This window comes from Lontra canadensis, unplaced genomic scaffold (genome assembly GCF_010015895.1).
Source record: "Lontra canadensis isolate GAN:19392208 unplaced genomic scaffold, GSC_riverotter_1.0 scaffold84, whole genome shotgun sequence".
In the NCBI taxonomy this organism is placed as follows: Eukaryota; Metazoa; Chordata; class Mammalia; order Carnivora; family Mustelidae; genus Lontra; species Lontra canadensis.
Window position 1 is genome coordinate 6,112,289 of NW_022631078.1, and position 64,369 is coordinate 6,176,657.

Sequence of the window (64,369 nt, forward strand, 5' to 3'; positions counted from 1 at the left end):
GGCAGGAACGAGCTGGGGGACCTAATGTGGGCGGCGATGCCTCCCAGGCACTGCTGTGCAGCCCCCCAGCCCGCCCTAGTCCTGTGTCCCTCCTTCCCCGCCCCACGGTCACACTCTCCTCCTTGGGCCTGGCCCCTGCTGAACTACAGGTGCCCAACCCCATTACCTCTCAGGCCTTCCCTGCCCCCTCCCACAATGCCCCAAACTTACCCTCCCCCATGCCAGTCCAGAAGCCTCCTGCCACCTTCCTGAGCTGCTGGGCCTCAGGCCCCATAGGTCCTGCCTCCTGAATGTTCTTTTCATCCCCTGACCATTGGCCCGAACCTCCTGACATGTCACTGGCCACCGCAGCTGTCCCCGGATCAGTCCTTGACCTTTAGCCTTGCTCACCTCTGCCCAAGCTCCCAGTGCCCCATAGCCAGAGGGAAATTTTTCTTTCTTTCTTTCTTTTTTTAATCTTTAAGTAAGCTCTACGCCCAACATAGGGCTTGAACTCCCGACCGGGAGGTCAAGAATTGCATGCTCTACCAACTGAGCCACCCAGGCGTCCCAGGTGTCATATAACTTAATTGTCATATATCTTAATGTTTATTAATAATGTTATATATAATATATATAATATATTATATATAATATATTATATCAAATATATATTTAATATAATATATTAAATATTATAATGTTTATTGTCATATATCTTAATGTCTTAATGTTTGACAGTTCAAACATCCCAGACATCATGAGGGTTTAGTATTATTATTATTTTTTTTTAAATATTTTATTTATTTATTTGAGAGCGAGACAGTGAGAGAGAGCATGAGCGAGGAGAAGGTCAGAGGGAGAAGCAGACTCCCCATGGAGCTGGGAGCCCGATGTGGGACTTGATCCCGGGACCCCGGGATCATGACCTGAGCTGAAGGCAGTCGTCCAACCAACTGAGCCACCCAGGCGTCCCTTTAGTATTATTTTTAGTATGTGTTTTAAGTGCTTTATTGGGGATATTCTTGTACTCAAATCATTATTCATGGTTTAGCTGAAATTCACATTTATTCAGGCATCCTGTATTTTTATTTGCTAAATCTGGCAACCTAGGTCCTGTACAGGTCACAGGGACCAGGGGCACTGTCGGGGGTCAGAGAGCCCCAACCTGGACCCTGAAATTCTGCCCTGCAGTCAACCTGAAAGCCTCATTTCCAAACTCCTACCCTGGTCTGTGAAAGGCGCTGGAAACTGCTGCCCACTTCTCTCCTCATTCGGGGCCTCAGTTTCCTCTTCTATAAAATGAAACTAAAGGTTTCTCCACCTTATCTCTCAGCCCCTCCCCAGGATCAAACACCTGAGTGGGGTAGGGAATCCTCAGCGGACTGCATGTGCCCAGAAGGCAAACTGGGCTGTGGGGAGCTTCTGTTCTTCCGCTCCTTGGATCTTAAAGAATGATTAGGACAAAGGTCTTTTTTTTTTTTTTCCTTTCTTTCCCCAAAGCAACTAAGAAACCAGTTAAACCACCGTGATGATCCTTGATTCAGGCAAGGAGCTTTGGCAGATGAGAAAACCAAGGTGGGGGATGAGGACCTTCAGATAGCACGGAAGTTACCGGATTGTCAGCGGACCCCGCAACGCACACCAGGCGAACAGTCCATCCCCTGCCTTCTGACCCAAAGGAGACTAAGAGATTTGCCGAGTAAACGCCACCCTGAACCTGGGATTAGAGCCTGAGCCAGAAAAAAATAATAGCTGGAAAGGACATTATAGGGGCAGCTGGGGCAGTTGGACTGGGGACTGGGGACGACGAGGTCACAGTGTCGTGTCTGTGCTCAGTTTCCTGAATTGGATCATGTCACCGTGGTCTGTAAAAGAATGGCGTTGTTCTCAGGAGAAATGCGGTCAAGTGTTCAGAGGTGGAATGTCACCTATCAGCGACTATAATTCTCCAAGGTGCGGCAAAAGAAAACAGCTGGGAGGGGCGCTTGGGTGGCTCAGTGGGTTAAAGTCTCTGCTTTTCAGCTCAGGTCATGATCTCGGGGTCCTGGGATTGAGTCCTGTATCAGGCTCTCTGCTCATCAGGCAGCCTGCTTCCTCCTCTCTCTCTGCCTACTTGTGATCTCTCTGTCAAATAAATAAATAAAATCTTAAAAAAAAAAAAAAAAGAAAACAGCCTGGAAGGAAGGAGGGAGAGAGAGAGGTCAAATGATAACAGTTGGTGAATCTGCTAGTTCATCGCACTGTCCTTTTTTTGGTAAAGATTTTATTTATTTGTGTGCGTGTGTTTGTTTATTTAGAGAGCATGAGCAGGGGGTGGGGCAGAGGGAGAAGGAGAGAGAGAAAACCGCAGGCACACTCCCTGAAGAGCAGAGAGCCTGACGCAGGGCTCGATCTCATGACCCCCACATCAGGACCTGAGCCGAAATCAAGAGTAAGCCACCCAGGCATTCCCTCGTGGTACTATTCTTTTTTTTTTTTTTTAAGATTTTTATTTATTTATTTGACAGACAGAGATCACGAGCAGGCAGAGAGGCAGGCAGAGAGAGTGGGGGAAGCAGGCTCCCCGCTGAGCAGAGAGCCCGATGTGGGGCTCGATCCCAGGACTCTGGGATCATGACCTGAGCCGAAGGCAGATGCTTAACCCACTGAGCCACGCAGGCGCCCCAACTTATGGTACTATTCTTGCAATTTCTCTGAACATTGGGTATTTTTCCAAGTCTGAGGGCCCCCGAAAATAAAATAGCAGAAGTAGAAGTGGTTTTGAAGGCACCGTGCCCTCCCCAACACCTGCAGCCCAAGGTTTCTCAGAGGAGGACCCTGAAAGGGGAAGACCTGAGCCGGTCACACCGTGAACGGCAGTTAAACCTACCGTCTCAGTTTGAGTCTCAAGGGCAGGAGGGGGCCACCTAGTCAATGTCAACCCAGCTCTTTTCTGTGCGCCCCACATTCTCCCCAACACTATGGTCCCCCTTTAGACTTGCAGAGGTGAGCAGCTCCCACTGAGTCTATCCCTCTCTCTCCCAAGGAACAGAGCCACTGCTCCCTCAACCTGCATTGCCTTGAACGGACATCCCACCTCCCAAGATGCACGCAGGATCAGACAGGAGGGAGACGAGGGGAGCCCAGAGAAAAGGGGACAAGAGTCATAACGGTGGTCCCCTGGAAAGCAACAGGCACTCGGCCATTGTAAGCAGATCTAAAGGAAGGAACTCTTGGGAGTCGAGGCCCAGATTAATAACTGGGCAAGACAGGTGCACCCGCACCAGTCCCTTTTCAGGGCTGGGGGCAGCCGGAGGACAGGATTGCTAGGCCTGGGGCCCAAGCCAGCTGGATGGTGTGGCTGCAAGGGGTCTCTGGGGATATTGGAGTTGGCACTACCTAGGGCTCAAGCAAGTTTCCAGACCACATGGGTGTCCCAAGCAGACAAAATCTGCCCCTAGTTTTGGCTTCAGCTTCAATTTTTGTCCACTCATGTACCAGGTCTGGCCTCCCCAAACTCATGTGTAGCCACGGACTGTGGTCTCAACGGCAAGCTGGAGCCAACATCCGTGTGAGGCCTCGCCTGGCAGGTGGGTCGCTTTCTAGGGACGCTTACAGATGTAACTTGGAGTGGAAGCTCTTTTTGTGCTTTACATACTGACGTGTGTTATTGAGTTGAGGTGTAAACACAGACAGGATTTATTACAGTGAGAGCAAAACGATTCAACAATTTGTGTTAAGAACACTGTTAATTTCGGGCGCCTGGGTGGCTCAGTTGGTTAAGCAACTGCCTTCGGCTCAGGTCATGGTCCCAGAGCCCTGGGATCGAGTCCCACATCGGGCTCCCGGCTCCATGGGGAGTCTGCTTCTCCTCTGACCTCCCCTCTCATGCTCTCTCTCACTCTGTCTCTCTCTCTCTCAAAATAAACAAATAAAAAATATTAAAAAAAAAGAACACTGTTAATTTCATATACAGAAAAAATGAAGAGGTTCTGAGAGATAAAGAGAAGTGGATAGTTAATAAAATCCTACGAGAGGCAGTAATAACGTGACGACTTCAGGAGGAAGGCTATTTCCTTCCTGAGTTTACAAAGACATCTAATAATTTAAATAATACTACAAGACAGAAAAATAGATTCTGTCTTAATTCTGATTTTGTGGGACTGTTTGCTGGACTAGCATTTATAGCCTTAGTCTAAATGGTACTTAAGTTTTGTTTGTGTATTGAATGCCATTTAAGGGATGAATCTTTTGAGGAAAAGCCCTGTGTGGGAATTCTTCCTAGCTTGTGAGGATGGATGACCGAAAGGAGAAAGCCAAGTCAGTCACCTCCAGATTCCACAAGAAGAGCGAACTCCAACATCACATGTCCACATTCGTGATAATCATCGTCATTAAGGGATATGAAGAAAACCAGAAGTGACTGGGGAAAACGAGGAGGTCAGGGGTGATCTGCTCCCGGGCCTCAGTGGAAGGCATCTGTGGACAAGGGCGCTTATCCTAAGAAGGACCTACCAGTGGGAAGTTACTGGCTGCACACTCTGAAGGCAAGCTTTCTGATTTGATTACTTCCTTCATAACATTAAAATTGTGTTCAGTAAGGGGGAACCGGCCTGGCTCAGTCAGGGGAGTATGCAACTTTTGATCTCAGGGTCCTGAGTTTGAGCCCCATGCTGGGCATAGATTACCAAAAAAAAAGAAGGAGGAAGAGGAGGGGGAGGAGGAGAAGAAAATTGAGATCAGTAAGACTAAAATTATACCTGACTGATCTACTGTGACATTCACCCTTAGATCTCTTTCTCTGTCCCTCCCTCCATGCTGTCCTGTTGCCTTTCAAAACCAGCCCTTCCCTCCCCCACATGCCTAAGTCCTCCTCACATTTCCCCCCATCCCCGTGCCCTCCACCCAGGTCCCCACACTGCCTCATCCTGGCTTTACATAATCTCATTGTGCCCCCTGGTCCAGCTCGGGGCACAGTGAGCCTCTGGTGTTTGCGACCCTGTGTCTGTCCACCTTTCTTCTACCTCCAGGTTCTGTCCAGCTCCTTCTGCCTGGAAGGCCCAGTTCTTCTCTGCCTGGACAGCATCACACTGCAGGGACACGGGGCCGGCAGCCCGAGCAGTCAGACTACCAGAAGCTCACATCCGACAGAAGCTCACATCTGAGTCCAAGACGGTTCCAGGAGGCCAAGGCCAGAGAGCCTCCTTGGAGCCAGCATGGGCTTACACAGAAGCGGCGCCCTCTGTTCAGCTCACTCTTTCAACAAGTATTTACTGAGCAACCACGATACCCCTGGGGACTCCTGATTTTGGCTCAGGTCGTGATGGCAGGGTCCTGGGATTGAGCCCCATTAGGCTGTGCGCTCAGCGTAGGGCGGGGCAGGCCAGAGGATCCGGCTTGGGAATTCTCTCCCTCTCCCTAATAAATAAATCTTAAAAAAAAAAAAAAAAAGTCTTGCCCTCAGGGAGCCCACAGTCCCCTGGGATGCGGTGGGCCTGGGGACAGGCCACCCAGGAGGGAACACAGTGGGATGACTTCAGCGGCAGGAAGAGCTATTTGGCCTGCAGCCAAACAGTGAGCCGGGGCGGCCCTGAGGCAGCTGGGGACAGTGTCCCGTTGAGAGGGAACAGCGGGTTCAAAGGCCTGGAGGGGGACGCAGCTAAGCAGTGTCAGGACCGGGAAGGCCCGTGAGGCCCAGCGCCGCGCTAGGTGCCCCCGTCTGAGTTTAGGCCAGGCGTGGCCGGGCCGCTTCCGGATTTTCTGTTCCGGATCCTGTCGAGGAGGGGCGCCACCTTCCCTCTTTCTGGTGACAAAAGGGACCCAGAGAAGGCCGACGTGCGGCCCCAGGCCGCCCCGCGGGCCGGAGCCCTGCTGCGCGCTCGCATGGACAACCCAACTCCGCCGCCGGCCGCCGGCCACCTGCAGCGCGCGGGCAACTCCCCCGTCGCCCCTTCCCTGCCGCTGCGTGCGGGGCGCGGCCCCGCCCCTCCGCCGAGGTGACGCGACCGGGGGGCGGGGCCTGGGCGCGGCAGCCCGACTGTTTCGGCAGCGGCGGCGGAGCACCGTGCGGCGCCACGATGGGGGCCCAGCTGAGCACGGTAGGCGGGGAGGGGCGCGGGGGCCCGCGGGGACTGGGGCGCGGGGGGACGTGGGGACGGGGGGCACGGGGACCCCACCCGGCCCACCCCGCCCCGCGAGTGTCCCGCGGGAGCCGCGACTCACGCCCCGACCCTCCGTCCCCGGGACCCAGCTCTCCTGACCCGGGTGGGGGCGTGCGGGCGGCGGGCGGCGGGCTCCGGGGGCCGGGCACCCGGCTGACGGACACTGGGCGCCCCGCCCGCTCGCCCGCATCCCACCCCCCTCCATCCCGCCCGGTCCCGCCCGGTCCCGCCCGGTCCCGCCCGGTGGAGGGAGGAGCGGGCTGCGCCTGAGCCCTGCGAGCGCGGGTGGGAGAGGGTGTGGCTGGGAAAGTTGGAGTCTGACCGAGTGTGCCGGTGGGCGGGAATGAGTTGGAGAGCGCACGTGTGGCTGAGTGTGAATAAATGACACGACGGGGTGACGTGTGGGTGTGCACGAGGGTGAGCGTGAATGGGCATGCGTTCGAGAGTGCAGATGTGTGGCTGAGCGTGAGTCTGTGGGCCGGGCGTGGAGGGCAGTGTGCGTGTGGAGGTGTGAGGCGAGCAGCCTGTGCGGCCGAGTGAGCAGGCAGGAGTGAGTGTGTGTGAGAGCGTCTGAGAGCTCGTGGGTGTGGGAGTGCCGTGCGTGTGCACTCTGGCCTGGTGGCAGGGTCTGTGGCTTCTTGGGGCCACAGTGACTCCGCGGCACCCTAGTCTGGCTGGAAGGGGCCCTGCGGGGCTGCCCGGCTGGGCTCGCCTTGGGCTCTCCGGTGAGGGCTAGAAGCTGACTGATTTGTGAGCCGCATTTCACAAATGAAGAAATGCAGCTCACACTTGGTCACCTGCCGGTGTCTGGCAGGGCCTGGATTTGTGGGCTCTAAAGTCCACCATCCTGCTGTCCCTTTTGGGCTGGTGCAGGGCCTCCCCACCCCCCCGACACCTCCGCCCTTGGATTTCTCAAAAGCCCCCAGGGTGGGGCTGGGGCCGTGTGCCCCTTGAGAAGGCTGTAGCCAGAGGGCAGCTGCCCAGATGCCTACACACACTGTGGTCCCGGGTGCTGGCTGGACACGGGGAGCAGGCCACAGGGCTGGCACTAAGGTCGAGGCCCAGGGCTGCTTGCCTCCACCGCTGTCCCCACCCCAGGCACCGGGAGCTTGGAGGGCGCCTGTCTCCTCCCTCTGGCTCTGTGAGGTTCCTCCTCATGAGGCCAAAAGGCCTCTTGGCCTGGGTACTTGCTCATGAAGTTGTGGCCCAGCCCAGGACTCTGGGGGACATTCAGACCGAGCAGCAGCCTTGCCCAGGGCGAACCCGTGGGCATTACTCAGCTGCACAGGAACATCCTCCTCGACCCCTGACCGCACCCCAGCTGTTTTCCTGCGATGCTTCTCGCCTTCTGGCTGCTGGTGGTAGGATTTGTCACTGCGTCCCCAGCAAGTGGCTGCTCCATCCATTTTTGCTGAAGAGCCAAGGCTCCCTGGCAACCGCCTTGTGAGGGGCAGAGCCCTGTCCGGGGATCAGGAAACTCAGTAACTCCTCGGCCTCCTCTGCCCAAGGAGCCTGCTGAGCACTCAGCTGTGCTGGGGACAGGGGAGTCACCATCCCGGATGGCAGGCCAGTCCCCCTACTTGCCCCCCCTCCAGGTGGCTGGGCAGGAATTGCCCCTTCCTTGTGTGCCCTGCTGGGATTCCCGCTTAGCCGGAAATACCCACAGCAGACCCTAGCTAGGCCTCCTGGGCTCAGGCTCTACAGGGTCTGCAGGGGGCTGGCTCCAGCTCTGCGCACAAGACTGCTCTGGGGCGCCTTATCTGGGACATGCAGGTTCCGCAGGAGGCCTCCTCCCATGCTCCAGCGCCCCCCCCCCCCCCCGCCCCGCCGCAGTTGAGGGGTTGGCTCTGGAGCCTGTCAGCCACCTGGGGGGAACCCTGGGGGACTGGCCTGCCCTCTGGGACTGTGGCTCCCCTGTCCCCAGCTCAGCTGTTGAGTGCTCAGGGTGCCCTGACAGGCTGCCATCACAGGTAGAGCCCCAGGTTTTCCGCTGCCCCCGCCCCACCCTCCCCAGCTCTCTGCCTAGTCTGTGGCCTTCATCCCTGGCCCCAGGAGAGCAGGGCTGTGTCTCCTCTGCTGAGAGCCCCATTGCTGTCCTCCTGCGCCTCCTTCCGAGTTCCCTTCCCCCACAGCTGCGAGCCAGGAGCCCCCCCTGCCGAACTTCCTCCGCTCCCTCCCACTTCCTTCCACTTCCTGAGAAGGGGACCAGGAGGGAGGTGGACACTCAGGACAGCTGGTGGGCGACAAGGTAGGTAAGCCTGAGCACACGGGGCTGGCGCCTGGGGAGGGCTCACCCTGCCCCCTCAGACCTAACCCGGGTAGAGTGGATGGCCCGTCTGGTCCCAGTAGGGAATTCCAGGGGCTGAGCAGCAGGGTGGGCTGCCCTGGGGAGGTGGCGGGTGGGCGGGAGCTTCCCAGCCCCTCAGCAGTGGTGGGTGTGCTGGGCGCTCCCTGGAGACATCCTGGGACTTTGGCTGCTCCTTCCCCTCTCCCCCTCCTGGGTCAGCAGAGGTGAGGAAAGGCAGGTGGAGGGTTCCCTGAGGGGCAGAGCATGGCCTGGAGGGGCATCAGGTCAAGGTCTGGGAGGCAGGCACCGGTCTCCCAGACCCCCCCCCCGCCCACCCAGTGGCTGCGGTGACCTGGTTGTACGTGTGGGTACATGTGTGTGTCTGTGTATGAGCAGCTCGGCTGAGCAGGAGCGGGGTGGGGCCTCGGGCTCAGCCATCTGCCTTCTGTTTCCTCTGGCCACTGCCTGGAGGGGTGGCAGTGGTGCCCTGGGCTTGGTGGGGGGGGCGCGGTGCAGAGCTCATTCCACTTCCAAGTTTCGGGAACAGAGCATCCCTACCCCTTGTGAATCTGGCAAAGCCTTCCATTTTTGGGAGCTGAAGCCTTTACCTTTCCACTGTACCCTTTCCCCTGGCTGTGTCTGTCTTCCCACTGGCTTGCGTTCCTCAGGGGCAGGGTCCCGTGGCACAACCCTGGTGTGAGGTGTGCTTCCTGGGGTTTATGGCCGGAAGGACTGACAGCCCACAGCTGCCTCCCCGGCAGAAGGTGTAGGCTTGCAGAAGTCCACCCTGCTCTCTCAGGGGCCACACGGGGCCTGCGGGCACAGAGAGACTGTTGTACAGGGGCTCAGGGCGTGGACTTGAGTCAGATGCCTGGGTTCAAATGCTGGTCCTTGGGCCAGGTCTGTCGCCCGGGCCTCTGCTTCCTTGTCTGGGTTGGGAGTGGTAATAGCTCCCGTCTCTGGGCTTAGGGTTATGAGACCGTCTCAGGGTTATGAGAGATAATTATGTGCTCTATGTAGTGCAGTCACGGGGAGTGGGGACTAGAAGGAAGGCGGATGACATTTGTCAACTGCCCACGGGAGCAGCTCCTTCCGGGGCCAGGGCACTGATCCTTCCGGACCTCTGGAAGGCGGCTGTGCCCAGCAGGGTGGGAGCAAGGGTCCTAGCCACCTTGGCCTGTGCTCTGTGAAGGGCTGTGGGTTTTTCAAAGGGACAGAGTAAGCGGGTGCCCCGAGCTTGCCGGGGAGGGACCTGGCCTCTTGCCCTGGTTCCTGAAACTTCCAGACAAAATAAAGGGAGTCAGAGAAAGGCCTGGGGCAGGGGTGGGGCCTGGATTTTTCCACAAATATTTACCAAGTGTCTCTGAGGGGGGATGTGCCATGGTGAGGAGACACCCAGATGTCTACCTCCTGGGGTTCCTGCCCTGGGGTCTGCTGTGGTACGTCAGCTGTGACCACACACGGGCCGTTTGAGTGCAGGCTGGCGTCCGCGGTCCCTGAGGCTGGTACCTGGCCTCTGGAAGGGCTCTGTGAGGGCTGCAGCCCGTGTTCAGGACTTGCCTTCGGAGCTGTTGACCTGGGAATCTTTGTCACAGCCAGTGTTTGTGGGCTTGGGGCAGGTGAGAGATAAGTGACAGAAAATTGGGGACCCAAGCCCAGACTCCACCCTGGGCCTCGATGCCTCAGTTTCCTCATTTGTCAAATGAATGCAGTGGGCCTGACTCTTACTGCTGTGGGTCAGTGAGGAAATGCAAGGGAAGGCCTTTTGCCAGATTGCACAGCGAGCTGCAGGCCCAGGGGGTCTTATGTTACCAAACTTGGCCAAGGTCTGGGGAAAATAAAACTCCAGGGAGCACCAGACATAACTCCAGCTGGCCCTTACCATCATTTCAGTCCGTCTGCAGGGCTCCTTCCAATGGTGATTTCCTGCAAATGTAAGTTCACTCCACTCTCTCCCTAAACAGTGCTCCCAACGGATAGGGCTTTCCCGATTGACTGGGAGGGACCTGCGGATTCTCCTCACCCCCACCGAGTTTGCAGAGGGGAGCAGGGGCTGTGGAAGTCCACTGAGGGCCAGATTAGCTAGGGAGGGCCAGTCAAGGAAGATTTAATCTTTGACCTGGGCTCTGAAGGATGAATAGGAGTTTCCTGTCTAGATGAGGGAAGAAGAAGGGCGATTGGGGCAGAGGAAGACTGTGCAAAGGCCTGAGGCAAGAAGGGCTTTTGGCCAGAGCTATAGACATATAGTAGGGGCCTTGAGTGTAGGCAATGGGGAGCCATCGTGGGTGTTTGAGGAGGGAGTGGGGGCCCCATTGGCTTGGCAGTTGGGGTCTCATCGTGGGAGGCAGGATATGGGACAGTGGTGGGTGGGATTCGGGCCTCGGGCTCTGTGGCTGGGTCACCGAGAGGGCACCTATCCAGGGAGGTGGCTTGGGAAGAGCTAGACGGGCCTGGTGCTGAGTCCTGGCTTCTCCCCTGACTTGCTGTAGGACCGACCACAGGCAAGTCACTTGAGGAACAGGGATAGTAATATCCCTTGTGAGTGTGGTTCTGAGAATTGGCTTTGGTGCAGTTGGGGCAAGATACGGCCCTTCTCTGGGTTTGTTTCCTTATCTGTGACCTGGTGATGAACATGGTGCCTACGGCCTGAGGCTGAAAGGAGGATTACCTCAGGTTGCTCGTGTATCATTCACTGGGCAGTCCCAGCTTGGGATCGTTTGTCCTGCCCGCTCTGTGTGAGGCCTTTTCCATCATCCCCCCATCCCCACTACCTCCCACCTCCCGCAATTCTCCCTCCAGCCCTAGATGGGACGTCCACTTGCACTTGAGGAGGGCAGGGCCTAGAAAGGCTGAGGTTCTGACCTGGGGTTTCAGACTGGGCCTCCTGACCCCCGAGTCCAGGGCTGCCAGCCAGGTTCCTTAATGAGACCCAGGATGGGCGAAACACTGTGTGCTGTCTGGGATATGGTGGGGGCTGGGTAAATGGGCAGTGGCCATAGACCCCTGCTGGATGGCCCTAGCCCTTGCTGTGATGGGCAGGGTTGGAGAAGGGAGCCCTGGCTGGCTCCAGAGAGCCTTTCCTTCAGACCCATTAGTCACAGACCAGGGGCTCTGTGGGGTGGGGCCTAGGCTGTACCCAGCCTAGAGGCCCTGCCTGGGAGAGAGGCCCATTGTTCTAAGCCCAACAAAGGACCTGAAACCATAGCAGCCACAAGGTAACTTGAAGCTGCTGGGCCGGTTCGGGGAGCAGGGGCCATGGTGCTTCTGCCCTTCTTTCACCTGGGTATTCCATCTCCCCGCTGGCAGAGGCCCACTGAGGGCGGCAGGAAAAAGTTCCTGTGTGTGTACCCACATTCCTCTGTGACCTGGGCACCCCCATCTCAGCTCATATCCTGGCTCCCCCAGAAGGTGGGCAGAGCATTCAGTCTTCCTTCTACAGATGAGAACACTGAGGCTCCAAGAGGCCTCAGGTACTCAGCCAGAGCACCCTCCGTGGGTCGATAGAAAGTTGGAAAATCTTGGATAGAAAGTGGAGAATCCTGGCAAGGCGTCTAGGAAGCCAGGGAGCAGTGGGGTGGGCCTTGAGAGGCGAGGGTCCTCTCACCAGCCACTTCCAGGTCTACGCTCTGCAGAATATGCTACCTCAAGAAGCTGTGCAATCGAAGAACTTGGCTCTGAGCTTCCTGGCAGTCAAGGCAAAAAGGGGAACTTGTACGGTGATGATAAGGAGAACACATGGTCATTTGCTGAGAGAACTAACGTCAGGGAGGTGTGTCCGTGATAGCTAGAGAACAAAAATGTGAGCCGGCTTTCTGGAAAAGCAGTGTGCACTTTTGGATCTCAGCCTCACTGTTCAAACCACCAGTGTGGGCTCCTCCCCACCCCACACCCACTTTTTATTTTGAAATAATTTCAAACTTACAGTAAAGTTGCAATAATGTGTGAACTCCTGTATACTTTTTGCCCAGATGGATCTTGTTACTAATGTAGTTAACGTTTACTGTATTTGCGTTATTGTGAGTGTGTGTATGTTTCATTATTATTTAACTATTTAAGAGTAAGGTATAGGTACAAAGCCCCTTTGCCCCTAAATACTTGAGTGTGTATCTCCTAAGGACAAGGCCATTCTGTTGCCTGATTACAGGACAGTGATCGATTCAGGAAAGTGACATTGGATGCAGTGCTCTTTTATCTTTTTTTTTTTTTCTTAAGATTTTTATTTATTTATTTGACGGAAGAGAGAGAGAACATGAGCACAAGCAGGGGGAGCGGCAGGCAGAGGGAGAGGGAGAAGCAGGCTCCCCACCGAGACCCCATCGTAGGACTGGATCCCAGGACTCCGGGATCATGACCTGAGCTGAAGGCAGATGCTTAACTGACTGAACCACTTAGGCGCCCCTGCAATGCCCTTACCTAATCCATGGGCCTTAATTCATATTTCACCAGTTGTTTCAATATTGCCCTTTGTAGGGGCTCCTGGGTGGTTCAGTGTTCTAGCATCCGGATTCTTGATTTCAGCTCAGGTCATGGTCACGGAATGGGCCATGTCGGGCTCTGTGCTTTACAGGGAGCCTGCTTGAGATTCTCTCCCTCCCTCTCAGCCTCTCCCCTGCTTGTGTGCGCTCTCTCTCTCTTTCTCTCTTTGCCTCAAATAATAAATAAATCTTAAAAAAAATTGCCCTTTATAGCTATTTTATTTCTGGCCCAAGATTATAATCCAAAGCCACGCATCACGTTCCAGGGCTCTGTCTCTTTGGCCTCTGTCTCGGCTTCCTAGAACTGTAAGAGTCACTGAAAACTAGCGTAAGACAGCAGACATTATTCTCTCACACTTCCAGAGGCCAGAAGTCTGAATCAGTGTGCTGGCAGGGCCCCCCTCTCTGGAAGTCTAGGGGAGGGTCCTTCTTGTCTCTTCCTACTTCCAGTGGCTGTCAACAACGTTTAGCTTCCTTGGCTGTTGGCCACCTTCCTCCAGTCTTTGTCTCTGTCTTCGAGTTCACTCTGAGTCTTCTTTCTCTTATATGGACACTTGTCATGGGGTTGGGGACCCACCAGGATAATCCCAGATACTTACCCCAACATCCTTAGTTGGGTTGCATCAACAAAGGTCCATTATCAGTCAGGTCACGTTCCCAGGATCCGGGTGGGTATGTCTTTGGGGGCCTCTGTTCAACCCATGAGAGCTTCCTTTAATGAGGACCAGTTCTCTGACCTTTGTTTTTTTGTGCCATTTTTGAGTTATCCTGGGGAATGGCCCTTATTGTGTCCCTCATGGTTAGAGGCAGATGAAATGATCCCATTTCACAGTTGGAGAAACAGCTCTGAGAGGCTGAGTGATTTGCCCCGGGACAAAAACAGCTAGAAAGGATGGGTAACCAGTTGTCTGGCTTCTGCAAGGCTCTTCTCCCCAAGTAAACCGAAGTGTAGTGAGCTATCTGGCCAGGGAATTTGGGTTTTGTGTTTTTTAACTGGCGCTGGGTGGCACAGTCAGTTGAGTGTCTGACTCTTGGTTTTGGCTTGGGTCGTGATCTCAGGGTTGTGGGATCGAGCCCCGTGTCGGGCTCTGTGCTCAGCAGAGTCTGCTTGGGCCTTTCTCTCCCTCTCCCTCTGCTGCTCCACTGCATGTTCAAGTGCTCTCCCCACCATAAATAAATAAATCTTCAAAGTAAGTCTACTTAAAAGATAGATAAAAATCTAAGCATCTTTTAGGGTGTTTGTGGGGTTAAGTTGTGGGGGGTGGGGGGCTGGCAAGGGGGAGCCTCTCAAGGTCACGTAAGAGAGGGAGCATGGGCCAGATGTTTAAGAGTGTGACTGGGGAAGCCAGTGGACTCAGATTCACATTGCAGCTCCCCACCCGCCCGCTGTGTGACTCTGGGCAAGTTGGTTCCCTCTCTGAGCTGCTTGCTCATCTGTAAAGTGGTGCTGAATGACCATGTGGGGCTCATCACGGTTCTGGGCAGTAGACTCTCCGAGTTTCAGGGGTCCTTGCAAATCATCTGGTCCAATTCATTTCGGAGCGGGCAAGGGAATTAGCCAGGATCACACAGCCAACAAGGAGCAGAGCTCTCCATGCCCAGTTCAGTGCCAAGACCCAAGTCCCTCAAACCTGAAGGCAGAACGTCCAGGCTCAGGGTGAGGGAGCAGGAAAGTTGACTAAAGGAAGGGTAGGAGGGAGGGAGCATAGATACTCAGTGCCCAAGATTAAGCACAATTACTTGAGAACTTTATTGTGAGCTTCCTGGCAGCCAAAGTGAAAAGGGACACATGCTCTGTTATGTAGCTTTCTTTGTCCTGGTTCCTCTGGGAAATAGAGCTTTGCCAGTGACTTAGGAATACAGCAATAGGTTTCATGTGCTTGGGTTTTGTAACTTCTCCCAGCCGGCACCAAAGGGGATGCCGGGGTTCCCTGGATGAGGGTGGTGGGGAGAGGGTGCTCCTGGCAGAGGGGACAGCATGAGCCGAGGCCTGGAGGTGTGAACCAACTGTTGTGTTTGCGGGAAGGGCAGGTGGCAGGCCAGCTGACTTCGTGGCTCTCTCCCTGTCATTTCAGTTGGGCCACGTGGTCCTGTCCCCAGTCTGGTTCCTCTACAGCTGGCTCATGAAGCTGTTCCAGCGCTCGGCCCCGGCCATCACCCTCGAGAGCCCGGATATCAAGTACCCGCTGCGGCTCATCGACAAGGAGGTGAGGGCCCAACACCCTGGGCTTGCAGCGTCCGGGCCCACGGAGGCTCCTCGCCCTCCCTGCCGGCCCCGAAGAGCTTCTCGGCGCCTGCCGTGTGCTCAGGGAACAGGTGCCCCTCCCCGCGAAATAGACCCTGTTGTCTGCCCCTCTTTCAGATGGGAAAATTGAAGTGATGTCCCCTTCCAGGGCTACCAGTAAGCAGGCAGAGGGGTTCGAACCCAGGTCTCTGACCACAGAGCCTGCTCTGCAAACCACACTCTATCCCACAGAAGGCCAGAGCAAGGGGACCCCTCAGGACTTTGGGGTCTAAGCACCCATTTAACAGATGGGAAAACAGAGGGCAAGAGAGGAGCGGGGGGCATTGGAGGTCACACTGTGAATTAGGGTAGAATGAGGACTCAGGCCTGCCCCTGCCTTGGTCCCAGGTGCTTCCCTTCCCAGTGCCCCTTGCCTTAAAGCGAACGACTCCCCCCTGCCCCCAGGGTCGCCTTCTCTGGGCCTGGTGGTGCTTGTGGGACCCCGGTACCTTCTGCCTCTGTGCAGATTCGTGATCTCATGGTCTCACTGTGTGGTTCCATCCGCTCCTCTGGAAGGCTCACTCTTGCCCTGGTGTTTGACCCTTTCCCTTTTCAAAGGTCTGATCATGATTTAAAACCATCCTCTCCTGCCTTTGCCCTGCCTCCCTATAACAGCTGTTTTTCTCCCTACTCTCCCTCATCAGAGCCCCTCCCTAGTGCTATTTCTGGCCACAGCAGCTGCCTCGGAAGGGTGTGACAGGGAGAACTGAGTCATGGAGCGGAGAAAGTCACCTGCCAGGCCCTGGGCCCAGCCCTGTCTCCACCCCGAGCTCCACGCCAGTCTGAGGCCCCTTGAGGCACAGAACCAGGAGGTCACAGACAAGTCAAAAGCCAAAGATAGGAAAAGGAAAAAAAAAATCACCACTTCTCAGAAGCTTTTATCAGGCGTTATCTTTTCAATGTTTTATATATATTTTAACCATTTTAATTCCAGAAGGAACATGTGGCTTATATGTGCCCACTATAAACATTCTTTGTTAAGTATTAACATCCCCCCCATGCTGCCTCCTGGGCAACCCGTTCATACATGTGTGATGTGTGCAGTTTTAGGCGTGTGTATACTTACTGTCATTTTTAAGAGTCTGATTTTTTTCACCCAGCCATACAACACAGACACCTTACCACATCTCACCCAAAGCTGGTTCATTATTTTTGACAACTGTCTAGTGTTTCCCCAGAGGGCAGTCACACAGTGGACCCACCAGTCCCTTTTGATTGAGCTGGAGGCTGTCCGAGCAGTTAAATCTGCTCCTTCCCCCACTATAGTCTAGTGGTGGCCTTTGGGGGTCAGCGGCTGGGTCTGCTTTTTGATACTTTCACTAAGCTCCCCCAGGGGTACAGGGAGACCCCCTCCCCCCACTGCTTGCCCTTCCTGGACCTGCTGACCCTCAAGGTCTCCCTGGAGCTCTGGGGGGTGGACGGGTCGGCTCACCCTGGCCAGCAGCCCCATGCTGAGCCCTGCACAGACGTTAGCCTCATGACTTTGCTGGGCCCCGCCTCTATCATCCAGCCCAAGAATTATCAGTGTCTTTCCCTGTTTCTCTTCTTCCCAAAGTTGCCTGGCATGTGGGCTTCTGACCTTGAGCCCAGGACCAGTTGATAATCCGGGACTCTGTTCCCAGGAGGCCTGGGGGCTCAGTTTGCATGGAGGGCAAGGTTCACGGGGGAGGCCGCCTCAGGCTTGGGCTGGGGCGTGGAGAGACCGCTGGGGGTGTCCTAGGTGGTGGCTGGGCTCTGGCTTTCTGCAACCCAGGCCTCCTGCCTCTGCTTGTCCGCTTCAGGGCCACTCAGAATGGTGCTCTGTTCCTTTGGAGGAGTCTGCTGTCCTCCCTCCAAGTGATGACACTGTCCATCAGTGGACCTTGCCACGTCGCCTAGCCTCATGTGGGCACAAACCTGTGCTGGATAGTGGCCGGGTGCAGGAGAGACCCCGCAGCGGCCTCAGGGAGCTGGGGCTCTGGGTTTATTCCCAGCTCTGACTCCAGCTTACCGTGGGAGACTTGCCTCCCCGGCCTTGGTTTAAGTCTGCTTAATGGGGAACGGGGAGCTTTGATTCTGGCTCCTTCCTCGGCCCAGCCTGGCTCTTAACCAGCCTCTGCCCCGCTCTGCGGGGAGATGGCCATCGCCTGCCCACCCTGCACAGGGTGGAGGCCTGGCTTAGGGCCCTTAGCTGTGGCCGTGACCTCGTGGGTCTTGTGCACTTCTGCCCTGTGCAGCCTGCTGCCGTCATGGCCGTCCCACTTCTCACGGGACTTTTAACATCATCTGGAGCCCCTCTCTTGTGTCCCCGGCTCTAGCACACGGGCCTTGTCTCAGCCCTGCCCTTAGTTTGCCAGCCCAGGGCCCGAGGTCTTTCTGCCACCCCAGGACCCTGCCCAAGCTGACAGCAGGGTTGGATCCTCCCTCTTGCTCTCAGAATTTTCTGGGCTATCTGGCAGCCTGCCGTTGGGATCCTGAGTTCATTCCCTACCCTAATCCCCTTGCTGGGGGGGGGTCCTGGGTGGGTTCCTGCCCTTCTCTGGGCCAGTGAGAGCAGAGGCACATGTGGTGCGTGTTTGACTCCGTGCCTGTGCACACGTGTGTGCACACGTTGTGTGTCCACATGTGGCACCAGCGTCCCTTCTGGATGACGTGGGACGCGTCCAGGATGAGGGCTGGGGGCCTCTCTGCCCCAGGTGTTAACAGCTCGGGCCTCTTCGCAGGTGATCAGCCACGACACCCGGCGGTTCCGCTTCGCCCTGCCGTCACCCCAGCACATCCTGGGCCTCCCGGTCGGTGAGTGGAGCTGGAGGCTAGGTCAGAGAACTGGGAGCTTTGCCCTTGAACTAGGGAGAGTGGGGAAGTCTTCAAGGACCAAGTGACAGCCACATGGGCCCTTTGACAATGAGTGTCTGAATGAGAGGGGACATCCATGGTGTCCCTGACAGTATCTCTGGCAGGAGCAGAGGTGTGACAGCAGGAAGCTGGAACATGATGGGAAGCCCTGTGGGGGCGTGAAGGGGGCCCTGGAGTCGAGGCCAGGCCGGCCTCTTGAGGACAGGGCGGGGCACAGGGCGATGGCTGACTAGACCAGCGCACCACGCAGAGGTAGTCCGCGGACCCTCTGGGACCAGAACCCCCGTCTTACTCGCAGGCCAGCACATCTACCTCTCGGCTCGGATTGATGGAAACCTGGTCATTCGGCCCTACACTCCCATCTCCAGCGATGACGACAAGGGCTTTGTGGACCTGGTCATCAAGGTGAGGTCTTGGGGCCGTGGCCTTGTGGGAGCTGGGGGGACCACATCCCCTGTAACCCGGTCTCTGAGGGCCTGGTGCTCCCTCGTGCCGGGTTCTAAATGAAAGTGAACTGGAGTTTCCCAGCACAGGCAGGGGCAGCGGCAGGGCCTGGGGTCCGGGAGGAGCAGCTTCAGCGAGGGTCTTCTGCAGAAGAGAAACTGGGAAGGTTGACCAGCTCGTGCAGAGCTCACTTGCCTGCCCTTAGACCGGCAAGGCCTAGGGCACTGGGTGTGCAGTTGTGGCCGCAGGGGGCCTGCTCTGACATGCTCAGTCACATGGTGTCGGTGACCAGCCGGTCCTTTCCCGAGCACGTTTTCCTAAGAGACAGCCCAAAGCCCCCTCAGGAGTGATGTGAGGAGCTCGGGTCGTTGTCTGGGGAGCTTGGCTCCCTCACGGGCAGGGGTGGGTGCACGCTGTAGGGGAGGGGCAGCCCTGAGACCAGAGACACAGCCAGCAAGGATCTGAAGAATCACCACACTGAGGGGCGTCCGCGGGGCTCGTCGGTCAAGCATCCAACTCTGGGTTTCAGCTCAGGTCATGATCTCAGGATTGTGCGATCGAGCCCTGAGTCGGGCTCCACGCGGAACGTGGGGTCTGCTTGGGATTCTCTCTCCCGCTGCCCTTTCTCCCCACTTGCATGTATATGGTCTGTCTCGCATGTGCTCTCTCTAAAAAAAAAAAAAAAAAAAATCACATTTGAGTGGAAAGAGAAATGACAGTCGTAGCACAGTATACTTTTGTGAAATTAGAAGCAGAAGCTTTGTGGAATGATCCATGTTCCCAGACGGCCCGTCTGACTCATGCGACCAGCCCAGGCAAGTAGGGGTGGGTGGGGTGTTGGAGACCCTCCCCGGAGAGGCCCAAACCCCCATGGCTACCCTGACCCCACACTCCCGGGGGCCGGGCTTACGGTCCTAACTGCACTGTGCAGGCCCCTCACTGGGCCCCTCATGGGTGGAAGGACAGAGGCAGAGGCCCCTCTCGCTGGGCCACAGCTGAGGCCCTGGGTCTGTGAAGGCAGGAGGGGAGCTGGACCTGGGCCCTCCTTAGCTTGGTGTCATTTAGATTATACTGGGGGCCCAGGCCCAGGCTCGAGAGCCTGTCTTTGCCTGGAGAGTGGACACCCTTGCTCCTCTCACACAGGAGGATGGGCACCGGGCATGGCAGAGTGGGTCAGGTGGGGTGATGGGAGCTGCTTCCCTGGGCTGAGACGTGGAGGCCAAGGACAGAGAGGAGGGAGAAGGACCTTCCCAGTGCCAAGGCCCTGAGGTCAGAAGGAGATGAAGATGCTTTCTAGGACAAAAGGAGGGAAGGCAGGGCGGTGGGGGGAGGGCAGTAAGGTTTAGGGGTTTGTCCAGAAGGAAGGGAAGCTGTTGAGGGTTCAAGATCTGTTCTTGTTGGAATCATTCTAGCTGGATGTGGAGAAGGTATTAGGGAGTTGGGGGGTGGGATCCAGGTAGAGGATGGGAAACTCAGGAAGACTGGGCCCCCTCTGGCTCAGAGACCTTGCTCCCTGCTCCCCATTGGCCCTGGACAAAAGCCAGAGGGCTGGCCCGCACGTGGCTCTGCCTCTCCCTCCCTGTCCCTGCGCTTCTCCCATGTTGACACCCCCTGTGCTATGGCCATGACCAGCTCTTCTTTCTCCCCAGGGGCCCAGGCCTTTTGGGCTGCCGGTCCCTCCCTAGCCATCCCCTCGAGGCCCGGCACCCCAGCCCTGGGCGGGGCGAGCTGTGCGCCGTCTCCCCATCTCTTTCTTGTAGAACTTCCTTTCTTTTCAAAGGGGAAGTCCCACAGGGCACAGGGAGGAAAGTTGTTCCAGAAACACTGTTTTTATGACAGCACAGAATGGAGCGAACAGAACACACAAGGGAGGGGTGGGGCTCAGCCCACTTCCCAGAGCCTTGTCTGTGCTGAATTCCCAGCGTGGGAATCTCCCATCAGGAGGGGGCATGGAGACCGTTCTTGGCAGGACGTTAATGCATCGAGCCCTCGGGTTGGGGGCCTTGTTCCCCAGGTGGACGCTTGGTGTTCAGGGGGCTGTTAGGGAAAGGCAGACTCCTGGGGGGCGGGCCTGCGGATGGGTGAGTTGAGATTGGTGGACGGGGCCTTACGTGTGAGAGAGCCACACGCAGGCCACAGAGAACCCCAGAAGCCTCCTTCCCCCTGCGGCCCAGAGCTCAGCCCGGTGACCCTGAGAACAGGGCCCGAGGACTGTGGGTGTATCTTGTAGGTTTACTTCAAAGACACCCATCCCAAGTTCCCTGCTGGAGGGAAGATGTCCCAGTACCTGGAAAACATGAAGATTGGCGACACCATTGAGTTCCGGGGCCCGAACGGGCTGCTGGTCTACCAGGGCAAAGGTGATTTGGGTTGGAGTGCCCAGAGCCCCGGCGGGCATGCTGAGTGCCGGGTCTGCTGCTGTCTGGGTGGGAGACCCCTATTGGGGGACCGGTTTCCTCAGCTGTCTCGGAGGGTAATTGGTCACCCGGGGGTTGCAGACTGGCAGCCCACGGATCGGCTTTTTTTGCCTGAAACCCAATAAGCGGAAGCATCCAGCCAAAGCACTTCTGGGTCCCCAGGCCCGCCTCCTACCCCCGCACCGTCTGCGGTGGGAACGAAAGGCTCGTCCTCCTCCTCCTCTCGGCTGGCTTTGCCCCCATCTGTCCGGCCCCAGGCGTGGCATGTTTGAGAGCTGGGGTCTCCCCTTCTCCCTTCTCTCCGCAGGGAAGTTTGCCATCCGTCCAGACAAGAAGTCCAACCCCGTCATCAAGACAGTGAAGTCGGTCGGCATGATCGCTGGCGGGACGGGTCTGTGGTCCCAGAGCCCCTTGCTGAGCCCCTGGCAGGCGATGTCATGGGTGGGAGTCAGCGTCAGGGTCAAACCATGGGACGCGGCACGGATTATAAGCAGTTGTGAGCTCCCCGAGGGCAGGCCCCCAGGCCTGGTTGTCCTGGCACTTCCCCTTCATGCCGCCCCCTGCCTGTCTGGCACTGGGCACTGGGCCTGGGGGTACGTATACAGCAGGTGCTCACTCAGTGCGTGGGGGGTGCTGCTGTTTTGTAGGCATCACCCCGATGCTGCAGGTGATCCGCGCCATCATGAAGGACCCACATGACCCCACCGTGTGCCACCTCCTGTTTGCCAACCAGGTTAGTGGGTGACCCAAAGACGCGCAAGCCAGGCTCCCGTGGGGAGGGGGTGCTGCTCAGAGGGTCTGGGCGGCTCCGTGGCTGTACTGTGGGTGCTCCAAGCACCCGGTGCATGGGCCACCTTCCCGCGGCCGGTGGGGGCCCGGCTTTTCAGTCTGGGGCCCGGTGTCTGACCCCAGTGGAGCTGCTTCAGGGGCCAAGGGCACGAGGCACCTGGAGCCCTCCGCAACCTGGGATTTGCTCCCTGGCTGCTTCCTCTGAACCTCAGCACTTGGCCCACAGGCAGAGTTAGGGGCCGGCAGTAGAGTGGAAGAACACTGGCCGGGATGGGGGTTGGCCTGGAGTCCGTGGGGCCAAGAGCACAGCCACAGGCAAGGCCCTGGGCTGGGGGTGTTGGGGCTGGGTTTGGACCTGGTCTCTCTGACTCCTGAGCGCATGTCCTCCCCACGCCTGCCAGCTCTCTGCCCTGGCCTCTTGTGTGGCCTTGGATGGACCGCTGGCCCTCTCTGAGCTCCGCTCCCTCACTGTAGAATTAGCTGATGGAGCAGGGTCACCCCAGGAGTCTTCGTAGATTCAGTGTTTTATGACTGAATATGTCATAAAAGTGGTCCATTTTGCAAAGTGGTCCCTGTTGGGGGAATGCCAAGGTGAGACACCTGTCCCCCAACAGTTGGGGGGCCACACCCAGGCCCGCCGTGCCTCTCAGATATGGTTCAGGTCAGCTTATCCCAGGGCCCCTCGGGCCCAGGCTCTGTCCCGTCCATCTGTAAGGTCCTTGGACTCCCACAGCTGCAGTAAACCGCCCTGAGGCCAACCGAGGTGGCTTTGATCGAGGCGGGTAGTGCGTGAGAAAGGCCATTAATTCCAAGCTGGTGGGTGTGGGAGGACCGTGGTTCCATATAGTGCTGCTGGACTAGTCTCCGGGGGCTGTCAGCCCTGTGTTGCCCATACAGGGCATCCTCCAGCCCATTGTCCCACTAGCCAGGGTCGTGAAATTGCTCACTTTCTAGCTCGGATACCCAGAGAGGGACTTGACTGACCCGTCTCCCAGGAGGTAGTGGGACCAGGACTTGAGCCAGAGGATATTTTATGAAAAATCACTGTATTTTAGAAAATTCTGTCCCGTTTTACATATTTGCAAACCTTTCTAATGTTTGGCGTACTAGAAGCCGCTGGACTCCATACCTTTGTTTGCACTGGGTTGGGGTGATGTGGGAAGTCACATAGCCTTTGGAAGTTGCAGTGTGCGCCCGTGATGGCAGGAGAGTGCCAAAAAGCAAAGAAGTTGTTAGTATTATGTAAGGACAAAGTGTCTGTGCACAGCAGAGAAAGTTTTGAGAAGAAAGAAGGAAGAATCCAGCTCACTGGATGGGGTTTAGTAAAGCATCAATACTAAGAGCAGTGGTTCCTGACCCCCACATGACAGCCAGGCTTACTGGACCTAAAGCATTTCTGGTAACGTATGGAGAGTCTGGACTGTGCTGGAACATGCTAGAACATGTAGGTATTTACATTTAAGTTAATGAGGATTAACTAAAATTTACAACTCACTTTCCTGATCTTCATAGCCACGTTTCATGGGTTCTGTGGCTTGTGGTTACTGTGTGGGATAACAGATCTAGAACATTCCCATCCCTGTCACTGCAGGAAGTTCCACTGAACAGCACTGGCCTAGAAACAGGCCCAAGTATATACAACACTTCGCAGGTGGTGCGGGTGGCATTTCAAACCAAGGGGAGAGATGAAAGGAGTGTGGGGTTAGTCGCTATGAATTTGGGAAATGCGGAGTAGATCCCTGCTTTAACCTTCCAGTAAAATGAGGTTTAGGTTAAAGAATGTACACATAGAAGAGTGAAACTTTAGGGGTGCTGGGTGAGCATTTTTATGGGTATTGAGTGAATGAATGGGGACAGGCCATCTAAGCGAGACGCGAAAGGAGAGCCCATCTGCTTACAAGTGAGAAAAGCCCATTATGAGTAAGATCGGTAAATAGCTGGGGAAAGTCCACACTGCATCACCAATATGGAGAGAGTCTTTTCAGACTAATAAGATACAACTAGAGCCAGTGACAATCGCATCTTTCAATTTTTTTTTTAAATTTAATTATTTATCTTAAAGATTTTACTTATTCATTTGACAGGGAGAGACACAGCGAGAGAGGGAACACAAGCAGGAGGAGTGAGAGAGGGAGACGCAGGCTTCCCGCTGAGCAGGGAGCCCAATGCAGGGGCTCCCATGACCCTGGGATCATGACCTGAGCCGAAGGCAGAGTCTTAACGACTGAGCCACCCAGGCACCCCTTATCTTTTTTTTAAATAATAGAAAATACAGGTGCCTGGCTGGCTCCTTTGAAGAGTACAGGACTCTTGATGTTGGGGTCATGGGTTCAAGTTCCACATTGGGCGTGCAGATTACTTAAAAAAAATGAATGAATGAATGAATGAATAAACTTTAAAGTAAATGTGTAGAGGGGTGCCTGTGTGGCTCAGTGGGTTAAAGCTTCTTTCTTCGGCTTGGGTCGTGATCCTGGGGTCCTGGGATCGGCCCCGCATCGGGCTCTCTGCTCAGCAGGGAGCCTGCTTCCTCCTCTCTCTCTGCCTGCCTCTCTGCCTACTCGTGATCTCTGTCTGTCAAATAAATAAAATCTTTTTAAAAATAAATAAAATAAATGTGTAGATAAATAAAACATGAGGGTTACTTCCCATCCATCCGGCCGGCCAATATTAAATGGTTATTACGCGGAGCCGGCAAAGGCGTGGGAAGAGGGTCAGGCCTGGGCACGCTGCTGCTGTGTGCGTTGCTGAAACGTGCGTGTTCCAGTGCCTTACCCACGTGGAGCTTTCTGCCTGAACTCTGCTTTCCAAGATGTATGTAAGGAATGGGTAGGGCAGAGAGAATGGGCAGAGAGACGTTGTTTATGAAGGAGGGTGTTCCAGACGATTAAATGCCCTTCGGTTGGGAACCGGCAGTCCCTTTGTCCGGCAGGGGCTGGGCCGCCGGGAAGGGAGGCGCGGGCACCACGTGGAGGGTCCGCGGAGTGTTCTGACCTCAGAAGAGCAGGCGGCAAGGCGGCATGCATGCTCTGATCCCATTTTTGTTAAAAAGAGAGTATGGGTACTTACTAGAAACCGAAGTCTAAAAGATACACAGAAGATCCTAACACTCGTTACCTCTGAAGGCCATCCCGGGATTTTCTTTAGCTCCATATATTGGCATTTTTTACGCAGAGCTTGTCCAGCCTGAGCCCTGGCCCCGTCCTCACTTGATCAGGGCAGGAGGGGCCCACTGTCCCCCTGAGAAATGGGAGAAACAAGGGGCGCCTGGGTGGTTCAGTCGATGAAGAGTCTGGCTCTTGATTCCAGCTCAGGTCTTGATCTTGGGGTTGTGAGTTCAAGCCCGACATTGGGCTTCACACTGGGCACGGAAAAATTAAAATTAAGTTAAATTAAATTAAATATAAATAAATAAATAAAAAGGAAAAAAGAATAAGAGAAAAGAAATGGAAAAAACAGTCAATATCCTCCTCCCTGGGACCCGCAGAGGCTCATGCGTTCTGCCTACAGCCCATTTCCTGGAGGGGAACACTGAGGACCAGGGTACTCAAGGTACAGGTGTACCTTGAGCTGGGTTGGTCCCACCTGTCAGAAGACCCCCTCCACGCAGGCTCAGGCTCAGGAAATACTAATTGCTGTGGCTTCATATTATCTGTCCTTTCCTGCCTGGTCCCTGCTGTGATCGGCGCCCCCAGTAGTCCCTTTTGCTGAGCACGTCGCGGTGCTGTTGGGGCAGAGAAAATGCTTCCCTGGATCTCCTGTGGTCTGCCTCCCTGGGGAGGGCCCTTCTGCTCCAGCCCAGGGCCTCAGGAGTGGTTTGCAAGTAGACAGAGCCCTTTGGTGCCCAGTATATAACAGTCCCTTGAGGTTGGTCAGGCCGCCCCCTGGCCCCGAGGAGCCCCATCTTTCTGGGAGTGACCTGGAGATGCACGAGGCAGAGAGGCCTGTGGTCAGAGGGGCTGTGTGAGGAGTAGGACGCTGATGCCCCTGGGGAGTCCAGGAAGGCTTCCTGGAGGAGGTGACACCAGGCTGAAGGGCAGGGCCATGTGGCGCCAACTGGACGAAGCCGGTGGGAGCAGAGAGTGGGGTGCTGTAGGTCACAGTGTGGGCGAGGCTGTGGAAGGAGCAGGTGTGATTTGGGGAGTAGTTGTCTGTATTTCCCGATTTAAGGCTGTGCAGCCTGAGACACCAGAACGTAAGGGGACTTATCCGAGGGATGAGGGACCTGTCACCGCTATTTTAAGTGGGACAGTCGTGGCGCGGGTTTTGGCCCGTTTCCTCCCGGTCCTTCCTGTTCTGTATTTGACTGCACCTGTGTCCAGCTGTTTGCTTCCTCCACTGCCTGTTGTATCAGGGCACATGTCCCCACAGCGGCAGGAAACATCTGGAATGAACATTGTCTGCAGTGTCGAGGCGGTCGGGCGAGATGGGGAGAACAGGGCGCGCGTTTCGGGGAGTCTGGGTCGGCTCCGCTGGGCTGCCGTCCTGCAAGCTTTGCCGTGCGTGTGGCCCACGGTGGGTGGGATGGTGAGCCATCCGGGTGACAAGTGTCTCAAAGGCAGTCCTCCCTGACCTCCGGGCCCTGTTCCCCCCACCCGCAGACTGAGAAGGACATCCTGCTGCGGCCCGAGCTAGAGGAACTGAGGAACGAACATTCTGCTCGCTTCAAGCTCTGGTACACTGTGGACAAAGCCCCTGAAGGTGAGAGACAGAAGCCCTGGGTGGGCTAGGCTGCGTGGGGGGTGCCGGGCCTTTGATTCGCTTGGTCTCCGGTGGTGCTCAGGGTGGCTTGGTGAGAGGGAGGTGGTGTGACCCCATCTCACAGATGAGGGACAGATCAGAGAGGGCAAGGAAGTGTCCCGCGGCACCCAGCTAGAAAACACCAGCAGTGGGGCTTGAACTCACATCCTCCTCCAGAGCCTGAGGCCTTCTGCCCTTGGTGGGGGGCGTACTCTGGGGCAGGTCAGCAGGGTTACTGCGGTGTGCCGGTTGTACCCTGTAAGGCATGTCACCATTTTCTCCTCGGGCCCTGGGGGGGTGGTCTGGGCTGGGCGGGTGTACAGTGACCCTCCTTCTGCCCATCCGGTGTGCCAAAATCACGTAGGAGGCGGCAAAGGAGGGCTGCCTACAAAACCCAAAACAAGGCTGCCCCCTGGGAGTTAAGTTGTGCTTCCTTCTCCGGCTGTAGGCAGAGATGTGGGTACAGGAAATACCTCAGTTCCGTTGCTGGGAGAAGAGCAGAATCCTAGGCTTCTTGGTGTGTGACGCGGTGGTATTCGGCTCCAGGGCTGGGACACTGTAGGGAGTACTGTGACTGCAGCCCTGTAGGTCAGGCCCTTCTACTTTTCAAGAGAAGCAAGGACCTGCATCTTCACCGGAAACTTCTAGATGTTGGAAACTGGACATTTTTGTAGCCTCCTCATGGGCCCCAGTGTGTGATCGGCCACCCTGCCCTTGCTTTGCCTCCCCCTTCCCCTGGGGCCCACGGTTCCCCGGGCTCAACCGTGGTGTGGGAAATATCCCACCTCCGCTTCCCCCAGAACCAAGAGGATGGGCTCTAGGGGCAGGTGCCCATCTCTTGAGCTGGGTCGTCTGGGTCCATCTTGGAGAGAGGAGCCCTCCTGGGGTGATCAAGCCGGGTCCTGGGCCTCCTGGCCTAGAGCTAGGCGTAGGTGTAGGATGGATTGAGGACCTGGCAGCAGTGCCCCACGATCGGTTGCTGGCCGCCCATCGGAACCAGGCTCCTTGTCGGCTCTGTTCCTGAAGCCAGCTTGGCCCGTGAGCTGATGTTCTAGCGGGGGAGGGGTAGGCGGCCAGGAAACAGATTTATTAGCAAAGTTACAGAGCCAAGTAGCAGCTGGTTAGTGAGCCCGACAAAGTACCGTTGCCCTTAGGCAACACCAGAATTCGGGGCACTGACCCCCATGTGCCATCGAAATTCCACATGGAACTTTGACTCCTCAAAGATGTAACCACCCATAGCAGCCTTACCGAGAACACAAACTGCCGATTAACGCTGATCTTGTACGGTACGCGTGGTGTTCTTACGGTACACTGGCATAGAGAGAAGCAAATGTTAACAAGAAAATCATAAGGAAAATCTATCGATGGTGCTGCACTAATGGCCAAAAGTGCACATATGAGTGGACGCGTGCAGGGGTTTGTGTGTGTGTGTGTGTGTGTGTGTGTGTTTCCCACCCCTGCTGTTCACGGGTCAGCTGTAGGGTCAGGCAGGGATGTCTGGCCGGGGCACCTGGTCCTGGAGTTGCTTCTTTTCCTAAAGAAAGGAACGTGTTTCTCGAATCGGTGTCTCCATCAAGGGTGGGATGTTTCCTCCCTGCTCGTCCTGGGGTAGGCTAGGCTTAGCACTTCCTGGTCGTAGAGGAGGGAGCCAGTGCTGACCCCTGGTGGTGACACATGGCAGTGCCCCCCTCCCCAGAGTGCTCCCTGCTGGGGACCATTGGAACAGTAACCCATTAGCAGGTGGGCAGTCGAGTATCTTAACACTTAACGTTTATTATTACCGTGACCCACCGCTCAAGAGGAGTTGAGGTATCGCTACCGCGTTAGGTATCACCCAGTTCTGGGTGCTGAGAGAGGGCACAGTGGCCGGCAGGCTGGGCTGGCGTGGCGGTGAAGGAACAGGGAGTGGGGTGAGCTCACGTGGCAAATACAGCTGACCTGTGTTTCCCCATGAAGCCACCTTCGGCATGCGTATAAAGAAAAATATACTATTAAAAAAAATCGTGGTAAAATTGAGCTAGCTTCTATACCTACACATTTTATACACTAGCAAATAGAACTTCATCCCGTGCAAGTTCTTAAAAATAGACTAAAACCTCCTCCACCTGATTCTTTCTTCCCCTACCCCTGGCTCTGGCAACCAGCAAAATCTGTTCTCTGTATCTGTGAGCTTGGGGTTTCTTGCTTTTGGTGGTTTTTTTTTTTTTTTCTTCTTTGTCTTTGTTTTTATTTTTTTAGATTTTATTTATGTATTTGACAAAGGGAGACACACCAAGAGAGGGAACACAAGCAGGGGGAGTGGAGAGGGGGAAACAGGCTTCCTTCTGAGCAGGGAGCCTGATCCTGACCTCGATCCCAGGACCCTGGGATCATGACCTGAGCCGAAGGCAGAGGCTTTAACCTACTGAGCCACCCAGGCGCCCCACTGACAGTATTTATAACACACTTTCTTTACCCCTGTATCCATTGATGGCTGCCTCCGTATCTTGGGTGCCGTAAAGAGTGCTGCAGGGAAGTTGGGGTGCAGAGGTCTTTCTGAGTTAGTTTTCATTTTCTTGATAAATATCCAGAAATAAAACTGCTGGATCCAATGGTGATTCTAGTTTTAATTTTTTGAGGGACCCTCCGCAGTGCTTTCTGCAGCAGCTGCACGGGTTTGCTTTCCCAGACCCACAGTGTGCGAGGGTTCCTTTTCCTGCACATCCTCGTGGACACTTGTTTCCTGTCTTCTTGCTGACGGCATCTGACCGCTGGGAGGTGTGCATGCGAGCAGGATATATGTGTGCTTTTGGATGGAATGTTCTATAAGTGTCTTAGGTCCATCTGGTCTGACATGTTCTTTAAGGCCAGTGTTTCCTCATTGATTTTCTGTCTGGGTGACCTATCCATTGATAAAAGCGGGGTATTAAAATCCCTTGCTATTGGGGTGCCTGGGTGGCTCAGTCGGTTAAGCGTCCAACTCTAGATTTCAGCTCAGGTCATGAACTTGTGGTCTCTTGCGGTTGTGGGATCGAGCCCCACATCGGGCTCTGTGCTCAGGGCAGAGTCTGCTTCAGATTCTCTCTCCCTCTCCCTCTTGCTCACTCACTCTCTCTCAGATATATAAGTAAATAAATTTTTTAAAAATCCCTGATTATTGGGGCACCTGGGTGGCTCAGTGGGTTAAATAAGCCTCTGCCTTCGGCTCAGGTCATGATCTCAGGGTCCTGGGATTGAGCCCCGCATCGGGATCTCTCTGCTCAGCGGGGAACCTGTTTCCCCCGCTCTCTCTGCCTACTTGTGATCTCTGTCAAATAAATAAATAAAATCTTTTTTTAAAAAATCCCTTACTATTTTGTGTTGCTATTTCTCCCTTTAGATCTATTAGTGTTCGCCTCATGTAATCATGTACTTCGTGTGTGCACAGATACTGACCGGTGTCCTATCCTTGTCGGCATGCCGTCTTTGTCTCTTACTTACTCCAGCATTCTTCTCATTTCCGTATGCATAGAATATGTTTTTCTGGCCCTTCACTCTCCATCTGTGTGTGTCCTTACAAATACCTAAAGTGAGTGTCTGGTAGGCCGTGTACGCACAGGTCTTGTTTTCTTCTAATTCCAGTGTCGTTAACTTACCGTGTTACGTTGCAGGTGTGCGGGGAAGTGATTCAGCAATTCCGTACGGTACTTAGTGCTCATCGGGATTGGTCCTCTTCTCGCCGTCACCTGCTGTTGGCCCATCCCCCCACCCAGTCCCCTCGGATAACCATCTCTTCCTTCTCCACAGTCTGTTTTCTGGTTTGTCGTTTTTTTGTTTGTTTGTTTTGTTTCTTAATTTCCACGTATGAGTGACATCATCTGGCATTTGTCTTTCTCTGACTGACTTCACTTAGCAAACTCTCTAGATCCTTCCACGTTGCAAGATCTCATTTGTTTTATGGCTAATACTCCATTGTATGTACATACCGCATCTTCTTTACTCATTCAGCGGACGGACACTTGGGCTGCTTCCAGAATTTGGCTTTGTAAATAATGTGGCTATAAACACCAGGGTGCATGTCTCCCCTTGAATGAGTGTTTTTGTGTTCTCTGGGTAAATAACCAGTTGTGTGACTCTTGGATCATTTTTTAATTTTTTTTTTTCCACAGGCCTCGTTTTGATGGCAAAAAGATCGTGTCATAATATTAATAACAATAATAATAATAATAATAAAAATACAATACTGAAAAGGATCGCTCAGGGAGTAGAGGTTTCCTGATCCTGCCATGGCTTGGCGGTGGCTCAGGTGGCCGCTTAAGGCTGCTCATTTTTTTTTTTTTTTTAAATATTTATTTATTTGACAGAGAGAGAGAGAGAGAGGTCACAGTAGGCAAAGAGGCAGGCAGAGAGAGAGGGGGGAAGCAGGCTCCCCGCCGAGTGGAGAGCCCGATGCGGGGCTCGATCCCAGGACCCTGAGACCATGACCTGAGCTGAAGGCAGAGGCTTAACCCACTGAGCCACCCAGGCGCCCCAAGGCTGCTCATTTTTTAATTTTTTGAGGCACCTCCATACTGTTTTCCACAGTGGCCGCCCCTGTGTGCCTTCCCACCCACAGCGGCGAGGGTTCCTTTTTCTCCACGTCCTCGCCGATGCCTCGTTTCCTTGTTTTTGGTTTTAGCATTTGTGACAGGTGTGAGGTCGTATCTCATTGTAGTTTTGATTTGCATGTCCCCGATGATGAGTGATGTGGGGCACCTTTTCACGTGTCTGTTGGCCATCTGGATGTCTCTGGAGATATGTCTTTTCATGTCTCCTGCCTATTTTTTTAATTGGATTGTTTGTTTTTGGATGTTGAGTTGTATCAGTTCTTTATATAATACTAATCCTCTATCAGATAGGTGATTTGCAAATATCTGCTCCCATTCCATAGGTTGTCTTTTCGTTTTGTTGGTCGTTTCCCTTGCTGTGCAGGAGCCTTCCATTTTGATGTAGTCCCAATAGTTTATTTTTGCTTTAATTTCCCGTGCCTCGGCTCCTCTACAGAGAAAAGTGTTGCTGTGGCTGATGTCAGAGAAATTACTGCCTATGTTCTCTTTTAGGGTTTTTATGGTTTCAGGTCTCACATTTAGATCCTTAACCCATTTTAAGGGTTTGTGTGTGTGTGTGTATGTGTGCGTGTGTGTTGAACAGAAATGGTCTGGTTTCATCCTTTTGCATGTAGCTGTCTGGTTTTCCCAACACCATTGGTTGAAGAGACTGTCCTTTTCCCCATTGGATATTCTTGCCACCTTTGTTGAAAATTCATTGACCATATAACCTTGTGTCTATTTCTGGGCTTTCTGTTGTGTTCCATTGATTTATGTGTCTGTCTTTGTGTCTGTATAGACAGGTCTTCTTTCTTCTGCACTCAGCCACTTTTGATTGGAGAATTTAGCCCATTTACAGTTAAAGTAGATAGTGACAGACATGCACTTATTGCCGTTTTGTTCATTGCTCACTGGCTGTTTTGTTCCGGGGGAGCCAGGCTGGGGCGGGGGGCCCAGAACGAGCATTTGCTCTGGATCAGCCTCTTCATTTTTCAGTGTTTGTTGAAAGAAGGGAGAAATTCACAGCACACAAGAGTGATGGTCAGGGGGAGGGGGCTTGGGGCAGGTGGGCAGTCATGGGTCTGTCACACGGCCACACTGGGACTCACCTGGTCTTCTGCTCGCAGCCTGGGACTACAGCCAGGGCTTCGTAAATGAAGAGATGATCCGGGACCACCTTCCGCCCCCGGAGGCGGAGCCGCTGATACTGATGTGTGGCCCCCCGCCCATGATCCAGTATGCCTGCCTGCCCAACCTGGACCGCGTGGGCCACCCCAAGGAGCGCTGCTTCGCCTTCTGAGGGCCAGGCCCTGGCTGCTTGCACGCCCGCCCTGCGTACTCACCGTGCCCTGTCCACACTCACTCCTCCTGCCACTGTTCTGTAACATCACTTCCTTCCCCACATCTCATGCTGTGGCCCAGGGCTTAGCCTGGCCTGCCTGTGCTGGGCTGGGTATCCTGCTGAGCTGGCCCCACAGGGACCCCTTTGGGAGCAGGGTTCTTCTACACGTGGACTGCCGCTGGCCACCTTCTGGGGCAGGTTCCTGTCTGGCCCTCATCGGTTCTCACCAGGGATGCTGGGCCAGGCCCCGGCCTTCCCCTCCCTCCACCTCACCCACCCACACACTACTAGGCCAAGGCTGCAAGGGCCATTCTCCGCCCACCCCTCCCAGGGCAGACCACAGTCTGGAAATAAATACAAACGTACAGGCAGCCCCGAGCGGCAGGTGCCAGGGATGCCCCAGCCACTGCCTCGGGACCCTCACTACCTGCTTAGGGTCATAGCCAGGCCTCAGCACCTGACACTACATGACAGGTAACACCCAAAAGTCCTCTGGGCAGGGGCCATGGGGTTGGGAGTCTGCACATCTACCCCAGGACCCAGGCAGGCTCCCTACCACCCCCCACTAACCTCCCCCCGCACCCCCGCCACCCGCAGGCTGGAGTAGGAGGCAGGGCCTGGCCGAGGGCTCCTCTGGTGGGCACGAGGGCCCTCTGGAAGCCTCCGCATCTTCCCCAGAGTACCGGAGCGTTCAGGGTTCAGGCAGCTCTGGGCGTTCCCAGCTGTCAGGCCAGCAGCGCGGTGGCCCGCCTTGGGCCCTGGGCCGCCAGCACTGATGGCAGAGCTAAGACCCATGTATTTATTCCTCTGTCCCAGACCCACGCCTCCTGCTGCCTGCACCCGGCAGAGGGGAGCTTTCGTCTGAGCAGCATTCTCAGTGACCTCGATGTTGCCTTTAGACAAGGGTGGGTTCGCCTCTTGCGTATGGGCTTTTTCAGAATCATTTATGAGCAGAAAAAAACGTTAAAATAAAACTTTGCTACTACTAACCCTTCTGCAGTTCCCTGAGCCTCTGTGATTTGTGTCATTGTTGGGGGGGCAGCGGGAGAAGAGACAGGAAGGGGCCCAGCGCTTATTTCTAATGTGTGTCGGTGTTTGTCCTGTAAGGTTTGGGCTGGACAGAAAACTATGCATAGGAAGAAAATACTGGACATCCAGAGGTAGACGCCGGTCGCTCTGATGAAACCACATGGCCCATCGCGGCCTGCTGCTCCCCACCCCCATCAGATGGGCTTTTCGCTGGGTTCACACATTCTCCATAAGCCCACGTGGATCATGATTTATTTTTAGCAAATCCCCTATCCTTGGACAGTTAGGCTGTTTCCAATGTGTGGACTTTGTAAATAACGGTAGCCCTCTTCACTCTCTTTTCAGACGATTTTAAAAATTTTTTAAAGATTTTACTTATTTATTTGACAGAGACACAGTGAGAGAGGGAACACACGCAGGGGGAGTGGGAGAGGGAGAAGCAGGCTTCCTGCCAAGCAGGGAGCCCGAAGTGAGGCTCGATCCCCGGACCTCAGGATCATGACCCGAGTGGAAGACAGACACTTAACAACGTAAAAATCTGGGTGCCCTGATTTTATTTTTTTTTTTAAGGAGGCTCCACACCCAGTGTTGGGCTTGAACTCACAAACTTGAGATCAAGAGTTGCGTGCTCTGCCAACTGAGCCAGCCAAGTGCCCCTCAGATGATTTTTTTGAGGCTGGATTCCTGGAGACAGAAAGCCGGGTCAGGGCATGTGGACACTGGGAGTCCAACCTTGATACCCTCCCTTTGTGCCCAGCCCCCTCAGGCCCAGCCTCATTCATATCATCTCGGCAGTGTGAAAAGCTCTCTCCAGCCCTGGGTGGTACAACTCTGTATGTCCCCCATTGTTTTCCCCTCTGGCCAGCCCTGAAAAGCAGGGAGAAATCACTAGCCTCCGTTTCTGCTGGAGAGAACGGCCTTCAGGTTGGAGGTGGGTCCCAAGGTAAGGCAGGCATCAATCTCTCTGTGGGAGGCTGCAAGGGGGATGCTAGCTTCCTTGTTCCTTCATGCACTGTTCCAAAGGCCAGAGACTCGGCTGCAGCTGCCCCAGCACGCCCTCTCCTACTCCTGGGGTGCCCGTGAGAAAGATTTAAGACAGATGCTGGACGGTGTTGTGAGATGGTAAATGCCAAGACAGAAATCAGGCCACAGGGCAGCGTGGGAGTGAGGACTGCTCTCTTTTTAAAGAGACAAGGAAGCTGGCCCTGCTGGGGTAGGTGTTCAAAGTGGGAACAGCAAGTGCAGACGCCTTGCGTTTGGAACAAGCTTGTGGAATTACCTTCCCCAGGGCATTTGCACTTGCTGGTCACTCCCCAGAAACAGATGGAAGAAAGCAGGTCGCTGAGGGGACAGTGGAAATGAGGCTGGAACTGAAGCACACTAGATGTGCTCTAGAGGGAGTGACCAGCAAGTGCAAAGGCCCTGTGGCAGAGACCTGCTGGACATCTCCAGGAATATCGTGAAGGCCAGCGTGGCTGGATTGGGGAAGAGAAGAGGATGGGGAAGTGTGCAAGAAGCTGAGCCTCAGACCAGGGAGTCCCTTTCTCCTCTCCTCTTACCTTCCATTCTGGCCCAGGCCCACATCCCGGAGCAGGGCTGGGACTCCTCAGTGGGCAGGAAAGGGCTTGGCCTGGGAATCCCTTCACACCTACTGTGTGCTGGGGACTGCAGAACACTGGGCTCACATTAGGTCTCCTCATCTGGGTCCCCTCCTAGAGGATGAGAAAACAGGCTTGCGTGTCTGGCTTTGAATGTACACCTGTCTGAGCTTGCAAGGGGCTGTCCCCGAGCTTAGAAGGGCAGGGATCGGACCTGGTCCCTACCCTCTCTCCTAGTCTCATGACTTGCCACCCTTTCAGACCTGACATCCTTTTAAAATAATATTTATAACTGCCTCTTTAGTATCCTGAAGTGGATTCACAGGTAACATCGCCAGCCCACACAGAGAATTTTTAAAAATCAGGGCGCCTAAGTGGCACAGTTGGTTAAGCCCCTGATTCTTGGTTTTGGTTCAGGTCTGATCTCAGGGTTGTGAGATTAAGCCCCGGGTCTGGCTTCATGCTCAGGGCAGTCTGCTTGGGTTCCTCTCCCTCGGGCCCTCCCCCTGCTCTCTCTCTCTCTCAAATAAACAAATCTTTAAACAAAAAATCAACACAAAGCTCCAACTATATTATAAAAGAGCAAGAAAGGAAAGGAATTTATAAAATGATGTCCATTGCAGGGTGTAAATACTGCCCCAAGTCCCCCAGAAGGGGGGTGGCTAGGGGTTTGCCTCACAGCCCCGAATGCAGCCAGATGCCCAGTCTCTGCGGGGAAGCAGGTGGTTTTCCCAAGTGGGGCACGATTCTTGGTCTATTTCCAAAGAAAGCAGGACCAGATCCCTTCAGCTATGGCGCAGCTGTGCTCCTGGCCATTCCTTGTATGTTTACATCTGGCAAAACCGCCCCCGTGTCCATACGAGAAACGAAGCCCCGCCTGGGAGAACTGTAATGGGTCTCTTTCCTCCTGGATCGTCCCAGGCCTGGAATGTCTCAGGCGCAGGCATTGGAGGGCCCCCGCTTGGGGACTGCTCGTCCCCAGTCCCCCAACCTCCACCTGACCAGATTCCGGATCCCTGTCCTTCAGATAACCAGACACCACCCTGCAAAACTTTACACCCTCCGACATGCCTCCAGGGCAGGGCCACTCGGCTGGCAGCTGATGTCAGTTAACGACCTTACTGAACTGGCTTTAAAAATAACCTTTAAGTCACTTTATTACAGTTCACATAAGGGGTGACAGGGACTTAAATCCTGCGGTCCTCCACCCCCTCCCTTGTTCCTCTGCACCTGCGCTCCTCGGTCCAGCACGGGGAGGGTTGCAGTCCCAGCGTCCCCCACCCCGCACTTCCAGGGAGGAAGTGAGGACCGAGGGAGGGATTAGCGGCCCCTTGTACAGCTGAGAAGAGGAGGGCCAGCCAGCACCCGATCGCGGCGGCGGCGCAGGAGGGACTTGGCTTCCCTTCCTCCGACTGGTGCCCAACCCCGACCCGCTGGCTTGACCACCTCTTGCCCACAGAGCTCCCGATGCGAGTTTTATGTGTGTTCTGTCAACAGTACATGAACGCCCCTGGCATCGGTGCACTTAGAAATAAATAACAACTCGACAGAGTACAGTATATGCTCTTTGTTGTTCTAAAGACGTTGCGTGTATTTTTTTTTTTTTTTTTCAACCGATTGATGCAACAGACATGTATTGAACACCTAGCTCGTGCCGAGCTTGTTGCTGGGGTCCTGGGGCTGCGTCGTGGAAAAGGCTTCTGCGTCTGGAAGGTTTTAACGATCGGCCCGTTTAACCCTCGCAGCGGCCTGTCATCTGCCCCGCTGTGTAGATCGGGAAGACCGAAGCGCAGAGAGGTGAGACGATTCGCTCGGGAAAGTGCTGCCGCCGAGAAGGGCAGCTCCTGGGACGGGACGTCTCACCTCATGAGCCACAAAGTGAGCACCTACTGGGTGCCGCGGGCCCCCCCGCAAATAAACAGCTGGCCAGACACCAGGCAGCTTCAGAGAACTGGGGAAAACGGCCAATCTAAGGTTCATGAACCGTGCGTGAAAACGGATCTTGCCTGATCAAAAATGAAACGCGCGCATAAGTTGAGAAGAGCAGGAAAACGCTAGGTGTTGGGACAAGCAGCCGCGGGCCCCACAAGGAAATCGCAGACGTCTTGCGCCGCCAAAAAACCCCAACAAAACTACAAGTTACCGAACACCAAGCTGCTCCGACCTCTCTGCTTTTTCAATATTAAAAGGGGGGACGGGCAGATCGCATCACCCAGGCATCCCGCAAAGTAGGCGGGTCACCTTAGGGGCAACCTTTACCCGCTCAAAAATTCGTCTCACATTAGCAGTGAGGATTCGGGCGTCACCCCGAATCGTTATTTTCCTTACTCATAAGTTTAAGGCATAAAGTCGCACACGTGTTACTCGCTGGGTAACGAATTCCATTCTCATTAGCCCTACGGTGAGCCTCAGAGTGCACCATTGAACGAAGAGCCCAGTTCCTTTCCAGTTTATCTTATTCATTTAGTTCATTGTTTCTGTCCCTTTCCATTTTATTTGTTCGCCGGGGAGAACCACCAGCGGTAGGGACTCCGACTACGGTATGCAGATAATCAGCTGGTGTCGCAAAGGCTCACGGAAGTTCCCCGCCCCTTCCGGTTTTTGCCCGGTGTGAGCTGTCGCGAGAGTTCATCCGCCGTACGCCGGAAGCAGCTAGTTGCTCCGTAGCGGCCGAAGGGGCGGGCTCGAGGGCCGAGGGAGTCTAAGCTGCTCGCGGGTCGCTCGGCGGTGCAAGATGGCGGACATCTCCCTGGACGAGCTCATCCGGAAGCGCGGGGCTGCGACGAAGGGGCGGTGAGTGGCCTTTTCTCCCTCCGGTGCTCAGGGCCAGTAGCCTAGCGGGGCTCGGGGCCGGGAGGGAGCGGCCCGGGAGCGACGCGGAGCGCCGTCTGCGCCCGCCCCCTGCCGCAGCCGCGCTCCTCATTGGCCCTGCCCGGCCGCCGCCGCGGGCCCGGCCGCTCGGCGGTCCACAGTGGTTGGAAGCGCCGTCGCTCGGGGGAGAACGGCGAGGCCGCTGGCGGCGGCGGCGGCGGCGGCGGCGGCGAGGCTGGGGCTCCCCATTCGTGGGAGCGGCCCGGGCGGGGGGAGGGGTTGGCCCCCGGGGGGAGGGGTCCAGAAGGTCTCCCCAGCGCAGCCCTCTCCCCTGCGAAGACTGAGGCGCTCGGGTCTCGCTGCTCCCGGATCTCCGCCGGCCTTAGAGTTAGGACGAGTGAAGTTTAGCGGGGAAGTGACTTGCTCAGACTCTGTTACCGCCGAAGCTGAGACCCAGACCTTAACTTCAGATCCTGCGTGCGCTTCCCCGCCCCGCCGCCGCCTCTCAACACGCCTCCGTTGCGCGGCGTTTCAAGTTCTCCAAGCGCTTTCACGTAGCTCATGGTCCATCTGCTCTTTTCGTAACGGTACCGGCCAGATGCTGGTATTTTCCCCATTTTGCAGACGGAGAGCTTGAGGCCGGGAAAAGTAGAGTGAGTGACTTGCCCGAGGCCACCAGGTGCTGAGAGTGGGGGCTGGGTGCCGTTTAGGAGCTGGCTGAGTTGGCCTCAGAGGCTGGGGCAGAACAAAACCAAACCCAAACAGGCGGGGGTGGAGGTTAGAGGTCATTGATGGTTGTAGCTCCCAGGGGTCGGAGAAGACTCTTCTGGATCTGAGTGAGGAGATGATTTGCGGTGATGTGCCCCAGATTTCCTCTGGACCTTTAAATACTATTTGTCATTTGCAGCCTTTATGAGCTCTGGTTCACGTGTATGCAGAAGTGTGAAGGCGGCCAGTACTCCAGCGCGCGTTGCACTAGTTCAGGTGTCTTCGTAAGCAGGCTGTAGAGATGTTAGATAGTTTTCTCAGACCTCATTCACTTCGCAGATGTTGACTAATACATCCCCAGTGCCGGGGGGGAGGGGGGTGGCTAGAAAATAGATACTTTCTGTTGCTAACTGGAATGTATCCAGCCCCCCGCAGCCCCCAACCCCACATATCCACTGCACCTGCCTGCTGCCGCATACTTCACCAGCCCCCGCTTCACCTGGCTTCTGGTTCATAACAGGCACACGGGAAGCATTAATTTGCTCAGCCATTCTCCGTGAGTAGTTCTTTCCTAGGTCTCCCCTCTAATAACTGGTGTTCAGTTGGTGCTGCGTCTTCTGGCCACTTCTGAGTCTGTCTGGGTTTCATAGGTTTGCTGCTCGGTGGCTGAATGAACCAGCTTCCCAGGACGTGCTCTTTCTGCGGTCACTCCCCTGGGTTCCCAGCTGCAGGCTGTCTGTACTGTCTGTTGGGTCTGTAGTTTCTTGGCTCCCGTGTGTCCAGAGTCTGATGTTGGGCGTTGGGTGGGGATCTGTGGAATGAATGGGGACTCTGCAACCAGGCAGACGAGGTTCCCTGGTGGGCCTGTTGTTGGGTTTTGTGCCTCCCTGGCAATATGCCTTCTGAGCCGGGCCATTTCCTCATTTGTAGTAGTGGTTCCTGGCAGGTAGTTGAGGAGATGAAGTATGAGAATATAAAAATGTGTATTTTATGATTTATTTTAGATCTTTTTTTTAAGATTTTATTTGACAGAGCTCAGGTAGGCAGAGTGGCAGGCAGAGGGAGAGGGAGAAGCAGGCTCCCCACAGAGCAGGGACCTCCCCTCCCCCACCTCTCAATGCGACCTCTCAATGCTGGGCTCCATCCCAGGACCCTGGGGTCATGACCTGAGCCAAAGGCAGCTGCTTAACTGACTGAGCCACCCAGGCGCCCCCAAAATATATAATTTAAAGTTTGTACCAGGTAGTAAGTGTTAAGGAAATGATGGCAGTTATCGTGGATCTTTCCTTTAAAGGGGTAGAAGCCTAAGCCCCTCCCCTGATGGGGGCCAGTAGGTACCTCGCCCTGGAAAGTGAAACTAGGAAGTTTGGATTCCCTTCTCTTGCTTTCCATGTGATTTTTTTTTTTTTTTTAAGATTTATTTGAGAGACAGTGAAATTTGTTTGAGAGACACACAAGAGCGGGGAGGGTCAGAGGGCGACAGGCAGACACCCTGCTAAACTGGGAGCCCAATGCGGATCTTGATCCCAGGACCCTGAGATCATGACCTGAGCGAAAGGCAAATGCTTAACCCACTGAGCCTCCCAGGCGCTCCTCCATATGATCTTATGCAAGTTATCTAACTATTCCCTACCACTCTCATTTATAAAATGTAGATATAATGTTTATTTTGTTAGTTGATTGTTAGGACTAAGTGAGTTAATATATCTAAAGAATTTCAGAAGTATCTGATGGTTCTAAGTGTCCAGTAGTTGTTAGCTCTCATCATCATTATTGAAGGATTGTAAATAAGTGACATTCGAATTTTCTGTGAGAGGATGTGAGAATATTGCCTTGCTGTTACCTGGAGACCGGATGGGAGGAATGTGCAGAGACTCTGCGTGCTAGTTTGGCCTGTGCGCTGTGTTTGGATTAAACCTGGTGGAAACTTCATTTTTATTTTACTTGCACAGCCAGTGAAAACTACATCCAAGTCAAGAGCTGAAAGGTTGGGGCGCCTGGGTGGTTCTGTTGTGAAGCGTCTGCCTCCGGCTCAGGTCATGATCCAGAGTCCTGGGATCAAGATCCGCATTGGGCTCCCTGCTCAGCAGGAAGCCTGCTTCTCCCTCCCCTACTCCCCCCTGCTTGTGTTCCTTCTCTTGCTGTCTCTGTCTCTCTCTGTCAAATGAATAATCTTTTTTTTTTTTAAGATTTTATTTATTTGACAGAGAGAGAGCTCAAGTAGGCAGAGAGAGAAAGGAGGAAACAGGCTCCCCACTGAGCAGAGAGCCCAATGCAGGGTTCGATCCCAGGACTCTGGGATCATGACCCAGAAGGCAGAGGCTTTAACCCCCTGAGCCACCTAGGCGCCCCATAAATAAATAATCTTAAAAAACAAACAACTGAAAGGTCTAAGCTGATCTCCGTGAACAGCTTTCCTTTCCTACAGTAAGCCTGTTTCATCTAACATGCTTCCTGGAAGAACTTTCCCCTTCCTGGGAGCCATGGAATGGCATTGCATAGAGGTCCCAGGAAGAACATTGTGCTTGGTCATTTAAGTAGAACCAGCGATGATCTCCAAAAACTTTCTTCCTGTTCGGGAAAATAGCAGAAGAACCTGTGGCAGTGTGAATAACGCGTTTCCCTGCCGGTCACGGAATTGCTTGTTCTCTAGGTAGCTGTTCTGTGTTCATCGTGCCTTGTAAGTCAAGAAAGGGTCGTTGTCATTATGATTACGTTGTCATTATGATTACCCCAGTTAATCGTCAAAAGATTTCTGCGATTAATGTGAAGACAGAGAAGCGGAGAGTTTTGAGTGACACATCACTCAGCAGGTGAGACGCTGTCCTTCCTAGGGCCTAGCATGGCTCTGGAGACCCAAGACCTATGGATGAGTCTCCCCAGGACAGCACGGGGTATCAGCTGCGGTGAGGGCCTGTTTTTTGTTTTGTTTTGTTTTAAGATTTTTATTTATTCATTTATTTGAGAGAGAGAGAGAGAGAGAGAGAGAATGAGAGGGGAGAAGGTCACAGGGAGAAGCAGACTCCGCATGGAGCTGGGAGCCCGATGCGGGACTGGATCCTGGGACTCCAGGATCATGACCTGAGCAGAAGGCAGTTGCTTAACCAACTGAGCCACTCAGGCGCCCTGTGGGCCTGTTCTTGTCAGGTGTTTTTCCTGAAGCTGCAAGTGTACTGCTGGTCAGGGTTGCAGAGTCGCCCAGTCTGGTTTGATTTGTTGAGTTCTCAGAAGATTGCTGTCTGTCGTCCACTGCCACCTCCTAGTTAGCGAAGGCTCATCTGAGGTGGCAGGCAGCCTTGATGGGAAGTTCGGACGTTGACTGTGGTGGGGTTGAGCTCCTCTGGCCCCGCCGCCCTGTCTGGGGAGTCCTTGGAGCCGTGCGGAAGGGGGTTGGTCAGCTTTTCAGTTCAGGCCAGAGCTCTGGTCCTGGTACTCATTGCTTGTTTCCTTGTTGAAATAAAACAAAGGAAATGTAGACCTAAAATAAAAAGAAGGAAAATTAATTGTTACGTAACTTGGAGGGGAAGAAATAGAAATAGGATTTAAAACAAAACACCTGCACAAGACTTTCTTGCAGGGTAAGGGGATGGTGTCTTGTTTCTCTGTGTCTGTGAAGCCCCTAATCCAGGATCAACTCGCCGTAATAGAATTAAACTGTTTTCTCCTTGTAAAGATGACCTCAGCACACGTAACTAACTCAGAGACCCCGTGGATTAAAATCCACTTTATAATAATAATCCGGGGTCCCCCACCCTCAAGGCCCTGAATCCTTCGGAGTACACAGCTGTCCAGAGCCAGCTCTGGGTGGAGTCTGGAGGAGAGTGCTAGGTTCTGGTGGGGGCCCTGGAAGCGGGGCGGGGGTGCATTGTGTCCATGTGGCCAGGTGGGGCACCGCAGAGCCTCGCTCCAAACCTCCCCCACCCCTCTCCCCGACATTGACTGAGGCCCCAAGTGCAGAATGTGTTTTGGGAACGTCAGATAGCGTGTGCAGTGGGAGGTGAGGCTGCAGGCAGAAGCTGGGGCCAGACCAGAGGCTCTGCTGAGGGGCTGGGCTTTGTTAGGGAGCCCTCAGCAGTTCTTGGAGCAGGAGGGGAACACCACGAACTCTGTTTTGGAGACCCACTCCTAGCAGGAGTGTTTATTTGAAACATTCCTGATGACTAATGCCTGCCTTGTACCCAGTGCTGCTGCCTGCTGGGATGAATAGGCCTCTTTTCGTGCAAGAGGAGGAGCAGTGATGATTAAAAGCCCGAACACTGAAGCCCCTGAAGCTGGTCATGAAAGGAGCTGAAGGGGTTGGCGGAACCAGCGAACTGAATGGCTCAGATTGCCGGGAAGTAGCTTCCTCACGCTCCTGCGTCCCCAGCCACGTCCCCTCCCTGCCCCAGATGGCCCTCTTGTGCCCCTCAGAGAGAAAAGACCAGCACAAGGCCCTGGGCCATGTTCTGGGACCTGATTGGGCACGCTGGGCCGTCCTGGGTGTGTGCGCGCTCCCCCTCTGGTCCCCAGAGCCTGTGCCATGGCCCGGGAGTCCTAAGCTGTTCTTAGCCTGGGGACAGCACACCCCCTCTTTAACTCTTTAAGTTCTGGTCGTCACTTTTGCCCCGTACTGCGTTTATTGGTGCTCAAACTGGATGCGGGCAAATCTGGTTGGACCTCTCGTCCGTTGAATGTGTGTAACAGCCTCATTCTCGCAGCTGGGAGGATGAAAGAAGGATGGCGGGGCAGGGACAGGGGGTGTAGGATCCCTACACTTAGCAGGTGCTCAGGACCCGAAAGCTCTTTGAGCCTTTTTTTCATCTGCCTGGTGCAGGGTTGCCCCAGGCGAGGAGATGCAGCAGCAGCCCCCGCCCCCCCCCCCCCCCCCCCCGCAAGAGGCTCCTCACCCTGCAGGAGATGTGGCCTTGGAGACACATCCTTTGATTCCGCACAGTAAGAGCCTCTGCGGCAGTTGTGTCCCGGGTTCAGCTGCCCAGGGAGGGCGCCCTGGACTGTGGAAGTGCCAAGGGAGAAGGTGGGGAACACTCTTGAGGGCAGGGGGCGCAGGGCGGGGGCGCCCATCAGGGCTTCGAGGGCCAGGAGACTGCACACTGTGGCCTGCGGGGGGCATCGTTCGCATGATCTGTGGCATGCTCTGCTCGTCCCATGCCCTCTCCCAGCCGGGCGGTGTCTGGTTGTGTGTGGTGTCCCTGGAGACCTCGGTCCTTCCTCTCCTGGAGTAGGTGTCTTCCTGTCGCGCTCTTTTGGTGACTTGATTTCCCAGCCCAAGGCCTCTGGCTTCAGAGTGGGAAGTGAACAGTTTTATCCGGAGGACTTTCCGCGAACCCTGACTTTGTCAGGATCTGGACAGTAAATGTTGATTAAAATCCTTTTCCCCATTTTACGAGTGGGCTCTCAGTGGTAGCTCCTGGTGTGAACTGAGAGCCTGTTGCATTTCTTCGATGGGCATCATCAACGGGTGTAGGGAGCTGAAAGCATTAAAAAAAACCTATGGGTTTAATTTTTTTTTTTAATTTTTATTTTATTAGGAAGTTCGTGTGCCCTCCACGAATTCCCGCAGCCCCTCAAGTAGCTGTAGGCATCAGCGATGCTACGAAGCATAGCCCCACTATTGTCAAGGCCTTGCAGACCATGAAACTGAGGCTGGGCCACTCCGGGGGCGGATGGGTGCTGTCTGCACACGCGCCAATTTCCCTCTCCCTATTTGTGCTTAGTGAACTCCCTAAACACCCCATTCCTTTTGGCCTTTTTTTTTTTTTTTTTTTAAACCCACTCCTGTGCAGGAGAAAACAGGACAGGGACCAGCAAGTAGGGCGGCCCCTACCTTAAACCTAATCTGACCAATTCTGTAAATAACCCTTTCCCTCTCTCTTCCATCTAGTTCTTGTGTAGACCCCCTGGAAAGTATTTAAATCCTAAAGTAATATTCCATTTCTCAAAGAGAAATGGAGTGCGCATCACTGCCTTAGGCGATCTGCAGCGGGTGTTTCCGCTGGTCAAAGGATAACAAGGTGAAGGCCCATGTTGCCTTTCCTGGTCCCTTGGGTGTGCTCCTGCGGTTGGCACAGGAGCTGGAGGACAGTCTCCCTCCAGTCAGGGGGAACGGCGAGGTACTTGGAGCGCCCTCTGAGTTGCCCAGTGCGCAGGAGGGCCCTGGGGGGGCCCCCGGACACAGATGTGGGAAACCGTATAGGAACTTGTTTGTTCAGTCGAGCTTTGCCTTCTGACACCAGGTCAGAGATTCTGAACGCTTCTGTCATCCACGATCACCTGTGGAGTCAAAATGCAGATCCTCAGCCCTGACTTGAGATTCAGCTGCAGGTGGGGCGTGGACAGCCGTGTTTTTAAGCAGTTCCACTGGAGTTTCTAATGCCTAGCCAGCGTTCAGCACCACTTAAAAGCACTGTCCCCATTCTCCCCCTTCCCAGTCCAGTGGGGAGGAGAAAACAAGCAGATGTAGTTGTAGGCACAAAGGAGGCTTGTCCTAGAAGAATTAGGGAGGGAGGGTTTCCCTAAGAGGAGGTGTTGCCTTGGGAGCAGGAGTCCCCCAGGTCAGGGCCCCCGCTGTGCGAGCAGTGGCGAGGCTGGGGTGGTGCTGGGGTGGTGTGGTGGGCAGGTGAGGTGAGGGAGCAGCCTGCGGACCCCAGGAAGGCCTCTCAGGATTTACCTGGAATGGTCTTTGCTTTTCTCGCAAGCCACTAAAGGACCAGCAGAGGAGCCCCACAAGCAAATAGGGCCTATTTAATGGAGTGTTGTTGTTTTTTTTTAATTAAGATTTTATTTATTTATTTGACAGAGATCGCAAGTAGGCAGAGAGGCAGGCCCAGAGAGAAAGGAGGAAGCAGGCAGGCTCCCTGCTGAGCAGAGAGCTCGAGGACTCTGAGATCATGACCCGAGTCGAAGGCAGAGGCTTTAACCCACTGAGCCACCCAGGCACCCCTGTTTAATGGAGTTTAGTTCATTTCCAATCTTAACAGTTTCTGAATTTGACATTCTTCTTGTTGGTAATGTGCTAAATGCAAAGGTGGTTTTATCCCTGATCCATGGCACACTGTTCCTAAAACTCGTGAGAGTTTCCCGAGTTCATGCGTAGTAGGAGCATCTTATGTTCTAATGAGGTGACGCCTGATGGGCCCCGGGGATAGCTTCAGGATGGGGGCTGGTTGCCAGAAAGACCTTGGCATCATTAGTAGGAACTTGGAGCCCTACCCCACTCCTCACCCCCAAACCACCAGGGAGGGGAGAGGGGCTGGAAATTGAGTCAGTCATCAATGGCCAGTGATTCAGACAACCTTGCCTACATAAAACGCCCCCGTACCATGGAATTCAGGGGAGCTTCTGGGTTGGTGAGCACAGCTATGTGCCGGGAGGGTGGTATACCCAGAGAGGATGTGGAAACTCACACCCCTCGCCCCTCCCCCTGTACCTTATGCCTCTCTTCCATTTGACTCTGAATTGTAGCCTTTATAATAGACTGATAATAATAAGTATACTGTTTCGGCTGTGTTCTGTGAGCCATTCTAGCAAATTCTTGAACTTGAGGAGAGGATGTGTATCCCCTCGATTTTAGCTAGTCTGTCAAAAGTATGGGAAGCCCAGGACTTGGAACTGGCATCTGAAATGCGGGGACTCCCGTGGGATAGCCTGTAGCCTATGGGGTGTGCGCGGACTCTGGGTAGGTAGTGTCAGAATTGAGTGGTAGGACACCCAGTTGGTGTCCAGAGAGTTCGAGAACAGTTGATGTGGGGGAAACACCTACATGTTTGGTGTTTGGAAACAATCGAGACAGTGACTGGTTTTCTTTTCTACCAAGTCCTTGTGCCTTCAGTCTGTCTGTGGGCTTGCTCCTGCTCCCAACCCCTGGGCGGGGGGCAGGGGGCATCTGCTGGCACTGGAGGCCTGGGCTGCCCGGGGAGGCTGGGCACCCTTCGTTAATCATTTTTTCTCCAAGCTTGTTCATCCCACCTCACAGGGCGCTGACTGAGACACGGCTGGGGAAGCGCTTTGGAAACGGACGTTGCTCTTCAGGGGTATGGGGTTAGGATATTTGGGGGATGTGCTTTTTTTCTTTTTTCTTTTTTCTTTTTTCTTTTTTTTTTTTTTTGGCTAGCATGATTTGTAGGTTATTGTCCCTAATGGTGTCTCAGAATACTTGGTCTGGGGAGCAAAACCGTCTTACCTAAGTGATAGAAACCACCAGGAGGCCCTTCTTCCTAGTTTTCTTTGCAAGGCAAAGTCAAAGGCCATAAACCAGGAAAGAAGTTTCAGCGTAGATTTAATTGTTTCCTGAGACAGCGAGCAGATGTCTGGGTTCTCCAGCGACTGCCCCCTGCTCCCAGGATGATGACAGCCCTGCTCCCAGGGGCTACTGCTGAGGACCCAGATCCGCTTCATACCCCCTCTGTTGCTTGCAGTCTGCATGCCAGGCCGGGAGTCGGAGGTGTCCGGTCGCGTGTGGGGGTCCAGCAGAGCCTCCTCAGCCCGCCAGCCCGCGCCGCCGCCTTCCAGCAGAGGTTTGACGCCCGGCAGAAGATTGGCCTCTCGGACGCCAGGCTCAAGCTGGGAGTCAAGGATGCCCGGGAAAAGCTTTTGCAGAAAGACGCTCGGTTCCGGATCAAAGGGAAAGTGCAGGATGCCAGAGAGATGCTGAACTCGCGCAAGCAGCAGAGCACGGCGCCCCCGAGGCCCCGCCAGGTGGCCGATGCCCGCGAGAAGATCAGCTTGAAGCGCAGTTCCCCAGCCACCTTCCTGAGCCCACCCGTCGGGGCGGTGACCCCCGCCCTGAAGCTCACCAAAACCATCCAGGTGGGTGCGGCTCTTGCCATACGTTCCTGGGGAGCCAGGAACAACTGTGGGCTCAGGCAGGGGGCGGGGGCCGAGTATTGGGGCCGAATGACCGTTCTCCCAGGTGTTTGTACAGTAACTGTATGAGGGAGGCAAGGATTTAATCTGGTTCTGCAGTCGCTGACTTGTGCAGTGAGCGAGCGATGCAGGGAAGGCGGGGAAAGGACGAGACGCTCGTGGGGCGCGTGCTGTGTGGCGGGCACTTCACACATAGGACCGAATTTCTCTCTCACCACGACTCTGGGACCATTCCCGCAGTTTTGTAAACGGCTCTCCCTCTCGGGATGTGGGTCTTTGTGCCCAGAGTTAACACAGCCGTCGGTGGGAGGCCCAAGGGAGGAGCCTAGGCAGACCCAGCCCCTCGTCCGGCGCGCTGGCCGCTTGCACAGCTGCAGACGGAATGGAAACAGTATTTAATGTTCTCAGTGACTTCGGGAACAGGAGCAGCAGCAGCTACGAACACTCACTGAGCCAGGCTCCTGGAGCAAGACGACGCGGTGCCCTGCTTTGGGCACGAGGCTCGCTGGAGGTTACCACAGGCCGCAGCTGAGTGGCACCGTATTTCAAGTGCTGTGATTCCTTTCTCATGGAGAACTCGTGTGGCCCCCCGGGGATGAATTACGGTCTCTCTGTGTTTCTAGGTTCCCCAGCAGAAGGCCGTGGCGCCGCTCCACGCCCATCCTGCTGGAATGAGAATCAACGTCGTCAATAACCACCCGGCCAAACAGGTGGGAGAGCGAGAGCGCGTGTGCGTGGCCGTGAGTGTGTGCCGTAGTGCGTGCATGGGTGTTCTTTGAGGAGCTCCGCTGGGTGGATTCGCTGTGGCCTGGCCCGAGGTTCCCAGTGTGAAGAATTGGAGGGATTACGTTTGGCTTTTGGCAGTTTGAGTTTTACTTACTCTTACTTTTATTTTTTCAAAGATTTATTTATTATAGAGAATGTGTGCAAGGGATGGGGAGGGGCAGAAAGAGAGGGAGGGAGAGAACCCAAGCAGAGTCCCTGCCAGGCATGGAGCCCATGGCCCTGAGATCACAACCTGAGCCGAAACCATGAGTCGGACGCTCAGCTGACCGCACCCCCCGGGAGACCCTGCAGTGCATGAGTCGTTGTTGTAGTTGTTTTTAAACTTCTTACAGTGGCGAGGGGTGGGTGGGTATATAATGGGCAGAGAGGCAAATTGAAAGTCTTCTATTTTTTATTATTAAAGTAGCATGTGCAAAAAATTAGTATGTACTTAATACATACTTAATATAGAGCATTTGCAAAATAGAGAAAGATTACACAGGAAGAAAGAGTTCTGGTGCTTCTGCTCTCCAAAGCCAACAGCTGTTGAAATTCTGCCCTGGCTCCTTCCTGTTTCTTCTGTTTTTTATTTTTAGGCGTCATTGCTGTCTAGTTACTGCCTCGCTGTAGTTGTGTGTTTGCTGTTAACATTATTATCCAGTTTTGTGTCCTCCCGTTTTCACTTTACAACACAAGTACATCTGTGATTCACATTACTCTAAACATTTTAAATAATTGCATAATCCATTGAGTTGGTGTTCCGGTTTACTTAAGCCGTCTTTCTCTAATTCTCACGGTTAGAAATCCTTCTGTGAGCATCTTTGTGCCTAAAGCTCTTTCTGGGGTTTGGATTTCTATCTGTAGGCCAGACTGCCAAGGATGGACTTTCTAAACTAAGGTAATAAACACATGTTCTAGGTGGTTCTAGGTGTTGCCTGCTGTGGAAAGATAATTCTCACATACCTGGAGGTTGAAGCACTTTTGCTGGGCCCCTGTGGGTGGAGATCCGGCCTGTGAGGATTGGACGCCCAGGCCAGTCTCCCCCGGGCCCCCCCTGTGCCTGCTTCTTCCTCCAACTGGCTCCATGTCTCTTCCTGTTCTTGTTCCAAATGTCATTTCAGGACCTGCAGGCCTCATTAGCTTTTCTTTCTTTCTTCTCAGAATTTATATGATTTGGAGGAAGATGATGACTCTGTAGCTCCCATTCCTAGTAAACAGATGAAATTTGCAGCTTCTGGCAGCTTTCTCCACCACGTGGTAAGGCGTTTACATTTTTCCTGTGCGCTCCGTGTGTATGATCAGTGGATGGGAGTGGTGGTGGAGAATGGGCCCTTTCAGTTCAGAAATGTTTCTTCTTGCGGGTCTTAAGGTTTTTAGAACTGATGCAGTCCCTGGTTTACAGATGCAGAGAGCAGGGTGTCCAGTGCTGTGCCGGCGGCCCCACGGCTGGTGGGGTGCAGAGCGGCACCTTCCGCTTGCTGTTTCCCTGCAGGGAAAATGGGAGATCCCTGAGGATGGCATCGTGTTTTCCTTTGTGGCAGGACATTCTGCATGTTCCCCTTCCCTCTGTGGTCAGCACCTCTGGCCATGTTTTCTTTTGTTTGTTCTACAATTTTATTTGTTTGACAGAGCCACAGAGCATAAGTGGAGGGAATGGCAGAGGGAGAAGCAGGCTCTGCACTGAGCAGGGAGCCAACACGGGGCTTGATCTCAGGACCCTGGGATCATGACCTGAGCTGAAGGCAGATGCTTAACCATCTGGGCCACCCAGGTGCCCCTTTAGCCAAATTCTGGTTTGTTTTTTTTTTAAGATTTTATTTATTTATTCGACAGAGAGAGATCACAAGTAGGCAGAGAGACAGACAGAGGGGTGGGGGAAGCAGGCTCCCCGCTGAGCAGAGAGTCCGATGTGGGATTTGGTCCCAGGACCCTGGGATCATGACCCGAGCTGAAGGCAGAGGCTTAACCCACGAGCAACCAGGCGCCTGTTCAGCTGCATTCTTGACACCAGGTTCCCTCAGTTGGTGTGTTAGCAGGAATAAGCTGTACTTGGCCTGTGCACTCCACCGGGTGCATCCTGCACGCGGGCGAGCTTGCTAGACTAGGCTGCTGGGCGGATCCCACGTAGAGAAGGAATGAGAGTAGTATCTGGGACCGTTAGGGTGGCCAGCAGCAGTGGGTATAGCCCATGTCAGGGACGGCAGCCTGGGGGCACCCAAGCCAAGCTTGGCCTTTGGCCTTCAGAGACCCGAAGACTCCATTTTTGCCGCTGCATTGAGCGTATGGAGCAATTTCGTGGTTGCCGCTGAAGTTCTTAGAGTGCTGTGCGAGGCTGAATTGTGCTGACTTGTTACTAGGAGCTGGGCTTTTGCACTGGTTGAACTGCTCAGGTCCGCTGCCCAGGGAGTGGTCAGCAGGCTCAGGTCCTGGCTCACCCTCCTTGGAAGAATGGGGTGTCTATGTTAACTAGGATTCCCCTTCCCTCCCGCCCGGTAAGGTGGGTGCTGTTATTAGTCCCATTTTACAGGCGAGGGATCAGGCCCAGAGAGATGAAAATATGTTCAGTATCATCCAGCGTATAAATAGCAGATCTAGGAGTCAAGCTTCTGCAGTTGGCCTCGCAGGTCAGGTGTGTCGTACCATACTGGCCATCGGTAATCAGAAAGCGGCTTGAGAAGTGTGGGGTCTAGCACAAGGAGGACATTTCGTTTGATTCGGAGAAGCCAGTGAATCACCCCGGCCCCGGGCTCTGCCTCTGGCGGCTGCGTCCGACTACGTCTGGCCCTTCCTCCTGAGCCTGTAGCTGGCCGCGCGGGCTTAAAGCAGCAAGGCCACCTGCCGCTTCTGCCTCATACATCTTTTTCCTCAGACTCATTCCTAGCAAGGAGTTTCCTAGTTTATGTTTCCAAGGGACCACATCCCCAGTTAGGGGGAGCAGGGGAGGGAGGGAACGGTATCTGCTGGTCTGCACGACTGCCAGCGTGTGCCTCACGGTCTGGGAGCCGATTGGGCCGGGGCTGCCCATGGTGCCTCTGCGTATAGAAACAGGGACCGAGAAGTTGGGAGTCTGGACCTTCTAAAGAGTGGGTTCCTCTGCCAGGCCAGCTCAGAGCTGATGGTCGGCCAGTTTTGATAGGAATGTATCTGGGAGCAAACTTGACTCTAAGCTTTTGGCCTTGTCATTAGCTCCAAATTGCAGAACTTCATAAAATTTCCATGGTCTGGGTAGGCCTGTGGCTGCATGGAAGTGTCTCACCAGGGGCTTCCTGCACTGGAGGGAGGCTTCTGTAAGCACGTGGGCAGACTGTGTTTCTCCCCTCCCGCCCCTTCCCTGGGGGAAGTCACTGGCAGCCTTTCTTGGCTCCAGATCTCTGATGGGGTTGGGGAGCTGGGAGCCCCTGGGGGTGAGGGTTGTCAGCTCCGTAGTGCTTCTCTCTTGTCTTCTTCTCTAGCTTCTCAGATTCCTGTCTGCCCGTTTGTCTAGGCCGGACTGAGCAGTTCCAAGTTCTCCGTGTCCAAGGCCCTCCCTCTCACCAAAGTGGTCCAGAATGACGCGTACACAGCTCCGGCCCTCCCCTCCTCTGTTCGAACAAAAGCCTTGACCAGCATGTCCCGGACACTCGTGAACAAGGAGGAGCCCCCGAAGGAGCTGCCGCCCACCGAGGTGAGGGAAAGGCAAGGAGAGGGAGCGAGTGCACCCGTCGGGAGGCAGCCTGTGCTGGGGGGGGCCGCGTGGTGTGCGTACCCTGTCGAGCCCTCACAGCACCTCCGTGAGGTAGGCGTTGCCACCTCCATTTTACAAAAGAGCAAAGCAAGCCTCAGTGAGCCCTGCCCTTGGCGTGCTTGCGGGAAACTGGGGGAAACGGAGCTGCAGACGGAGCAGCCTTTATGCTAGAACAGAGGCCTGCCCGGAGGAGAGCTGCTGGGAGCACTGGGGAGAGAGCATCTGTCTATGCTGGGCTGGTCAGAAAGGCTCTGAGGAGGAAGGGTCACCTGAGCTGGGTGGGTCGTGACACATGACTAGCGCATCCTGAGTATCGTGGTGGGGGCATGACTGTGACAGGCTCTCTGGGGGGCTTTCCTCTGGGCCTTCCTGGTCACTTGCCGGGCGGATGTGCCACAGCTGAGCGCACAGCCGTTCTCTGATTCTGGTCACTGTCTTGTCTGGCAGCCTGTCCTCAGCCCCTTGGAAGGTACCAAGATGACCGTCAACAATCTGCACCCTCGAGTCACTGAGGAAGACATTGTGGTGAGTACCGCGTCCCGCTGGGGCTCTAGCTCTCAAACCGCGTCTGTGTCCAGGGCCCCCAAGACCACCGCCAGTTCACTAATTCCCCGAGACTCACGGGACTCCTCAGAGAGTGCTGTCAGGGCTAAGGTTTATTTCAGGATACAGAGCAAATTCTGCAAAGGGGAAGGCTCGCGGTGCAGAGGCCGGGGGAATCCAGGTGCAAGTTTCTAGATTCCTCCCCGAGTGGAGTCACACAGAATGCACTTTATTTCCCCAGCAACGAACTGTGATGCGTGAAACCGGGGAGCTCAGAGCAGACTCAGCGCCCAGGGTCTTTACCTGCAGCTAGTCGTGTAGGCTCGCTCTGCCCCTGCACATCAGCATTCCGGACTCCCAGGGCGAAAGCAGGTGTTCAGCGTAAACCACATTGTTTGCATAGATTAAGCTCAGTGAGTCACTTTTATCAGTTAGGGCGGTGGGAACCCTCCCCAATTCCAACTCCTGACACCGGCCAAGATCCGGCCTTGGAAGCAGGTCTTTCAAAAGCGAGCAGCTGGGCTGGCGGTGGGAACTCTGTGCTTCACAGCGTCGGCACCAGAGCCGGTGCAGGGTGCTGGATGGGGCCTCAATGGGATCCTCTAGTTCACAGCCTTCTGGTTATTTTCCTGTGAGTCTTTGGAACTTGTGCCTCCTCTAGGGGTTTTCATGATGATTCCAGAGTAAAAGGTATGAGATAGATTGGGGTTATGTGGTGGTTGGCCCCCCTGGATTGCCCTGGTCTGTCCTGTCCTGTCCCGCCCTTAGTCATGGGCAGAGCCTAAACCTGGCAAGGAGAGGGCCTGATGCAGCCAGGACTTCTCTTCCCGCTTCTTTTCATTTAGGCACCAAAAAACCCCCACTATTAATTCGAAAGTCCAGTTGCCCTTTGAACTCTGAATTGTCAGGTCCCAGGAGGAAGCACCCGGACTCCGGGCTCTCTGCAGCGGAGTTTCAAGTGCTGTAACAGCCCGTAATGGCCACCACGTGTGACAGGGGTTTTGAGTGTGAAACACGAGTGCCGTGTGATAGCTTTGAGAAGTGAGCAGGCTCACCAGCGAATGACAAGTTAACAGAGAGTTGAAACAGATCTTCTTCCTGGTTATAAAAGTAGTGATAGCTGCTGTTTATTGAGCATATGTTATGTGGCAGGGACTTTGTGGGCAGGATCTTTGAAAATACGGAGTAGTGGGACCTGCCGGCCTGTGGTGGTCGCCGCCCCGCGTGAAAGGCAGCAACACCCGCCCTCCCTTCTTTGCCCCCACGGGTGATGTCTGGAGAACAGCAGTGGTGAAATTGGGATCGCACTTAGTTTTCGGTTTCCCTCTCTTAGTTTTGGTATTTGACATTTTCCACTTTATCATGAAAAACAAATCATTTCAGTGACCCCTTCGGAAAGCTTTTCTGTGTTCATGACAGCGTTGAGAAGGGAGTCGCAGGTGAAGCCGTGGCGTGGGTGCCGGCTGGCCTCCGCGGTCTGTCTCCATGTTGTCTTCCTTTTCTGCACCCCCCACGCCCCCTGTAAGAGGAGGCGGAGGCGTCAGGGGACATGATGACGGGAGTGACACATGCATACAGAGCACTGCCCTAAAAGTGCCTGCATTTGAGCTTTCAGCAGCCCTGGGGAGAGGGCGAGCTCATTCCTTTTCTTTTTTTCTGAAGAGAAGATGTCAGTGAAGTTAGATAATTGGCAGGTTCTGTGGTGACCTGTTGACCACGGCTTCTGATGAGCCTGCACATTCCTTTTCATGACGGGGCCCTCAGAGAAACTCTGTAACTCCTATCCCAGTTGAGAATGTAGGTGCTGCAGCAGGAAGAAATAGGGGTGCCTTCCTGAAGGACACAGGGACTCTAGGGCTTATAAGCCCAGACCTGTTTCTGGCTGCCAGCTCGGCTCATCCTCTCATCTGGTCCCATATCGGGAGGCCTGCAGATGTCCCAGGGACACCACCTAAAAGGGTGCCTCCCGAAGTCCTGGGCGCTGGGCGGATTCAGCTGGAGTGCGGCCGGCCGCCATCTGCCCCAGAGCTCTGGAGTGAGTGACTGGCAGGCAGGAGGACGGCCCCGGATTCTCGGCAACCCTAATCCTCCTGTTGTTTGCAGGAGCTTTTTTGTGTATGTGGAGCCCTCAAGAGGGCTCGCCTGGTCCATCCTGGGGTAGCAGAGGTGGTCTTTGTGAAGAAGGACGATGCCATTACTGCATACAAGAAGTATAACAACAGGTGTTTGGATGGTAAGTCGGGGAGGGAGCAGCCCTGCCGCTCACTGCTCCCTCTCGGGGGGCAGCCTTCAGAGCGAGCCTTCCTCTGGGATGGCTGGGAGGACTCCGGGCACGCTCAGCCCTCTGGACAGAAGGTTTCCTGGGCACCAAGAACAGACAGGGCCCTGGGTTTTCACACAACCCTAGGACTTTGGTCTAGTGAGCCTAGGAACACCATTTCTCCATGGATGGTTCTCTTACGAGGTCTTGCTGGGGAAGCCAGAAGTCCAAGCCTCCTCTTCGAGATGTTGGTCTGATGTGCTAGGACACAGCTTCCTCAGACGCCGGCAGCCTTGTGTCAGTGGTTAACTCCTGGGTGGGCGCTGCTCCTAGGGGCAAGCTCCTGGTTTTCCTGAGCCCACAGTCCCGTTGTTTATCTCAGGACCACCTGTGGAGCGAAACTGCCTGCCATGGCCCTGTTGTCCGCTGACTAGTTCTTTCTGTGTTTACTGAGTACCCTTGTGGACCAGGGTCATGTGCTCGAGAGGCAGACGCTGGTGGGACACTGTGGTTGTATTTCCCTGTTGGTGAATGATGTTGGGTGTCTCTGCTTGTGCGGAGTCACCATTTGTATCTCTTGGAGAAGTGTCTTTTTGGACTCTTTAATTGAGTTTAAATGAATTCTTTAAAGAATTCTTGGGGCGCCTGGGTGGCTCAGTGGGTTGGGCCGCTGCCTTAGGCTCGGGTCATGATCCCAGGGTCCTGGGATGGAGCGCCGCATCGGGCTCTCCGCACAGCGGGGAGCCTGCTTCCCTTCCTCTCTCTGCCTGCCTCTCTGCCTACTTGTGATCTCTGTCTGTCAAATAAATAAATAAATAAAATCTTTAAAAAAAAAAAAATTCTTTATATATGACTTCTTCTCCTACCAGATAACTGATTTGCCAGTATTTTCTCCCATCCTGTAGGTTGTCTCCCCCTCTTCTTCTTGCTCTGTGCATTCACAGCTGTGTACTGTTGTCTAAGCAGTGCCTTAGCTGTGTCCCATAAGTTTTGGTGTACTGTGTCTTTATTTTCATTCATCTCAAAGTATTGTCTGAATTCCCTTGTGATTCTTATTTGACCCGTTAGTTACTTAGAATTGTTTTAATTTCCATGTATTTGTGACTTTGCCGGATTTCCTTCTGTCCCATGAGTGTTGAAGGAGAATCTGCATGTATTTTGCAGATGTCTGGTAGGTCTAGTCAGTTTGTAATGTTACTGGAATCTTCTCTCTCCTTGTTGGTCTTCGGCCTGCTTCTGGCCGTTCCTGAAAGGGAAGGGCCACCAGCTATGCTCGTCTACTTCTTCCGGTTGTGTTTTGCTTTGTGTACTTGAGGGTCTGATGTTAGCCGTATACGTGTTTGTATGTGTTAGTTGTAGATAAGTTTATCATCGCTTTCTTTCCTGGTGCATTGACCCTTTCATCATCTCAAAATGACCTTTTTTGTCTCGGGGCACCGGGGTGGCTCAGTCAGTTAAGCCTCCGACTTTTGGTTTCGGCTCAAGTCATGATCTCAGGCCCTGGGATCAGGCTCGTTGAGCTCCAGGCTCTGTGTAGAGTCTGCTTATGATTCTTACTCGCTCTCCTTCCTGCCCCTTTCTACTCACTTGTGTGAATATTTCTAATGTGACCATTTAGGTCCTTTAAAGACTGTTTCACCATATATATGTGTATATATATATTTTAAGATTTTATGTACTTGAAAGAGGGAGAGAGTATGAGAGACAGAGCACGAGGCGGGGGAGGGTCAGAGGGAGACGCAGGCCCCACACTGAGCAGGGAGCCTGATGAGAGGCTCAATCCCAGGACTCTGGCATCATGACCTGAGCCAGAAGCAGATGCTTAACTGATTGAGCCACCCAGATCTCCCATTTTTCACTATATTTTTTAGTTGCTACCCTAATGGTTGCTCAAGAATTCACAGTATATGTTGTAGCTTACCAGAATCTGTTTCAGATAAATACTAAATTAATTCCAGTGAGGTGTCAGAAACGTTACCCTATATGGCTCTGTTCCCTCTCCCCACTTTGTGGCGCTGGGATGACCACACTTCTCATAGCGGGTAGAGTAGCTCCACCGGCAGGACCTGGAGCTGTCAGTCCTTCACAGACCAAGTGGAATCCCACATGTTCACTTTCCAGTTCTTTTTTCACTTAGTTTCATTGCATAAACCTTTTCCTTCACTACCTCATGAACAAGCTTAGGCAGAGTCACATGCGTTCAGGCTCTCCCGTCCCGCAGCTCTCCTCTGCTGCTCGAGGGGAGAAGGGAGGTCTGTTTCCACTTTGCTGTTTGGTGCCGTCCTTGCTGAGGTTTCGTGGACCTCACACCTGGGGTTCCCCGTCGCCCATCGTGGAGCCAGAGCTGCCAGCAGCAGGGGCCCCGGTGAGGGAGGTGGAACCCTCGTCCTTTTGTCCGGAGCCGAAGTCTCATCGCAGAGCCTTTTCTTTTCTGGTTTTTCAGGGCAACCCATGAAGTGCAACCTTCACATGAATGGAAACGTCATCACCTCAGACCAGCCCATCCTGCTGTAAGTCCCACAGGCAGCGGTGCTGGGGGCGGGTGGAACTTTTCTCCTGGTTTACTCTGTGCGAGTCTCTTCCTGCTGCGGAGTAACATGCCTGTGTCCGTGCTTTTCCTCTCTTCCGCGTCCTCTGCGCTGATGGCAGCTGGGCCGTCGGGGTGCTGGATGGTGTAAGAGTGACCGTACCGCAGGGTTGCTGCAGGGGCCTGCCCCTCGGGGGCTGGTGTTCTCAGTTTTAGAATTTAGAAAGGCCTGAGAAGAGAGGGGAGAGGAGGCCAGTTGCGTCTTTGTTCCACTGTGAGTTCCATCCAAGTGAATGGAAAATGCCACCTCCTCGCCCCGGACTCTGATGGAGACAGTACCCACTGGTGGCCCTTGTTTTATGCGTTTTTTGGAGGCTGGCATGCATGAGTAGATGGGCAGGACATCCTTTTATAGACGAGAAGACAAAACCTCAGGAAGATACCAGATTTGCCAAGGTTGGTGGTGCAGACTTAGAAATTTAGAAAGACCAGAATTTGAACCTCAGATATTGAACTGTATGATTTGGACAAGTGTTTTAAGCTGCACCCCAGGAATAAGTTGTATTCTGGAAAATGTGGATTTTATGACCAATTAAGTTTGGGAGCCATTAGGCTAATAAGCAAGAGTGAAGCCGATTTCTTGACTTCCAGACTTCTCCAAATATGTAATAAGCTGGTGTGGGTGTGACCGTCTCTGGAGGGCATACAGCATTTCCTGAGTTAAAGCCTCAGATCACCAGGGGCTGCATTTCAGTTTTTCATCTGTAAATTAAAAAATGATAGATTTGCTATAAAATGTCATGAGATCAGGAGGTACAGAAAGCATTGTGTTCAGCACCTAGCTTTCCTAACAGACTTAGTAAATGGTGGGTTCCCTCCCTGTCTGAGGGAAAACTGACAAGGATTTTGACTCTGCAGACGGCTGAGCGATAGCCCCTCGGTGAAGAAGGAGAGTGAGCTGCCTCGCAGGGTGAATTCTACCGCCGCCTCTAACCCTCCAGCCGAAGTGGACCCTGACACCATCCTCAAAGCGCTCTTCAAGTCTTCGGGGGCCTCTGTGACTACACAGCCCACAGAATTCAAAATCAAACTTTGAGCGAGGGCGCAGGGGGGTGGGGTCGGGCGGGGCGGGCAGCCAGAAGCAGGGGCAGAGGAGGGTGGCTGTTTCCTAAAGCAAAGCCTGTGACCAATGGGCCGTCGGACTGGAGGCCCCTGAGCGTGGGACGGGTCGCCGGGGGTAGAGCGCTTCCTCACCGGACGGGACCCACCTTTCTGTGTTGTGTTCTCCCCTGTGCCCTTCTGTACGTTAACGTTTGCCGTAGTCTGTTTCTTCTCCTTCCACCTCATCACTGAGGTAGGCCCGTGTTGCCCGGTATCCCTGTCCCTCGTCTCAGCCCCACACTGATGTATCTGAAAATGGTACCGTGAGTTGTCTGGAAGGCTTTCTGGTGGCCCCGTGGAGTGCAGGGCCGGGGCCTCTCTGAAGGACACATTTTTCTCCAGGAGGCGACGAGTTGCCTCCCCTTTCTCTTTTTTAAGCTTTCAAAGTGGAGAGTGGGAGCCCCTGCTCCCCCCGCAGGGCAGCCAGGTCCGCTTGAGAGCTGTGAGCTGTGCCACTCGCCTGCCTGGTCATTGTGTGTGGCCTGGGCGGGGATCAGGCCATAGCCCTCTTGTTCTCTCTCCCCGACTGGCCTGGAGAAAGCCGTGGGTCGGGGCGGGTGAGCCTGCTGCTCTGCTGGAAAGAGCATCCCCGGCCCTTGCTGTGCTGTCTCTGCTGCCTCCGGTGGCTCAGGGTCCCCTCTCCTTGCTTCCTGCCCTGTGCCCCATCCCTGCTCTCCTGGGGTCTCATGGCCAGGGGGAGAGGGCATCGTCGGCCCGGCCCTCCCAGTTCTCACCTGACATGGCGCTTGTCACACCTGGTTTGGGTGCAGATGTCTGCTCTCTGCTAGTTGGTTTTTCTCTCTCTTTTTTTTTTTTTTTAAAGATCCGCCTCTTGTTCTTTGACACTGAGGGTCTGAGGGATCGTTTGAATGGGAGATGTTGGCTTGCTCCTGGCCGCGCTTCTGGCCTCAGATTCCCACAGGACGGTAGGGATGCTGGGAGAGGCTCACGTGCAGCTGCCATCTGGGGGTGCCGTTCCCACCCGTCCTTCCGTGACCAGAGGGGTCTTTCCCTGCCTTCCAGTGGAGGGCATGGGGAATGCTGGGTGGTCGCGAGGGTGTAGGGAGATCAGAGCAGCCCTTCAAGGTGTGTGGGGGGCAGCCCTTGAACCCTAGGACAGCGGGGCGCCACGGGCCTCCTCCATCTCCTGCTGCTTTGTGGGGACCGCAGAGGGAATGGGGCGGCAGAGCCGGAGCAAGTTGGGCAGCAGCCGCAGAATCCGTAGCAAGCAAGCGCTGCGAAAGGCACGCGCCTAGGAAGCAGAAGGGACCTGAGACACTAAAAGCTCTCCGTGGCCTGCTTGGGAACAGCCCAGTGAAGAAACACCTGGAAACTCCTGTTTCCAGAGTTCTGTGTGTAAGCGGGAAGGAGGACCTAGGCTTTGAACAGCGCTTGGTCCTCCCGCTCTAAGGCTGCTCAGGCCTCGGCAGTCCATGGGAAGTGCCTCCGGGGCTTCGCGCTCTGGTCCAGAGGGAATGCTGCTTTTGTTTCCATGTTCCCTTCCCCCTTCTGAACGGGTGCAAACTTCGTTCTTCTCAGCGGCTAGAAGACATTCCTCCTCTACTTTCCCCTTCCTGATCCTTGAGAGTGCCTACAAGGCAGTGGGACCAGGTTTCTCAGGTCCTGGGGACAGTTGGATCACTGCTTGGACTCAGCTTCAAGTAGGGATGGTAAATATCCTGCCTGCATGGCATTACCCCCCTCCCCTTCTCCCCCCACCCCCCAGTCCCCTGCCAGGCTGCCCTGGCTGTCACAGAGTTCATGGACCCTGTCCTGGTTAGCTGTGTCGTAACACGGCCAGGTGGAGCTCGCTTGCCTCCCCTGCTGGTGTCGTCATGGGAAATGGAAGAGAAGGTGGTGGGCCAGTCCTTGTGTCCCTCTCCACCTGCCACTCCTCCACCTTCCTTGTGTGTATCTCTTCAAAAGGAGAGGAAGAGACATTAAGGGATGGAGGAGACTATATGTTACTTACCCATTTCTGAATAAATATTTGTTATTCCTACCTTTGAGCTGTTCTTTCTTTAAGGATTCTAAGTGGCCTTGTGGGACTTGGCACTAGAAAACAGGAGTTGGCCTCTGCTTTCCTACTCACCAGCTACGATCCTAGAGCAGTTCCTTCCAGGACTTGGTGAACCCGTCTCCATTATGGAGGGTGTGAGTATTAGTGACCATGAAGCATGGTCAGCTCCGACACAGAATGAGGTCTGTTCATAGGGAACAGGAGAGCCTGACTTTTGCCTTGGTTTGAAGACCTCAAATGCATGGGTGAAATTTCTCTTAGATCAATTACGCATTAGAAAAAAATTAATTTGTTGAGGGGTTTTGTGTGTATGATAAAACACACATGAAATTTACCGTCTTTGTACATTCCAGTGGCATTACATACAGTCCTGGTGCAGCCCACCACCAGCCATCCCTAGAACCCTTCATCTTGTAGAGCTGAAACACTATTTCCGTTCAACAGTAACTGCCCATTTTCCCCTCCAGACCCGAGCAACCGTCATTATTATGTTCTAAGATTTTGATTACTCATACAATATTTGTACAGGATTTGTCTTTCATTGGCTTACTTCATTCAGCCTCATGTCCTCGAGCTTCTTCCATGCTGCTGAGAATTTTTTTTTTTTAATTTTTTTTTAAGATTTTATTTATTTATTTGACAGGGAGAGCACAAGCAGGAAGAGTGGCAGGCAGAGAGAGAGGGAGAAGCAGGCTCCCTGCAGAGCAAGGAACCTGATGCAGGACTCGATCCTGGGACCCTGGGATCATGACCTGAGCCAAGGGCTTCATGACTAAGCCACCCAGGCGTCCCAAGAGAATTTTTAAAGTTGAACACTATGTTGTATGTGTCTGTATACCACATTTTGCTTATTCATCTGTGGACAGTTGGATCGTTTCCATGTTTTAGCTGTTGTGAATAATGATGTGAACACAGGTGTACAGATCTCTCTCTAAGACCCTGCTTTCAGGGGCGCCTAGGTGGCTCAGTGGGTTAAAGCCTCTGCCTTCGGCCCAGGTCATGGTCTCAGGGTCTTGGGATCGAGCCCCACATTGGGCTCTCTGCTCAGCTGGGAGCCTGCTTCCCCTCTCTCTCTCTCTCTCTCTCTCTCTCTCTCTGCCTGCCTCTCCCCCTACTTGAGATCTCCGTCTGTCAAATAAATAAATAAAATCTTAAAAAAAAAAACCTGCTTTCAGGGGCACCAGGATGGCTCTGTTGATTAAGCGTCCCAACTCTTGATTTCAGCTGAGGTTGTGCTCTCAGAGTTGGGATTTCAAGCCCGACATCAAGTTCCACGCTGGGCATGGAGCCTGTTTAAGATCCGCACCGCCCCCCCTCCTCTACCTCTCTCTCTCTCTAAAAAAGAAGGACCTTGCTTTCAATTTGGGGGGATCCATACCCGGAAGTGGAACTGCTAAATCCTGTGGTAATTCGATTATTAATTTGAGGAGTTGCTATCCAGTCTGCACAGTGGCTGTACCATTTTATATCTTCATACTGGTTTATTGTGGTGTAAGTGGAACAGCCCCTCTTCTGGGAAAGTAAAATGGAAGTACTTCATCCCTGTCCTTTCCACTAAATCGAACCCTGGAGATTTTATAGAAAACAAACATAAGCCTGAAAGGTGGAGAGAAACACTAACTGAGGACCTTGGGACCCTGGGACCCAAGGAATTAACTGGCACTGAGTTTTTTCCTTCACATCTCAAAACAGTTCTGAAAAAAGCAAACCCCCCCCTCCCCCCGCAAATAAGGGCCAGAAAAGGAAGAGCTTCACAAGACTACAGCCTCACCCCAGAAGAAACCACCCTGACACTACCAACATAAGCCAACTTGGGAGCTTAGGCTTCCAGCCTCACTAGGCTGTATTGGGGGCACCTCCAAATTCCTGTTGGGGTGGTATAGAGAAGGCCAGGCAGGGAGCTGGAACTTTAAATTGGTGTCGGTGGAGGCCATATGAGGAGAAATGAGGCCCCTTGACCCCTCCCAACCAGGGTGTTCTAAGTAGAAGTGGAACAGGATGATGGAACTGACGCCCGCAACGCAGTAACTAGGAGGCACCCACCCCCCCGGGTGTCGGACATCAATGGAGGAACCTGAGCTCCAGCCACACCTGGCAGTGATTAAGCAGTGCCTTTCCATCCGCGTCAGAGGAGGTGTGCGTGCTGGAACAGAAAATCTAAAAAAGATAGTGTTTGTAACGACCCAAAATGTCCCTGTTTCAGTCAAAAATAGACTGAAGAGACCAGGGAAACAGAAAAGAGGGTAGGGAGACAACACCGAGATAAAAGATGTTAGAATTACCTGCCAAGGATTTAAAAGCAGCGGTCATAAAAGTGTAACAAAAAATTAATGAACACACTTGAAACAAGTGAAAAAAAATACAAAGCCTCAGCAAAGAATATAAAGAATCATTTAGAGCTGAAAAATACAATTATCAAAAAAGCAACGAAGAATCCTTGAAGTTGAAGGTAAAGCAATAGAACTTAACAAATTGAACAGAAAGGAAATACTTTAAAAAAAAAAGAAAAGAAAGACTTTGGGGACCTATGACAAAAAAACTAAAATCTAAAAAATCACCAGAGTACTAGGAGAAGAAAAATTGAGGCTGAAATAGTTGAAGTAATAGCCATATACTTCCCAGAAACGGTCAAAGATCTAAACTTATAGATTCAAGAGGCTCTAAGAATCCCAAACAAATCCAAAGAAATTAATACCAAGACACTTCATAGCCAAACTTAAGAAAACTAGACAAAGATTTTAAAAGCAAAAGAAGGGCACTTGGGTGGCCCAGTGGGTTAAAGCCTCTGCCTTCGGCTCAGGTCATGATCCCAGCGTCCTGGGATCGAGCCCCACATCGGGCTCTCTGCTCAGTGGGGAGCCTGCTTCCTCCTCTCTCTGCCTGCCTCTCTGCCTACTTGTGATTTCTGTCAAATAGGTGAATAATCTTTAAAAAATAAATAAAAGCAAAAGAAAAAATGACATCTTTTAAGGGAAAAACAATATGACAGGTCCCTCATCAGAAACCACGAGGCCAAAAGAAAGTGGCACACTTAACATAAAGTTGGGTGAGAATTCTACATCCAGCAAAAAATGTCTTTCGGGGATCAAGGTTATTTCAGACATTCTCAGATAAAAGAAAACTAGAAATGCGTTGCCTTCCTGCAGACGTACCCCAAAATAATGGCTAAAAAAGCTTTCTAAACCTGAAGGAAAAAATAAAAGAAGGAAACTTTGTGTATCAGGAAGGTAAGACAGTAGAAATAGGGGCGCCTGGGTGGCTCAGTGGGTTAAAGCCTCTGCCTTCGGCTCAGGTCATGATCATGAGGTCCTAAGATCGAGCCCCATGTCTGACTCTCTGCTTGGTGGGGGGCCTGCTATCCCCTCTCTGCCTGCCTCTCTGCCTACTTGTGATCTCTGTCAAATAAATACAATTTTTTTAAAAAAAGTAAAACTATAGGTAAATAAAATACTTCTCTTGAATTTTCTGAATTGTTAATGGTTGAAACCAAAATTATAACACTGATGTGGTTCTCAATGTACATAGAAGAAATATTTAAAACAATTACTTTATAAATAGGAGAGGACAAAGGGAATTAGAGGGAAGTTTTCTACATTTCACCCAAACTGGTAGATGTCAGCAAGAATATACGGTAGTAAGAAGTATATATGATGAGACTCTTAGAGCAATCACTAAAAAAGATAACACAACCTGAAACACTACAGATAAATAAAAATGAATCTCTAAAAAAAAAAAAAAAAAAGTGTTCAGGTAACCCACAGGATGGCAGAAAAATAATAATTTTTTAAAAAGATTGATTTATTTGACAGAGATCACAAGTAGGCAGAGAGGCAGGCAGAGAGAGGGAAGCAGGCTCCCCGTTGAGCAGAGAGTCCGACGTGGGGCTCGATCCCAGGACCCCGGGACCATGACCTGAGCCAAAGGCAGAGGCTTAACCCACTGAGCCACCCAGGCACCCCAGAAAAAACAAAACTAATAAAATTTGAGATTAAACTATATCACTAAGATCACTATCAAATATAAATGGTCTATATATACAACCACTGAAAGATTGGCAAAGCGAGTGAAAAAACATGCCCTTA

General features: G+C 53.8%; 2 protein-coding genes and 1 non-coding gene across 5 annotated transcripts; 2 read left to right on the top strand and 1 right to left on the bottom strand.

Moving 5' to 3' along the window:
* The first annotated feature begins 5,939 nt into the window (after positions 1 to 5,939).
* On the top strand, positions 5,940 to 32,585 carry LOC116882442 (NADH-cytochrome b5 reductase 3). The gene is made up of 9 exons (XM_032882849.1): positions 5,940 to 6,059; positions 14,960 to 15,091; positions 17,871 to 17,943; positions 18,302 to 18,408; positions 20,678 to 20,807; positions 21,172 to 21,255; positions 21,512 to 21,597; positions 26,252 to 26,351; positions 32,065 to 32,585. The coding sequence occupies exons 1-9, from the start codon at positions 6,039 to 6,041 to the stop codon at positions 32,235 to 32,237; spliced, it is 906 nt and encodes a 301-aa protein (XP_032738740.1). The 5' UTR covers positions 5,940 to 6,038; the 3' UTR covers positions 32,238 to 32,585.
* A 4,516-nt stretch (positions 32,586 to 37,101) lies between these two features.
* LOC116882540 lies at positions 37,102 to 37,251 on the bottom strand. Its single transcript, XR_004385661.1, has one exon. It is a non-coding gene; the product is annotated as a U12 minor spliceosomal RNA (small nuclear RNA).
* Positions 37,252 to 37,554: 303 nt separating this feature from the next.
* On the top strand, positions 37,555 to 58,227 carry POLDIP3 (DNA polymerase delta interacting protein 3). 3 transcript variants are annotated; one of them, XM_032882844.1, is made up of 9 exons: positions 37,555 to 37,699; positions 46,840 to 47,230; positions 47,911 to 47,997; positions 49,214 to 49,309; positions 51,537 to 51,716; positions 52,224 to 52,301; positions 54,423 to 54,552; positions 57,023 to 57,089; positions 58,025 to 58,227. In XM_032882844.1, the coding sequence occupies exons 1-9, from the start codon at positions 37,641 to 37,643 to the stop codon at positions 58,200 to 58,202; spliced, it is 1,266 nt and encodes a 421-aa protein (XP_032738735.1). In that variant the 5' UTR covers positions 37,555 to 37,640; the 3' UTR covers positions 58,203 to 58,227. The 3 variants fall into 3 exon arrangements, with proteins under 3 accessions (XP_032738735.1, XP_032738736.1, XP_032738737.1); XM_032882846.1 differs by lacking the exon at positions 37,555 to 37,699 and adding an exon at positions 38,294 to 38,321; XM_032882845.1 differs by lacking the exon at positions 49,214 to 49,309.
* The last annotated feature ends 6,142 nt before the right edge of the window (positions 58,228 to 64,369 follow it).

Coding starts and splice junctions, on each gene's coding strand:
- LOC116882442 (XM_032882849.1), top strand. CDS start 6,039: ATGGGGGCCCAGCTGAGCACG. Junction 17,944..18,301: donor CATCCTGGGCCTCCCGGTCG/GTGAGTGGAGCT, acceptor TCTTACTCGCAG/GCCAGCACATCTACCTCTCG. Junction 21,256..21,511: donor CATGATCGCTGGCGGGACGG/GTCTGTGGTCCC, acceptor GCTGTTTTGTAG/GCATCACCCCGATGCTGCAG.
- POLDIP3 (XM_032882844.1), top strand. CDS start 37,641: ATGGCGGACATCTCCCTGGACGAGCTCATCCGGAAGCGCGGGGCTGCG. Junction 47,231..47,910: donor AGCTCACCAAAACCATCCAG/GTGGGTGCGGCT, acceptor CTGTGTTTCTAG/GTTCCCCAGCAGAAGGCCGT. Junction 51,717..52,223: donor AGGAGCTGCCGCCCACCGAG/GTGAGGGAAAGG, acceptor CTTGTCTGGCAG/CCTGTCCTCAGCCCCTTGGA.